This window comes from Macaca nemestrina, chromosome 8, assembly GCF_043159975.1.
Source record: "Macaca nemestrina isolate mMacNem1 chromosome 8, mMacNem.hap1, whole genome shotgun sequence".
In the NCBI taxonomy this organism is placed as follows: Eukaryota; Metazoa; Chordata; class Mammalia; order Primates; family Cercopithecidae; genus Macaca; species Macaca nemestrina.
In genome coordinates this window covers 152484700-152555834 of record NC_092132.1, presented here as the reverse complement: position 1 = coordinate 152555834, position 71135 = coordinate 152484700, and the positions used below count along the sequence as shown (strand labels likewise).

The 71135-nt window shown below is 49.2% G+C and overlaps 1 protein-coding gene and 1 pseudogene across 8 annotated transcripts; both read left to right on the top strand.

Moving 5' to 3' along the window:
- Positions 1-18006: 18006 nt before the first annotated feature.
- LOC105491897 (CLN8 transmembrane ER and ERGIC protein) lies at positions 18007-53940 on the top strand. Of its 8 annotated transcripts, XM_071068674.1 has the most exons (4): positions 18007-18335; positions 18460-18540; positions 33729-34393; positions 49704-53940. In XM_071068674.1, the coding sequence occupies exons 3-4, from the start codon at positions 33851-33853 to the stop codon at positions 50082-50084; spliced, it is 924 nt and encodes a 307-aa protein (XP_070924775.1). In that variant the 5' UTR covers positions 18007-18335; positions 18460-18540; positions 33729-33850; the 3' UTR covers positions 50085-53940. The 8 variants fall into 8 exon arrangements, with proteins under 8 accessions (XP_070924775.1, XP_070924776.1, XP_070924779.1 ...); XM_071068675.1 differs by having other exon boundaries at positions 18007-18540; XM_071068678.1 differs by lacking the exons at positions 18007-18335; positions 18460-18540 and adding an exon at positions 26937-27051.
- Positions 46902-49223, top strand: LOC105491914 (uncharacterized; annotated as a pseudogene).
- Positions 53941-71135: the final 17195 nt, after the last annotated feature.

The window sequence follows — 71135 nt, the reverse complement described above, 5'->3', positions numbered from 1 at the left end:
GAGGGAAACAGGCAGGGGGCAGAAGAGACCAGGGCACTCAGGACGGGGGAGCAGGTCCCCTGTGTGCACACAGCCCCAGAGGAGAAGAGAGAATGGGGCAAAAGAATCATAAAAGAGGTGAGAACCAATTATTATTTTTGTTTATTTATTTTAATTTTTTTTTTGAGACGAGTCTCACTCTGTCACCTGAACTGGAGTGCAGTGGTGCGACCTTAGCTCCCTGCAACCTCCGCCTCTCGGGTTCAAGTGATTCTCCCGCCTCAGCCTCCTGAGGAGCTGGGACTACAGGCGCCACCATGCCTGACTAATTTCTGGATTTTTAGTAGAGACCAAAAATCCAGGCCAGGCTGGTCTCGAACTCCTGACCTCAGGTGATCCACCTGCCTCTGCCTCCCAGAGTGCTGGGATTACAGGCTTGAGGCTGCACCTGGCCCACTGATTTTTTTTTTTTTTTTCGAGACAGAGTCTTGCTCTGTCACCCAGGCTGAAGTGCAGTGGCGTGATCTCGGCTCACTGCAACCTCCGCCTCCCGAGTTCAAGCAATTCTCCTGCCTCAGCCTCCCGAGTAGCTGGGATTACAGGCACCTGCCACCACACTGGGCTAATTTTTGTATTTCCAGTAAAGACGAGGTTTTGCCACATTGGCCAGGCTGGTCTCAAACTCCTGACCTAATGATCTGCCCACCTCAGCCTCCCAAAGTGCTGGGATTACAAGATTATTTTTAATAACCAATCAAAGTCAAGGTAAACTCCAGCACAAACAGATGAGTTTCCTGATGGTTGTGCACAGGCTTCTGACCCAAGGCAAAGTCTTCCTGTTTCAAGCCCCTCTGCCATCATCCTGCCTCCCCACACATACCCCAGTGATATCGTTTGGATGTTTGATACCCCCCAAAACCTCTGGCTGACATTGGATCCCCAGTGTTGGCAGGAGCCTGATGGGAGGTCACTGGTGTGGTGGGAGGTGTCTGGTCACTGGTGTAGTGGGAGGTGTCTGGGTCACCGGTGTGGTGGGAGGTGTCTGGTCCACCAGTGTGCTGGGAGGTGTCTGGGCCACCAGTGGTCACTGGTGCGCTGGGAGGTGTCTGGTCACTGGTGCGCTGGGAGGTGTGTGGTCACTGGTGCGGTGGGAGGTGTGTGGTCACTGGTGCGGTGGGAGGTGTCTGGTCCACCAGTGTGCTGGGAGGTGTCTGGGCCACCAGTGGTCACTGGTGCGCTGGGAGGTGTGTGGTCACTGGTGCGGTGGGAGGTGTCTGGTCACCCGTGTGGTGGGAGGTGTCTGGGTCACCAGTGCGCTGGGAGGTGTGTGGTCACCGGTGCGCTGGGAGGTGTGTGGTCACTGGTGCGGTGGGAGGTGTCTGGTCCACCAGTGTGCTGGGAGGTGTCTGGGCCACCAGTGGTCACTGGTGCGCTGGGAGGTGTGTGGTCACTGGTGCGGTGGGAGGTGTCTGGTCACCCGTGTGGTGGGAGGTGTCTGGGTCACCAGTGCGCTGGGAGGTGTGTGGTCACCGGTGCGCTGGGAGGTGTGTGGTCACTGGTGCGGTGGGAGGTGTCTGGTCCACCAGTGTGCTGGGAGGTGTCTGGGCCACCAGTGGTCACTGGTGCGCTGGGAGGTGTGTGGTCACTGGTGCGGTGGGAGGTGTCTGGTCACCCGTGTGGTGGGAGGTGTCTGGGTCACCAGTGCGCTGGGAGGTGTGTGGTCACCGGTGCGGTGGGAGGTGTGTGGTCACTGCTGTGGTGGGAGGTGTCTGGTCACTGGTGTGGCCCCTACATAAATGTCTTGGTGCCATCCTCATTCTATTTGTCTCATCCCATTAGTTCTCATGAGATCTGATTATTAAAAAGAGACTGGCACCTCCTTTCGTCTCTCTCTGTCCCTCTCTACAGCTTCTTTCCTCTTGGCATGTGATGCCTGCTCCCTTTTCCCTTCTGCCATGAGCAGAATGATTTCTCACTTTTTTTTTCTTCCTTTTTTTTTTTTTTTTTTTGAGAGGGAGTCTAGCTCTGTCACCCAGGCTGGAGTGCAATCGCATGATCTTGGCTCACTGTAACCTCTGCCTCCTGGTTCAAGCGATTCTCCTGCCTCAGCCTCCCGAGTCACTGGGATTACAGGTGCCTGCCATTACGACCAGCTACTTTTTGTATTTTTAGTAGAGATGGGGTTTCGCCAATGTTGGCCAGGCTGGTCTCGATCTCCTGATCTCAGGTGATCCACCCCACTCGACCTCCCAAAGTGCTGGGATTACAGGCGTGAGCCACTGTGCCCGGCCAATTTCTAACATTTCTGAGGCCTCACCAGTTGCAGATGCTGGCACCATGCTCCTTGTGAAGCCTGCAGAGAGGTGAGCCAAATACACTTCTTTTCTTTATAAATTACCCAGCTTCAAGTAGTCCTTGATAACAAAACAAGTGGACTGAGACACTCATCCTAACTCAGACCCCAGCTTCCCCATGAAGCTGTCAGCAAAAACAGCAGCTATGCTCCCCTCCTCCCACCGGAGTCTGATGGCCTCAGTCCCGCCACAGTTCAACCTCCAACTTGACTCTGCTTACCTCATGCAAATGAACCTATTTCTTTATTTTTCAGGATCCAAAATGGCAACTCCCTGAAGCCAGAGCACCCATCAGAACTTAAAAACAGACAATTTTTTAGAGCAGTTTTTGGCTCACAGGAAAATGCACAGAAGGTACAGACACCTGCCATGCACTCCCTGTCCCCCTCCCTGCACACACAGCCACCCCCACCGGCAAGCGTGGTGCGTTTGTTACCGTTAGTGGACCCACATGGACACATCGTCATTGCTTGAGTCCGTGGTTTACACAAGGTCTCGCTCTAGGTGTTGTCCATCCTCTGGGTTTGGACAGACGTGCACTGACTCCAAGCCACTATGACAGTACCATACAGAGTAGCTTCACTGCCCTGAAAATCCTCTGTGCAGTGTAACTTCATCGCCGTTAGGAAGAAAACAATCTCTTTTAACATCACGTGTGAATAAGACAGATGATGTCCCAGCCCTCCACGGGGTTTCCCATTCTTGTGAGGTGGGAAGGGCAGGACAGAAAAGAAACAGTCCACAAAGAGATAAAAATAATTATCATGCCATTACAGATTAAGATCATCCAATGAGTGAAATGCAAGGACAAGAGTGAGTAAGAGAGGGAGGCAGGCCCGACAGGTAGCGGCGTCCCAGGTGGTAGCTCCTTCTCAGAGCCCAGCCAGAGTCAAGACCTGAAGGATGAGGACTTGGTCCTTGGACAATGGAAGAAATAAAGACCCAGGTAGAGGCAAAAGTAAATGTGAAGGCCCAGAAGCTTGAAAAGGCTGAGCCTGTCCTGGGAACTGTCAGAGGCACAGTCTGATTGGAGCAGAGTCAATAAGGAGGGGTGGTGAGACCCACGCTGGGTAGGGACAGAGAGGTCCCAGTCTGATCGGAGCGGAGTCAATAAGGAGGGGTGGTGAGACCCACGCTGGGTAGGGACAGAGAGGTCCCAGTCTGATCGGAGCGGAGTCAATAAGGAGGGGTGGTGAGACCCACGCTGGGTAGGGACAGAGAGGTCCCAGTCTGATCGGAGCGGAGTCAACAAGGAGGGGCGGTGAGACGCACGCTGGGTAGGGACAGAGACTTCCCATGTTTGAGTCCTTGGATACATGACCTCAGCTTCCTCGGCTGTAAAACATGACAGGAGGCAGCGCGTGGTGGCTCACACCGGTAATCCCAGCACCTTGGGAGACTGAGGCAGGCAGACCATGAGATCAGGAGATAGAGACCATCCTGGCTAACACCGTAAAACCCCATCTCTACTAAAAATTCACAAAATTAGCCAGGCGTGGTGGCGGGCGCCTATAGTCCCAGCTACTCTGGAGGCTGAGGCAGGAGAATCACTTGAACCCAGGAGGCGGAGCTCACAGTGAGCAGAGATCACACCACTGCACTCTGGGCGACAGACAGAGACTCTGTCTCAAACAAAACAAACAAAAAAACACAAAACATGACAGGAGCCACCTGCTATTATGGAGGTAGCGTCCAGATGCTGTGAGGGATAAAGAAATGAGTGATGGCAGAATCTTTGTTTCCAAGAGTTTATAACTTGGTGGAAATAAAGTGGAGAAGCGGGAAGACCTACAGAGTGGACTGGCAGAGTAGCAAAGTCCCCTGACCGTGCTGCCAGGCGTTTCAAAGAGGACAGTGGGGGAGGGGGTGTCTGCTGTCTTGGGAAACCTTCCCTGGAGGTTTGGCAATGTCTTCCCCATGCTGACGCGATAACCTTCATCTCTCATGAGCAGGTGAAGGCTCAAAGAAAAACACAAACACTGATCCTGTCAACATCCTTACGCACGACATTGTGGGAAATATGTTTGAATTTCCGCTGGTAAGGAGGAATTGCTGGGTCGCCATGTAAGCTGAAGTTCAGCTTCAGTGGTTATTGCTCCAGGGTCAATGCAAAAATGGACCTTCCCCCCAGCGGTACGCAAGTGAGTTCAGTTCCCCCCAGTGGTGTGCGAGTGAGTTCAGTCCCCACAGTGGTGTGCGAGTGAGTTCAGTCCCCCCCAGTGGTGTGTAACTCACTCGCACACCACTGTGGGGACTGAACTCACTCGCACACCACTGGGGGGGACTGATCTCACTTGCACACCACTGGGGGGGAATGAACTCACTCGCACACCACTGGGAGGGATTGAACTCACTCGCACACCACTGGGAGGGATTGAACTCACTCGCACACCACTGTGGGAACTGAACTCACTCGCACACCACTGCACTCCAGCCTGGGCGACAGAGTGAGATCCTGTCTCAAAATTTAATTAATTGATTAATTAATTAATTAAATTAAAATAGTCAGGGATCAGCAAACTTGTCCAGTAATGGGCCAGAAAGTTATTCTTTTAGGTTTTGTGAGCCACGTGGTCTCTGTGGGACCTATTCTCCCGCTGCCACATAAAACAGCTGCAGACAATACTAAACCCATGAGCCTGGTGCTGCTCAGTTCATCTTATTTTGATGGACTTGAAAATGTGAACAGCATATCATTTTTACATGTCACAAAACATCACTCTCCTCCTACATTTTTGAACCATTAAAAAAAAAAAGATAAAATTCATAGTTAGCTTACAGAGAACACAAAAAAATGGATGGTGGACCTGATTCGGCCTGAGGGCCTTCTTTTGCCAGCCCCGTGCTGGATGAAGATCCTGGGTCAGTTACACACCTGGCAGAAGCTTCCCCCAGTTTCCTAATGTTTTCCTTGGAGAAGTGAAAGTGTTTTCTTTGGATGCAGCCCTGGTTCTCCTTCCTTCGGGCAGGTGGCTCATTTGGACTGGAAGGAAACTGCATCTCCCCTGCTCTTTAGTGTCCTCTGGAGGGATAGGAGCACCCACAGATCCGCAATGACGGGCGCCAGCCGCCCCGGGCGGGAGAATGAGTGCTCGCTGCGAGGCAAACAGTCCCACCACTGAGAGGGGCTTGTGCAGCCCTGGCCTGGGGGCTGGTCTCCACCATGGGCCCGCTCTCCCCCTGCTATGCCTTTGCCATTTTCGTAGCTTATTCTCTTTCTCTGCTCGGAACCAATAGGCAGCCTAAAACCACAGCCTTTAAAACGCTCCCATAAAGGCACTTGTGGCGTTGATGAGTGTGGGGAGGGCTTCCCAAGGGAGGGGATGAGTGGGGCTCGATGCGCCCATGGACGTCTGTGCACACACTGGCGACACCAGTAACCCAGTGCAGGTTCATCAGCTGTAACACCGGACCACTCATGGCGTTGGCCTTTCTCTGTTTTGGGCACATGTGGAATGACACGTACCCACCATTACAGTGTCACTGCCTAAAATTCCTTCGTGCAGCATCACTTTTCCGCTGGTAGGAGGAAAGCAACATCTTCGAGCCTCACAGTGTGAATAAGAACAGACGACGTTCTGCAGAAAATAGCTGCTCCTTCATTTCCACCTTCTGAATTTTCTGCAGATCTCTCTTCCCGCCAACAGGAAGTTGGAACCATTCAGGGAAGGGAACTTTGAGAAACACAGATTAGCCAAGTGAACACGGTACAGAGCCACTTGGAGAGAAGAAGAATGAGTCATCACGACAAAGGCTCATCACTGATAGGGTCAAGGCCCTTCTAGTGACAGAACAGGCAGGGGAGAGCCAGTGGAAGGAGCCGCATGCCTGGCGGGACGCTCTGGGGAGGCTCCTTGAGGACGAGAGGAGATGAAAACTCGGGAAGGCAGCTCCCAAGGCAGGTCTTGCGTGATATGCAGGAACTCTCCTGGCCAGGAACGTGACAATGAGACGTGACACCGGGAAAGATGGCAGCATGTGCACAAATAATGAGTGAAGGTCAAAGTTGAGGTCTGGAAAGGGCTGGTGTGGCCGGGAGGGGGACTTCCTGGAGGAAGGTGCAGGGCGGGAAATGGGAGCAGGGCCCTGGAGGGGGCTGGTCCAAGGGGAGGGCACCCAGACACTTCGAGCACCCAATGGCGTGCCGCATGGCACTTGCTATGACCTTGGCATCAACACAGGACCTGGCTCGTGATGGGCAAAGTGCACAAGGATAAAAACCTTCCCCTGAGATGTCAAGAGAAAAAAAATTGGCTGGGTGCGGTGGCTCACGCCTGTAATCCCAGCACTTTGGGAGGCCGAGGCTAGTGGATCACCTGAGGTCAGGAGTTTAAGACCAGCCTGGCCAACATGGATAAACCCCATTTCTACTAAAGATACAAAAATTAGCCAGGCATGGCGGCACACACCTGTAATTCCAGCTTCTCGGGAGGCTGAAGCACAAGAATTGCTTGAACCCGGGAGGCAGAGGTCATGCTGAGCTGAGATCATGCCATTGCACTCCAACCTGGGTGACAAGAGAAAACTCTGTCTCAAAAAAAAAAAAGAAAGAAAGAAAGAAAGAAAAAGAGGAAAAACAATCACAAGAACAGCTAAACAGCTCCACGTGGCCCTGAGCCTGGCACTTAGGTAGCACTTGGTGAATGCTGGATGAATGGCTTAATGAGTCAGCAAAGGAAGTTCACCAGTTCTTCTTTTCCATAATGAAAAGGTAGTTTCCCCATAGGGCCATAGGCTCTCAATGGGCAGGGAGCGATGGAGACAGCTCAGCCTTTGATTCTAGCCCTTACATGGAAGACAGCGTATTGCAGAGACTCAGCCACAAAGATGATCGAATACAGTGTCTGAAATTCTCCTTCTCCTGAATTCTCAATATTGGTGTCTTTTCACTTCTGAACAGGGTTGCCTGAGAGAACCACGAGCCTGGCCCAAACGTGTAGGCTGTGGCTGGCTGTTTTGTTTTGCTGTGGTTTGTCTGGATGCACAAAAATACTTAAGCTTTAAGTCTCTGATACTTTTCGTTTTGTGATTTAAGAACAAGAAAAAAACTTCCTCTAACCTAATGCTTTCTGCAAACCAGAAAAAGCAAACAAACAAAACCTGCTCTGCTCAGCTTCCATAATTCCAAATATTTTGTAAGGGTGACTGCAGCACTGGCGGCTTGCTATTTCTCCAGACTGTGGGCTGCCCCCCACAGCCAGGCCACGACTCAGTCAGCTCTCACTCTCTCTTGTTGTCTGCCCACTGGATTTGTCACAGAATCAGAGGTCCACTGGGTGACCAAGGCTTGCCTGAGCAGGACACGAAAGCTGCGCTGCTAGCATCTAAGCTGGACCGCAGCGCAGGCCACACCCTTTCCGTACTCACCGCCCTGTAACGTGACTGATGCTAGCTGCGGTGGGGCGAGGGACGCCCCTCTTGTGTCCTGAGTCTGATCACCTGGTCAGACCACAAGTTGGAGGTGTGGGTTTCTGAAGCGACAACATCCTCACTGAAATTCTGCCCATGCACTTTCTCTTCTCATTTTTGTTTCCGCCCACCGTGACCGTTTTCCTCTTTTTCCACCCCAAAGGAAGAGAAATGTCGAGACAATAACACTACAGAGCACAGATGGAGGACAGGCAGACGGTGTGAAGATTGCAATAACTGTGTCCTTCCAAGTTATCGGATGATGAAATAAGGCAAGTGACGGGACCCGTGTCCAACATGGCTCGGCTAGAAGGTGCTTTCTGCTTTAATATGTGGGGATTCCTGAGTGTCTCTGGACTCTCCCCAACAATAAGTCCACAGTTAGTGAACCCTGAGTCAGCAGGCTGTGAGGGCCTGAGGTCCAGCAGCTCTGCACTGTGGCTCTCGGCCCCCCCCAACCCCAGCTTGTGACCGGTGAGTCACCCAGCCCAGCAGACACCATTGTGCCCTCTGCAGATGCACAGGCTGCTTCCTGCCTTGCTTTCCTCCCAGAGCTGTTTGCCATAAATGACCACACGCGTAAGAAAGCACACTGCATACTTCTAACATGCGGTGTGAGCACCACGTGTGCACATAAACAAGTATCCACGCATTTATCTACAAAATAGAAGTAGTCCAAGGATATGGTACAGTTGTTAAAAGGCTTGATAAAATTGAAACACAGTAATGGTGCTTCTGAAGTTTGCCAAATTTCTATGACGATGAAAAAGTTTTTATCCTGGATACAAACCCTTTACTCTCAGTATCATCTAATGACAAGTCGATGGGATTAGGCATTAAAAGATGGGATGAGGATTAAGTAGGATCACTGGGTTTTGGTGAAAGACACTGCTATGAGTTAAATTATGCCCCATTCAAAAAAAACGATATGTTGGCGTCCTAACCCCCACATACCTCAAAATATGACTTTATTCGGAAATAGGGTCTTGTCTATTTCTAAAGAGGGAATGAAGTTAAATCAAATTCAGATGACATCATGAGGGAGGATCCTAATTGAATACAGCCAGTGTTCTTATAAAAAGGGGAAACTGGGACACAGAGAGACACACACAGAGGAAGAACACCACGTGAGGACTGGAGCTCCACCACCCAGCCGACGAGCCACTGAGCCAAGAAGCCACTGAGCCGAGGAGCCACCGAGCCGAGGAGCTACCGAGCTGAGAAGCCAGCCAGCCGAGAAGCCACCTGGCCAAGGAGCCACCGAGCCAAAGAGCCACCGAGCTGAGAAGCCACCCGGCCGAGGAGCCACCGAGCCAAGGAGCCACCGAGCTGAGGAGCCACTGGAGGCCGGATCCAGGCCCAGCTGGGACAGACTTTCCCCTGGAGCCTTCAGGGGAGCTCGGCCCTGCAGACACTGGGATCTCAGACTTCTGGCCTGGGAGAGAAGACAGTCCTATTGTTTGTGGCACTTGGTTATGGCTGCCCGAACAAACGGATACAGACCGTAAAGCGAGAGGGGCGGACACAGTTCTGGCTTTGAAGGCACGAAAGCCCACTTTTGCATTCCGGTTCTGATGCTTATTGATGGTGGCATCACCTGATTTCTCTGAGCTTATTTTCTTTCCCTTTACTTATTTTTGAGAGGGAGTCTTACTCTGTCACCCAGGCTAGAGTGGAGTGGTACAATCTCAGCTCACCGCAGCCTCCGCCTGCTGGGGTCAAGCGATTCTCCTGCCTCAGCCTCCTGAGTAACTGGGACTACAGGCACCCGCCACCATGCCCAGCTAATTTTTTTTGTATTTTGAATAGAGACAGGGTTTCACCATGTTGGCCAGGCTAGTCTCAAACTCCTGACCTCAGGTGATCCACCAGCCTCAGCCTCCCCAAAGTGTTGGGATTACAGATGTGGGCCACCGCACCTGGCCTTATTTTCTATGTAAAAAGACATATGTATCTATATGCACATACACATTACAGACACAGATGTGGATATAGATGTAGCTACGGACATAGATGTAGCTATGAACATAGACGTAGATAGATACAGTAATATAGTTTAGATATTTGTCCCCACCCAAATCTCATGTCGGGTTGTAATCTCCAGTGTTGGAGACGGGGCCTGGTGGGAGGGGTTTAGGTCATGGGGGCAGATCGCTCGTGGTTTCGTGCTGTCCTCACGATGGTGAGTGAGTTCTCAGGAGATCTGGTTGTTTAAGTGTGTGGCAGCTTCCCCAACCCACTCTCTCTCTCTGACTTCAGCTCTGGCTGTGTGACGCGCCTGCTCCCGCTTCACCTTCCGCCATGAGCAAAAGCTCCCTGAGGCCTCCCCAGACGTGGAGCAGATGCTGGTACCATGCTTGTACAGCCTGCGGAACCATTAGCCAACTACACCTCTTTTCTTTATAAGTGGCCCAGTCTCCGGTATTTCTTTATGGCAAAGCAAGAAGGGCTTCACAGATATAGACACAGCTGTGATATGGGTATAGATGTAGATATATAGAGACGTGGGTATATGACTATAGATGCAGGTGTGGATGTAGACACAGATAAGGATACAGATATGCGATTGGTGCCCTACCTGGGAGAACACAGATAAAGATGCTTCCTCTCTCTTCTGCTAGACCGGGAGCTCACTGGCTGCAAAGACTCCACATTGCTTCCTGTGTCTGTCCCAGTGCCACAGGTGCACCTAGGCACACAGCAGATGTTCTTGAGCACCTGTCAGGAAGGCTGGCACAGCCTAACCCCCTTGCCCACTCCTCCGACCTCCCACGTGAACGGTACCCCGTCAGCCACTGTGGTGATGAATAACCAGAGATCAGTGTCTGGCTGAAAGTTCTCTGGCTTTCAAAAATTATTTTATATACGGAACATATGGTTCAATGTTCAAATTCTTTAAGCTTGACCTACGTAATGGAGCTCACTGATTAGCCCACAACTAAGGAGTCTTTGCCATCACATCTATGTCCTTCTCTTTATCTCGTTTCCAGCAGCACCCGCCGCCCTAGCCTGAGCCTCCCCACAAATGGATCTTTGCCTCTACCTTCCCCAGCTCTGCCCCAGTTCCAGGTCAGGCTTTTGTGCTCCACAAATCATCTATGGATTTTCTGCATTAACGCCCATGACAATTCAGTGTCTCTTACCAACATCGGCATCCCGAAGCTACACGAAATGCCTGGATGTGAAATCGATAGTAACAGCTCCTGGGTAGCTCTGTGCCCCAGATTCACCGATCAGCCGGCAAACCATTTGCACACAGGCTTTCGTTTACACCAAGAGCCTACATTTTAGCATGAGGCAGACAAGAAACTCTCCCAGAACTCGTCTGTTCTTCTTTTCAATTACTTTGTAATTATATACTTTCATTAAGAAGTTAATTACTTCAACATTAACCTTCCATCTATCCTTTTAACATAAAACAAACGAAGATTGGGTAAAAATACAAGGACTTACTAAAATGGCAAACGCTTATATAGAACACTTATGAGGCGGCAGGCGGGCTTTTCAGGGCTCCTGCTCATCGAGTATATTAACTGGGATTCCCTCGAGGGCCGTGAGACAAACAAGGCAGCGCTCAAAACGCTTCACAGCCCGTTCAGCTCCACGTTGATTGCTGAGTCGTGGAAACGTGCAAGGGGTCCCGGGGAGTCAACTCTTTACCTACTGGCTTGGGAGTATTCAAATGTGTAACAACGGAATGCTGCTGTGCCAGGGTATGTGGCCTGAATCCCAGCCTCTGTGGCAGGGACAGCAGCAGAGTCCATTTCACAGAGAAGGACACTGAGACCCAGAGACAGGAAGCGACATTCCCAGGGCCCACAGACAGCGTGGGTGCAGACGGACTGTGCAGTCTGGTTTCCACAGCTGAGCCAGTGGCCTCTGCACTGTCTCAATTCTGGGACTGGAAATGGACTGCGTGTGTACGTTGCAACATTGTTTTAACAACCAGATACATTTTCTCACTTACTAGGAAAGCTTTCAAACGGGCACAGAAAAAGTGAAAAAGAAATAAGATGAATACTCATGTACTAAACAACCAGATCAACAACTCTTATTGTTTAGTCATATTTACTTTAGCACATACACGTACACAACACTCTCACACCCATACACACACACACATACTCACATGCTCACACACATAGACACACACATACACACATATGCTGACATACACACACACTCACATACACTCTTGCACACACAGCTGAGCCCTTTCACAATAAACCACCATACTGTCCCTCCAGCCCCGTGCTTCAACACATTTCTCTTAAAAACATAAACTTTTGGCTGGGCGCGGTAGCTCACACCTGTAATCCCAGCACTTCGGGAGGCCAAGGTGGGCGGATAACCTGAGGTCGGGAGTTTGAGACCAGCCTGACCAACATGGGGGAACCCTGTCTGTACTAAAAAAAAGAAAAATACAAAATTAGCCAGGCGTGGTGGCGGGTGCCTGTAATCCCAGCTACTGGGGAGGCTGAGGCAGGAGAATTGCTTGAACCCAGGAGGCAGAGGTTGTGGTGAGCCGAGATCATGCCACTGCACTTCAGCCTGAGCAATAAGAGGGAAACTTCTATTCAAAAACAAAGGAAGTCAGCAGTAAGTCACTAAGATTACCAAATGCTCAGTCCATATTGAAATGTCCCCAGTTGTCCCTGCGAATGTGTCTGACCGCTGCCTGTTGGAAAAGCTTCCAATCACGGCTCCCGTGGCGAGTGCAGTTGTCACGTCTCTTCAGCTGTTTTAATCTAGACTCAACTCCCTGACACACACACACTCCCCCAGCCGCTCCCAGCACACTGACCTGTTATGGAGACCTGGCCAATTGTCTGGCAGAATGTCCACATTCTGGATTTGTCTGGTTCCCTATGGCTTCATTTAACTGGTTCCTCTGTGGCCTGGATTTTCTGCCATATGGAATTTCAGCCTTGATTGGCCAGAAAGCTTCACAGGGAATACCCTCGACTCACAGCATCATGCCCGGCGGCAGGTCCCCTCAGGCTGACCACATGCATTTTAACGATCGTCAAAGATGTATCAAGCAAGATAATTTAGTAAAAAATTCTGATGTTAATAAATATGCTGACCGGGTGTGGTGGCTCACGCCTCTAATCCCAGCGCTTTGGGAGGCTGAGGCGGGTGGATCACCTGAGGTCGGGAGTTCAAGACCAGCCTGAACAACATGGAGAAACCCCATCTCTACTAAAAATACAAAATTAGCCAGACGTGGTGGCGCATGCCTGAAATCCCGGCTACTCTGGAGGCTGAGGCAGGAGAATTGCTTAAACGTGGGAAGCAGAAGTTGCAGAGAGCCGAGACCGCGCCACTGCACTCCAACCTGGGCAACAAGAGCAAAACTCCTTCTCAAAGGATAAATAAATAAATAAATAAATAAATAAATAAATAAATAAATAAATATGCTGGTCAGGTGCGGTGGCTCATGCCTGTAATCCCAGCACTTTGGGAGGCTGAGATGGGCAGATCACCTGAGATCAGGAGTTCGAGACCAGCCTGACCAATATGGTGAAACCCCGTCTCTACTAAAAACACAAAATTAGCTGGGCATGGTGGTACATGCCTGTAGTCCCAGCTACTCAGGGGGCTGAGGTAGGAGAATCGCTTGAACCCAGTAGGTGGAGGTTGCGGTGAGCCGAGATCGCGCCACTGCACTGGGCAACAAGAGCGAAACTCTGTCTCAAAAAGAAAAAAACAAAATCTGATGTTAATAAAGATGCTGGCTGAGCATGGTGGCTCACGCCTGTAATCCCAACACTATGGGAGGCTGAGGCAGGAGGATCACTTGACCCTAGGAGTTCAAGATAATCCTGGGCAACATAGCAAGACCCTATCTCTACAAAAAATACAAAAATTAGCTAGAAGTGGTGGCTCACACCTGCGGTGCCAGCTAGTCCGGAGGCTGAGATGGGAGGATCGCTTGAGCCCAGGAGGTCAAGGCGGCAGTGAGCTGTGATCGCACCATTGCCCTCCAGCTTGGGCGACAGAGCAAGACCGTGTTTCAAAACAAACAAAAACATACACACAGACACACAGAGAGACACACACAGACACACAGAGAGACACACACGGACACACACGGACACACACGGACACACACAGACACACACAGACACACAGAGAGACACACACAGACACACAGAGAGACACACACGGACACACACAGACACACACAGACACACACAGACACACAGAGAGACACACACGGACACACACGGACACACACGGACACACACACACAGACACACAGACGCACAGAGACACACACACACAGACACACACAGACACACACACAGACACACAGACACACACACAGACACACACACACAGACACACACATAGATGCACAGAGACACACAGACACACACAGACACACACAGATGCACAGAGAGACACACAGACACACAGAGACATACACAGACACACACGGACACACAGACACACACGGACACACACACCCAGACACACACACAGTTACACACAGACACACACACACACAAAACAAACCTGCTGAGACTGAAGTGTGGATGCCCTGTAAGTTCAGGGGTAGGGATGATAGTGGAGTCGTGTCAGGGAAAGCAAATTTAAATTCCCCGAAGAGCTTGTTCGGGTCATAGAGCTTTGTCCATTTCCTAAAAGAAGAGCCTGTCTTGAGGTGTGGGCCGGTAACCTGGCTCCGGGCTTGTCCCTTTTGTGGGGAAGTATTTAACAGTCGGTGGCCAGCCTGTCTTGTCACACAAAGTCCATGTTTTGTGCTTAACCTTGACACCCCAAATTCTTGACACACCAACCTCTGGCCATCGGTCCATTGAGAAACCCTGTGCACAAAACACAGGAGGAGGTTGGGCGGCAGGTGAGAAGATGTCATTGGCCTACCTGGTTATCTTTTTCACTCTTTTAATAGAATCTTTCCAAATATCATTTTCTTCTTATTATTTGTCTTTTATTATGAAAATTTCCAAACATACAGACATGTTGAGATGACAATAATTAAGGAACAGAAACACGCTCTTCTGTTTGATTTAACGGCTGCTGACATTTTGCCTTCTTCACTTCATCTGGCTTTCTTTCCTGCTGATGTATTTTAAAGTAAATTGTGGACATTATTACATTTCATCCCTAAAAGCATCTCTACGCATCTCTAAAAAATAAGAACATTTTCCTGTAGAACCACAATGCCACTAGCTATCCCACAAAATTAATGATCTAACATCATCTAAAGCTGGCTATATCCATAATTTCCCCATTGTTTGAAAAATGTATTTTCCAGCTGGTTAGTTGACATCCGGATTGAATTCAGGACACACATTTGGTTTTCTGTCTTAAGTCTCATTTAATGGGATAGTGCTGTCACTTTTTTTTTCTTTCATAGCATTGAATTGTTGAGAAGACAATGCCTGAAGTCTGAATGTGTCTGTTTCCTTGTGGTGTCATTTAATTTGTTTCTTATTCCTGTATTTCCTGCAGACTGGTAAGTGAATCAAGAGTTCTATCGATTTAGGTTAAACATTTACTCAAGAATCCCGCACAGGTGGTCCTGTGTGCTTCCTACTGGACAGCGTTGGAAGGCATGTGGCTCACGTCCCACTGTGATGATGCAAAGATCTTCCTCTGAGTTAGGTGGTGGCAGCCTCATCTCCTCATCAGCAGGTACATTTTCCCCCTTCTGGTAAGCACGTAAGTTGGGGGGTTGGGTACGTGGCAAGATGTGCAGCTCCTCACTGCCTTTCTGCCTAATGGTTTCAGGAATCTATTACTGGTTCTTACCTGCCTCATTATTTTTATTAGGAGTTGCCAGATGGTGATTTTGAAATTTTGTCATTCCCGGCTGGGCACGGTGGCTCATGCCTGTAATCCCAGCACTTTGGGAGGCCGAGATGGGCAGATCAGCTGAGGTCAGGAGTTCCAGACCAGCCTGGCCAACATGGTGAAACCCCATCTCTACTAAAAATACAAAAATTAGCCAGGTGTGGTGGCAGGCACCTGTAATCCCAGCTACCTGGGAGACTGAGGCAAGAGAACGGCTTGAACCCAGGAGGTGGTAGTTGCAGTGAGCCGAGATCACGCCATTGCACTCCAGTCTGGGTGACAAGAGTGAAACTGTCTCAAGAAAAAAAAGAAAAAAAGGGCCGGGTGCGGTGGCTCACACCTGTAATTCCAGCACTTTGGGAGGCCAAGGCAGGAGGATCATGAGGTCAGGAGATAGAGATCATCCTGGCTAACACGGTGAAAACCCATCTCTACTAAAAATACAAAAAAATTAGCCGGGTGTGGTGGCGGGCGCCTGTAATCCCAGCTACTTGGGAGGCTGAGGCAGGAGAATGGCGTGAACCTGGGAGGTAGAGGTTGCAGTGAGCTGAGATCATGCCATTGCACTCCAGCCTGGGTGACAAGAGGGAAACTCCATCCAAAAAGAAAAAAAAAGAAAGAAAGAAAGGAAGGAAGGAAGGAAGGAAGGAAGGAAGGAAGGAAGGAAGGAAGGAAGGAAGGAAGGAGGGAGGGAGGGAGGGAGGGAGGGAGGGAGGGAGGGAGGGAGGGAGGGAGAGAGGGAGGGAGGGAGGGAGGAAGGAAAGAGAGAGAGAGAGAAAGAGAGAAAGAGAGAAAGAAAAGAAAGAGAAAAAGAAAATAAAGTTTGTCATTTCCTTGCACACTCGTTACTGGACAGTCCTAACAGTCCTAATCAGGGAGGGGGATTCAGGTTGGTGGGACCAAAGGAAAGCAAAAGGAAAGTGGATAAGCTGTGAGCCTGCCTTTCTTCATGGTCCAGGACGCACAGACCCCCTGCACAAATAACTCAGTCTTCCTGTGCCCAGTAATAGCCAGACCTTCGGCTGATACAAAAATTGCAAGTTAGCTCCCTGAAACCTTGGCATTACGAGCACTGCACATAGCCCTCTCCAGCACACACCACGAGCATCGTCCTATCAAATCCTCCGCAAGCCTCTGTCTCCTGGCAGTCAGCGCCTCTCCTGCTGACCCGCCCATTGCTCCCTTGCAACGTACTTTCATACTTTTTCTAATAAATCTGCCTTTCTTTACCAACAACTGTCTTGGTAAATTCTTCTGAACCCCTGCACCACACCACTGGCTTGAGATAATCACCAGGCACTCACAACAATTACTTTCCAATCTTATGTAAAATTGAGCTTTCCCTCTCAACTGGGTCTCTTTATTTGTCTTTACTATCTTTATTTGTTTTGAATATCTTTATTTGGTCTCAACATGTCTATCAGCCTGGTTCTCTTTTGTAGTGAGGACTTTCTTATAAGCATTCCCAGGAGATAACGGATATTTTCAGAACTTGAGATCTTTCTGAGAGTATAACAGTGATATTCTTCTTCTCCAAAACACTTCAGCATCTAAAGCTGCTGTCAAACACACATTTTTCATCCTCAGACAACTACTCATGGGAAAGCACCCAAGAGGGAACTTGGTGGGAGGCTGGGTGAAAGTGGAGAGCAGGGACTATGGGCAAGCCATCCCGAGACATGCCAACACCGTGCCTGCTCTGAGGATGCAGTGAGCTGCAGAAAGCCAGGTGACTCAGTGGATACTTCACAGCACATGTGTGGGTTCAGCTGCTCACCTGGTGCCCTGGGGTCCAACAGGCCATCTCTGCCTGCCCAGAAGCAGGCCAGAAGTTCTTTCTTCAAAGGAGATCAGCCACTGAAGGAGAAGGAGCCTGGCTGCAAGGCCTCAGAGCCCCTTCCATGACTGTGCAGCTGGTCTTGTGATATCCTCCTCCCCTACATACCTCCGAGCCCATGAGATCTGCTGGGGCTGCCGGATCTGCTGGCTCCTAAGGGCCGCTTCAGGTTGAGTCTACCAAGACCTTTATCATTCCTTGAACTTCTCCCTTTCCCAGCAAGTGAAAGAGAAGTGACCTTTCTGGGAAAGGGAGAAGTTGATGGAATGACATGGGTCTTGATAGACACAACCTGACGTAGACTAACAGAGGGGTTAGTCTAACTAACAGAGGGGTTAGACTATGTCATGCATTAAACTTTCCTCTGCTCTGGGTCCAAACCTTACAAAGTCCTCCATGGAGTTAGAGATTGGATCTCCACCCGATTCCCCTGGCTCTTCCCATCCTGTTTTCTCTCACTGGCGTGGGGCTTTAGTCTCCAAGCCCCTCAGCGGCCCCACACAGACCCCTCCCCACCTTTGTGGTCTGGTGAGAAGCCTCTGCCCACAAGATACAAGCACCTCCCCGCCGCTCTGCCCCTCCAAAGACAGCTGGCTTGTGTTAGATGCTCTCTGAACAGCAGGTCACAGGTCCTGACATATCCCCTGCTCTTTACCTTGAAATGACTGACACCACCGGCCTGCCCAGAGGGCAGGGGTTTGGACGCACCACAGCCTGGCCCAGCCTCTCCTGGGTGATGACGGACAGCCCGTCGGGTGGCAATCCCACTTCCTCAGCAGAGACAACATCCTGTTACACCCTCTTTTCATGCTGAGCGGCTCTAGCCTCCTCCGGAATGAACTCCATGCCTGCAGAGTCATCTTCAGAATGAGTCAGCTCCGCCCTTGTCCCAGGCAGGAGACTCGCGAGTGGATGTGAAATGCGGATTCCCGGTGAGACAGAGGACATTCCGTATGGCATCCCCTCACGACTGTGTGGGTCTAGTTATTTCATAGGAGAGGGGGAAACGTGAATTGTAATTTTATGTCCTAAGTCCTGTTCTTGGTGTCTGACCAGCTGATCCCAAGTTTCACATCCTTGTCTGTGAAGCTAAACTCGATGCTGCTGTGTGGGAAGATTCGGAGAGAAAACTCTTAGGTAAGTTTTCACTGTTTGGTGTTTAACAAATACACCACTTCCCTGAGTTGCTTTCGGGAGCTGCCTGCTTTGTAACATTCTACCTGACATTTTAAAGACACGAAATTTCACTAACTTTCAATATCTTTTATACATCTACATAGTTGATTTACACCATATTATGCTGTGTGTTTGGGGGAGAGGGGAGGCGAGGTTTGAGTCTGTAAATTTGTTCCTAAAACAGTAACAGAGATGAAAAATAAATCAAAGTGATTATACTTCTCTATAGGTATGAATTAAGCATTCCTTTTTTTTTTTTTTCTTTTTTGAGACGGAGTTTCATTCTTATTGCCCAGGCTGGAGTGCAATGGCACGATCTCGGCTCACTGTCCCGGGTTCAAGCAATTAACCTCCCTCAGCCTCCCAAGTAGCTAGGATTACAGGCAACCAACACCACACCCAGTTAATTTTTGTATTTTTAGTAGAGACGGGGTTTCACTATGTTGGTCAGGCTGGTCTCGAACTCCTGACCTCAAGTGACCCACCCACCTCGGCATCCCAAAGTGCTGGGATTACAGGGGTGAGCCACCACGCCCGGCCTGAATTAAGCATTTCCTAAAGCTGCACTAAAATCCTTTAGTCACTCAAGTGCCATTTGATATCATTCCACGAGATGAAGCTGGAAAGAAGACCTATTATTTGGGGCAGCGGAAAGTCCACTTTGAGTGCAGCGTCCCTCTCTCTACAATTTTAGTTTTTAAGCGGAGGAGTGTCCTTTTCCAGGATATAGATTTTTCAAGCTCAGCACCATTGATGTTGGGGCTGGGCCATTGCTGTGGGGCTGCCCCGGGCATTGTCAGAAGTCTAGTAGCCTCTCCGCTCTGAAGGTCAGCAGCAGCAACCGGCCTCTCGCCCCGGGTCATGACAACCAAAAACGTCTCTGGACACGCCAGATGTCCCCATGGGAGGGGGCCTAGAGGACGGTATGCTATGGTGGCCCCACAATAGCTGTCTTTATAGCCCTAGAATCAGCGTGATCTTGTCAGGGCACTTTTTTTGTTTTGTTTTGTTTTGTTTTTTGAGATGGAGTCTTGCTCTGTCGCCCAGGCTGGAGAGTAGTGGCACAATCTCAGCTCACTGCAACCTCCGCCTCCCAGGTTCATGCAATTCTCCTGCCTCAGCCTCCTGAATAGCTGGAATTACAGGCATGTGCCACCACACCCAGCTAATTTTCGTATTTTTAGTAGAGACGAGGTTTCACCGACCTGGTCACTAACTCCTGACCTCAGGTGATCCGCCCACCTCGGCCTCCCAAAGTGCTGGGATTATAGGCGCGAGCCACCATGCCTGGGCACTTTTTAAAGGCTGGTTGTTATGGGCACTTTTTAAAGGCTGGTTATTATGGCAATATCTTCGTCCAATGAGGATTTAAGGCTTCTTTGGGTACCAAGATAATTATGGCCATTATCTCAGGGTTATCATTTTCAATAGGAATAACCCTGTCCACTGTTGTTTGTCTGATCCTCAAATAGCAGAAGATTCAGGATCATCTAGCTTTAATGCTGGAGGAGACTTTAGGGACCAATCTCATCCTTTTACACTTGTGGCTCAGAGAGGTTAAGCAACCTCTCCAAGGTCACACAGCCAGCAGAAGTAACACCCTGCGTAGAGATCATCAAGACAGCATCAGAGCCCTTTAGTACGATATCCCGAGTGTCCCGCATGCAAGCCATCGGCACTGTGTTTTGTGGCTCAATATTTTTCAGTTTTTAAGAAAGATACACTTTTTGGAAAAAGAAATGAACACAGTGAATGCCCACATCAGCAGAAAGACAGTTTTCTATAATGAGTTCTTTTTATCTTTATTTCGAAGAAGGTTTAATTTTGCCACAGTTGCTAAAGAAAACATTACACACGGCCCTTATTAAAAAACGGTGCGACAGACTTGTCAACAAAAAGAGTCAAATTTGTAAAATATTTGATGAGATTTATTCTGAGCCAAATATGAGGACCATGATTGGTGACACAACCCCAGGAGGTCCTAAGAACTGGTGCATAAGGTGGCTGGATTCCAGCTTGATTTTATGCATTTTAGGGGGACAAAAGTTACAGGCAGAAAAAAAGAAAAGGGCAAGACGATCCCCTGCCACCTCCATGACATCATTTCAGTTGTGTCTTCTCCAAACACCTCACGGCATCGTATTTCAAAATTCGGCTTTGTCATTTAGCAGTGTGTGGAGGTGTACACGTTGCCAGTCGATACGTGTAAGGTGTCCAGTGGTTTGGTCCAGAAAGGTGACACAACTCCAGGGATGGAGGTGGGAGGTGTCCAGGTCACAGGTGGAGTCAACGATTTTCTGATGGGCAATTAATTGAAAGAGTTAAGTTATTATTGTAAAGACCTGGAATGAACACAAAGGATTGGGTTAAGATAAAGGTTGTGGAGACCAAGGTTTTTTTGTTTTTGTTTTTGTTTTTGTTTTTTATCTTCAGAGCTCTTATTGGACCTAAAAGAGGTGCCAGACTCTTAGTTAAATCTCTCCTAGATCAGGGAAAAGACCTGGAAAGGGAAGGGGATTCTGGCGGGATGTAGATTTTCCCCTCGAGAGACAGCTGTGTGGGGCCCCTTCAAAATATGTCAAATAAATATATTCTGGGGCAAAATGCTTGATTTCTTCCAGGGCCTGCTCTCTGTCCTGTGATGCTGTACTAGAGTCAGGTTGGAATGTAGTATCTTACTGCTGCAGAGTCTGTTTTGTCAGTCTTAAGAGCGCTGCTTTGATGTTAATGCAGGTCAGCTGTGCCCGGAAGGAGGTTATAAGGAGCCTGTCCAACCCCCACTTCCCATCACGGTCTGAACTAGTCTCTAAGGTTTACTTTGGAAAGCTCGTGGCTGAGGGGGTTTGTGGGGGACTAGAATTTTATTTTTGTTTTACAGTCTCAAGGGAATCGCGATAGGTGCGGGGCCACTGCAGTGGGACTGGGCTCAACTCTGAGTATAACAAGAAAAATGGGAATGCACAGCCATGGAGTGGGTGAGGGCAGATGGAAAACTATGAAGAGGTGACATCAGGCCAGGGGGGTTCTTGTTAGAACCACTCAGCAGGATTCCTGCCGCAGGCAGGCCTGGTGATAAGATACTGAGGGTGGGGGATGAGGAGGATGGTCAGATATCAGGGGATGGGGGATGAGGAGGATGATCAGATATCAGGGGGTGGGGGATGAGGAGGATGGTCAGATATCAGGGGGTGGGGGATGAGGAGGATGGTCAGTTATCAGGGGGTGGGGGATGAGGTGGATGGTCAGATACTGAGGGTGGGGGATGAGGTGGACGGTCAGATATCGGGGGTGAGGGATGAGGAGGACGGTCAGATATCGGGGGTGGGGGATGAGGAGGATGGTCAGATATCGGGGGTGGGGGATGAGGAGGATGATCAGCTATCAGGGGGTGGGGGATGAGGAGGATGGTCAGATATCGGGGGTGGGGGATGAGGAGGATGGTCAGATATCGGGGGTGGGGGATGAGGTGGACGGTCAGATATCGGGGGTGGGGGATGAGGAGGATGGTCAGATATCGGGGGTGGGGGATGAGGAGGATGGTCAGATATCAGGGGGGTGGGGGATGAGGAGGATGGTCAGATATCGGGGGTGGGGGATGAGGAGGATGGTCAGATATCGGGGGTGGGGGATGAGGAGGATGGTCAGATATCGGGGGTGGGGGATGAGGTGGACGGTCAGATATCAGGGGGTGGGGGATGAGGAGGATGGTCAGATATCGGGGTTGAGGGATGAGGAGGATGGTCAGATATCGGGGGTGGGGGATGAGGAGGATGGTCAGATATCGGGGGTGGGGGATGAGGAGGATGATCAGCTATCAGGGGGTGGGGGATGAGGAGGATGGTCAGATATCGGGGGTGGGGGATGAGGTGGACGGTCAGATATCAGGGGGTGGGGGATGAGGAGGATGGTCAGATATCAGGGCGGTGGGGGATGAGGAGGATGGTCAGATATCGGGGGTGGGGGATGAGGAGGATGGTCAGATACTGAGGGTGGGGGATGAGGAGGATGGTCAGATACTGAGGGTGGGGGATGAGGAGGACGGTCAGATATTGGGGGTGGGGGATGAGGAGGATGGTCAGATATCAGGGGGTGGGGGATGAGGAGGATGGTCAGATATCAGGGGGTGGGGGATGAGGAGGATGGTCAGATATCAGGGGGTGGGGGATGAGGAGGATGGTCAGATATCAGGGGGTGGGGGATGAGGAGGATGATCAGCTATCAGGGGGTGGGGGATGAGGAGGATGGTCAGATATCAGGGGGTGGGGGATGAGGAGGATGGTCAGATATCAGGGGGTGGGGGATGAGGAGGATGATCAGCTATCAGGGGGTGGGGGATGAGGAGGATGGTCAGATATCGGGGGTGGGGGATGAGGAGGATGGTCAGATACCGGGGCAGGGAATTGTCACTGCATTGACTCAGCAGGATTCTTTTGGACGGAAGGGGCCAGGGGCCCAGGTCAGAGCCCTGAGGGCCTGGAGTTAGGTCAGGGAGAGTCTTTGCCACAGTGAGGCTGAGAAGCTGAGCATCTGATCTGTGGGAGTCCAAAGACCCTTATGCTTACTGAGGACTTGCTGTCAGCAGATCCTGAACTTAGGTTCCCGTGTTTTAAATTGTTTGCAAGCACAGGGGTCCTGCTCTCCCACCCACAGAACTCCTGTTGCTCACTGGTGAAGGACACTGTGGATTTAAAATCAGGGACGTTCTTCTTCCTCTCTTGCTCACTATACAGCCCTCTGAGAACACAGTCATTTTGCTCTGTGTAGGAGGAAGAAACAGGCAGAAGAGAACTCCTCCCGTCCCTCTGCTAATGGCTTTTAAAACAGTCTGTCTGTTCTGTAATGGAACAACCAAACCTCGCAATGAGCGTATATTGCTTAGGTGAGCAGAAAATAAGAGTAAGACAGTCCCCTGACACCTCGATTAAGCCATCTCGATTGTCTTCTCCAGACACTTCATGGCATCGTACTTCAAACTTCAGCTTTGTCATTTAGCAGTGTGTGGAGGTGCACATTGCTAACCTCAGCCTCACTGAACACTGTTTTTTTTTTTTTTCTATGACATGTGGATAATGGTGCCTGCCTCAGACACCTGTGATATTTGAAAGAACCAATTTACCAAAGGGCTTAGCCTACTGCCAGACACACCGTGCGCTCAAGATGAACGTTTGTTGTGTCATTCGATCTGTCGGGGAAGGAGGTGAGACACCTGTGGGAGGCAGGGCAGGAGGGGAGTACACAGGCTGTAAACAGCAGTGCCCAAGCTGTGACACAGCAAGCTGGGAATCCGCCTGGGTTTCATTCAGTCTTCCACATCCCACATGACTACTGGTTATACCTGTGATTGTTTTTTAGAAAACAAAACTGTTCTATCATTCTGCTTTAAAGATGGCCGAGTGGAAAGACGCAGTCCTGGAATGTTTAAATTCAAGCTGAGGAACTTACCAGCCACGTGACTGAGGAGGTTTTGGTTTCATCTTTCTAAGCCTCAGTTCGTTCTTTGTAAGACAGGCCTCAGTGTGCTGTGAGTGTGAATCCGAGGAACCCAATGCTGCTGGAGAAAGGGGTCCAGTCCAGACCCCAAGAGAGGGTTCTCGGATCTTGCGCAGGGAGGAGCTCAAGGGAGTCGCAGAGTGCAGTGAAAGACAGCTGCTCTGATGCAGAGTGGGACGCCTGTGGAAAGCAGGAGGAGGAAGGTGCCATCTTTCTTTCAAAGGCATCTTGTATCAGTGTATAAGCCAAGCTATGTGTAAGTGCAGGTGGGCTGACGGTGTGACAAAATCTAGTACTTTGTGGATGTACTTTGTGGCATTTCAGTGTGTACCTACATCTTAGCATGACTATAACCATCCAAATTTTTTTTTTTTTTTTTTTGAGATGGAGTCTCGCTCTGTTGCTCAGGCTGGAGTGCAGTGGCGTGATCTTGTCTCACTGCAACCTCTGCCTCCCAGGTTCAAGCGATTCTCCTGCCTCAGCCTCCCATGTAGCTGGGATTACAGGCTAGTGTAACCGCCACACGGGTTCGTGTTGCCTGCTGCCTAGACAGAGCTGATTTATCAAAACAGGTGAACTGCATAAAGAATAATTCACACAGAGCTCGCTGTGCGGGAGACCAGAGTTTTATTATTACTCAAATCAATCTTCCCAAGAATACGGAGTTCAGAGTTTTCATTGTTGTTTTTGAGATGGAGTCTTGCTCTGTTGCCCAGGCTGGAGTGCAGTGGTGCAATTTCACCTCACTGCAACCTCCGCCTCCAGGGTTCAAGCAGTTCTCCTGCCTCAGGCTCCCAAGTAGTTGGCATTACAGGTGTGCACCACCATGCCTGGCTAATTTTTGTATTTTTAGTACAGAGGGGGTTTTGCCATGTTGGCCAGGCTGGTCTTAACTTCTGACCTCAAGTGATCCGCCTGCCTTGGCCTCCCAGAGTGCTGGGATTGCAGGTGTGAGCCACTATGCTCAGCCCTGGAGTTCAGAGTTTTTAAGGATAATTTGGTAGGTAGGGGACCAGTAAGCTGGGAGTGCTGAGAGGTCAGATCAGAGATGAAATCATATGGATCAAAGCTGTACTCCTGGCCTGAGTTAGTTCCTGGGTGGGGGCCACAAGATGAGATGAGCCAGTTTATCCATCTGGATGGTCCCAGCTGATCCAGCAAGTGCAAGACCTGCAAAATATCTCAAGCACTGATCTTAGCTTTTTCAATAGTGATGTTATCCCCAGGAGCAATTCAGGGAGGGTCAGAATCTTGTAACCTCCAGCTGCATGAATCCTAAGCCATAATTTCTAATCTTGTGGCTAATTTGTTGGTCCTACAAAGGCAGTCTAGTCTCCAGACAAGAAAGGGATTTGTTTCAGGAAACTATAAACCAAGTTTCTTCCAAAGTTATTTTGGCCTACACCCACGAATAAACAAGGACAGTTTGGAGGTTAAAAGCAGGATGGAGCTGGTTAGGTCAGATCTCTCGCTGTCTCTCTCACTGTCTCAGTTACAATTTTGCAACGGTGGTTTCACTGGTTTTAAGATGGAGTTTATTTTATTTTTATTTTTTTGAGACAGAGTTTCATTCTTATTGCCCAGGCTCGAGTGCAATGGCGTGTTTTCGGCTCACTGCAACCTCCGCCTCCTGGGTTCAAGCAATTCTCCTGCCTCAGCCTCCTGAGTAGCTGGGATTACAGGTGCCTGCCACCACACCTGGCTAATTTTTTTGTATTTTTAATAGAGACAGAGTTTCCCCATGTTGGTCAGGCTGGTCTCAAACCCCTGACCTCAGGTGTTCCACCCACCTCTACCTCCCAAACTGCTGGGATTACAGGCGTGAGCCACCGCACTGGCCATGATGGGTTGATTTTTAAACGGTGTCACCCTGGCTCTCCTAGGTTCCTGTTCCTCTAACACATGAATGCTGCTGGCAGTTCTCCGGCCTCCAGGGAGGCCTCCACACACATTTACCCATGTTCTTAGACAATCCTAGGGACTCAAGGTTTCAACAAACCTAAATGAGCCAGCAGAAAAATAAACTTGAACATTAATGTCAACGTTTTCCCACGTGTACTAAAGGGTTATAATAATTTTGAAATGTTTATTTCAAAGAGCTTTGGTAATTTAAACGTCCTATTTAATCCCCAAAACAGTCATGAGGGGGAGATAAGGCAGTTATCTTCATGGTACAGGAAAGGAAAAAAGCGATGGTCCAAGGCCCACTATACCCTCAGCTCCATTAGCCCCCGAGGCCTCCCCCGCCAGGCGGGGAGGACACTCCCAGTGCAGATGTTCTGTATCGATCGCATGCTATCGGTTCTTTCAACGAACTGTATTGATCACCAATTAAGTGGTAGGTACGCCTCTAGATGTCGATTTTAAAGAGGGAACAAACATATTAGAAGAAACATAAATAACTCGAATAACAACCTTAGCGAACTGCTGAAACTCCTACAGACAAAAACTCAGGCGTGGGCACAGAAGGGCCGGGGATGGGCTCGGTCAAGACCTGAAGGCCCGGGACTTGGGCCCTGTGAACTCAGCGCGCGCCCCGGGGAGGCTCCGGCTCCGTCCACACCCGGAGCGCGACTCAGCCGCAGCCGGGCCAGGGCTGCTCTGCGGAACGGCGCGGTCGGGCTCTGCCGCAGCTTTCAGGTCCCCTCGGCCCCCTCCGGGTGCAACGCGACCAGGCGGCCCGCGGAGCTCCACGGCCCCCTCGACCCCGCCCGCCAGGGTTCAGCCAGGCCCCGCCCCCCGCCGGCCCCGCCCCTCCCGCCGGCCGAGGTTCTGCGCCCCCGCCGCCCCGCCCCCCGCGCCCGCCGCCGTGGTAGCGCCTAGGCGGGGCCTCTCGTAGCCACGCCCCCCGAGGCAGAGCGCGTGCGCGTGCGCGTGCGCGGGCCGTGTTTGAGGCCGGCCAGTCGTGACCGGGCGGCAGTGCAGTCAGTGAGTGCCGGGTGTTCTGCAGGCGCGCGGCGGCGCCAAGCGCAGGGAGCCCGGGTGAGGGGCAGCCCAGGTGAGGGCGCGGGGAGCCGGGCGAGGGGCCGGGAACCCAGGTGAGGGGCAGCCCAGGTGAGGGCGCGGGGAGCCGGGTGAGGGGCCGGGAACCCAGGTGAGGGGCAGCCCAGGTGAGGGGGCCGGGAAGCCCGGATGATGGTGCCGGGGATCCCAGGTGAGGGGCCGGGAACTCAGCTTAGGGGGAACTCAGATGGGCGCGCGGGAGCCGACGTGAGGGGCAGCCCGGGTGAGGGGTCGGGGATCCCAGGTAAGGAAGCCCGGGTGAGGGGTCGGGGATCCCAGGTAAGGGAGCCCGGGTGAGGGGCTGGGGTGGCTCCTAGCGTCGGCGGTCCTAGCCCTGCCTTCCGGTGGGCGTGCGGCACCCCCGGCTGTGCCGTTCCCGGACAGTAGCTTGTGGGGGGCGTTCGAGCCCTGCAGCCCGGAGTTCTGCCCGCGCGGGTGCATGGTGGGCTTGGGGGGCTCCTCACCGCGACGCTGACTTTGGAGCCCTTGAGCGGCGCGGATGCCGGACTGTGGGAGGGGACAGGCGGAGGCGGAGGCGTCGCCCCTGACCTCACTCCCCGCAGACCGGCCGGGCAAGTATGGTCAGCTCACCTGTGTGCCCACGAGGCAGGGAGGCGGCTCCTGCGGAGCCACAGAGGTGCTGTCGGAGCTGCTGTCAAGGACAGCAGGTGTCACGTGGGTGTGGCCTCCACTGGTCACCGAGTTAGCTGGGGCGGAAGGGGACAAGGTGGTGCTCAACAGGGTGTGGGAGGCGGAGGGACGCTGGGTCAGTCAGCACGTGTAGGAGCGGGGAGGGACGCTGGGTCAGGTCACCGAGGTGTGCGGAGGAGGAGGGGACGGGGGCGGAGAGAGCGGGCGCTGGGTCGGGTCAGCAGCGGGTGGGAGCCGCCTGGGCTCTGGGCCCTATCGCCAGCTGCTCTGGGTTGGGGTTGGGTGTGGACAGTAAGGACAGTAAGGCTCTGGGTTGGGGTTGGGTGTGGACAGTAAGGACAGTAAGGCTCCCCAGCCTGTGTAGATTCTGCTGTGACTGTTCTCTGAAAGACTGGGGCGAGGCAGCTGTTTCTGACTCCTGTTTCCGTTTACCCTCTGTGTGAAATCTGGAACTATCCAGCTTCTGCTTACCTCACTCCCATATTTTGAGTTTTATTTACATACAACTTTTCGGGAAGGCTGTGAGAGGAAAAAGCAGTGAGCAATGGTGAAGGAAGCCTAAGTGATGGAGGGAATATGAGATGGCCACAGCTCCCCACGGAGCTTGAACACTTTTGTGCCTGCCTTTCAGACTGGCTGTCATCGAGGCTGTGGTTTTTAAGGAAGTTCTTCCTGAGCATGCAGTTTCCGTAAAAAGAGCACAGGTTCTCCAGGTGGCCTCGAGATGTTCACTACAGAATGTCTCATGATAACGAGGAACTGGGCAAAAGCCTGGCAGGACATCGGGTGGTAAATGGTGGAGTCCCTGCAGCCGTTTTACCGAAGAGGATTAGCTGTTGCTAAGAGAAGAGAAGCAGGCCAGGGAGCAGCTTGTATGCTGTTATCCCCTTTTACGTAAAAAGGAAGAGTTTATATCTAGAAAAACAATTGATGCAGCAGGCACCAAAAAATAGTGATAGTGCTTGGAGCTGTGTAAGAGGATTGTGAGTGTTTATTTTTGTATTTTTATGCTTGTTTATATTTTCTGAATTTTGTGTATTAAACATGTATTTCTTTTGATTTTGGAAAACATATTTTTACCAGCCATCAATGTATAATTTCCAAAATGTTAGGAGTATAATTCTCATGTAAATAGCTCTTGTCAGGTTATATTTCAGTCACTAATGCAGTATCCAGCAGGATAGGAGTGCCAGTTCAAAAGAGAATACGCAAAACTAGGATTTTCTGAGTGAGTGGGTAAAAGGAATGCTGAGAAAAGATTGCTGGATTAGATATAAGATTGGTGAATATCCTGTGTGCATTGAAGCCACAGGTTTTGGGATTGTCTTTTCTTCTTGATGGAAGAATTAACTTTGCAGATTGTAAAATGTGTGACCCTCAATCAGTGGTAAATAGTTTAGTTATTTCTCCTAGAAAGTCAAGTGATTGTCGGGGTTGTAAAACACTCACCTTGTGTTAGGGAAAAAAGCATGCAACCATTTTTTCCTTTTTGACTTCACTTCGAAGTTTGGATAAACTATCTCAACAAAACACAAAAATGCTGGTATCCTTAGCAGTTTAGCCCCTAGTAAACCGGAGGAGCGCATAGATGCATGACAGAGCCGAAGGGTTCCTGTGGCCACTGAGCCTGGTTCCTGGTCACAGTGCAGCAACAGAGCTAACACTCTTACTGATGTGTTTGCATTCAGATTACTAAAAACTGCATGGCTCAGTGCAATAGAAGAGCTGAAACCACAGAATCTTAGAAGACAAGATTTTTGTATACCTTTTCCCCAAAGAAAGTGAAGATCTGCAGAGTCAAGAGACGGTGGCCTTCCAGGAGCTGTTTCTTCTCCAGCTCTGCTTTCTCTACTGCAGAGAGGAAAGGGGCTGGTGTGGAAGGGCTTGGAAGCCTTCTAGAGTGAAAGAACAGGATAAGTCCATTAGGTTTGGCCTCCAGTTTTTCCCATGGAAGGAACAGCGACTTCCAGCTGTGCATTACACTTAAGGACTCCTTTGTGTGGCCTGAGCCTTGTGGAGCACAGCAAGGCAACAGTGGGAACCCCTGTGTCCCATTTTGCATATCAAGAGTGAGAGGGTATGGTTGGGTCAAGAAGCAGAAATAGAAACAAAAGGAGAAGCTGAACTCTTCCCATACCCCTTCTCCGCTGCCTATCAGAACAAGGCCTAGTCACACTTCTGTGGGTGCCTGCCTTGTGACTTGGGGTGAACCACAGCTGTTCTCATTACAACACTGACGCCACAGAGGGACAGCAGAGCTCTGCAGGACTCCAGGAAGACTGGCCACTTGGGCGGGACCCTGCCTCTGGGGCTGGCCTTCTACTCTCATGGCTGAGAGAGCTGAGGAGTTCACCTCCTTTGTGAACTCCTGGCTGGAAGATGCTGGTTGGCACTAACGAAGCTCAGAGACGCACAGTCATGAGTTAGACTAGAACAGCACCAGCTTACCCAGAAAGTTCCTGTGCACACTACTGTGTAGAAACACACATAATCAGGAGGTCTGAGCAAAGAATCAGAACAGGGATTCGCTACAGGATTGGAAGGGGTGGTAAGCATTCTGGTCTTTATAATCTGCTGTTTCTGCATCCCTAATTGGCACCTGTTCTCTGACTGCCAGGAGGGTTTGCCCACTCTCAGCTCTGGCTCACTTGTTTCTGTTTCAGTGTCTTTCACCTATCTGCCATTTTTCTGTAGATATGGTAATCTCTCCACAAAGGTATCTGGAAAACTTGAAGACCTGGTAGCTATGTGCTCTTCAGGTGGAGATCACACAAACTGGTTGAATATCTGGCTTGTAGTAGGTGCTTCATTTCCACTGCTCTGTATGTTTCTTTTCTTTTTGAGATAGAGTCTCAACCTGTTGCCCAGGCTGGATTGCAGTGGCACAATCTCAGCTCACTGCAACCGCCACCTCCCGGGTTCAAGTGATTCTCCTGCCTCAGCCTCCCAAGTAGCTGGGATCATAGGCACGTGCCACCATGTCTGGCTAATTTTTTGTATATTTAGCAGAGTTGGGGTTTGACCATGTTGGCCAGGCTGGTCTCGAACTTCTGACCTTGTGATCCACCCACCTTGGCCTCCCAAAGTGTTGGGATTACAGGTGTGAGCCACTGCACCCGGCCTGCTCTGTGTGTTTCTTTTTCCCGTAGTCAGACACTGGGGTCCAGGGTGGTTAAGAAAGAAACTCGTTTTCTTTCTTTCTTTTTTAAATTGAGATGGAGTTTCACCCTGTTGCCCAGGTTGGAGTGCGGTTACGTGATCTCGGCTCACTGCAACCTCCACCTCCTGGGTTCTAGCAATTCTCCTGCCTCAGCCTCCTGAGTAGCTCAAATTACAGGTGTGCGTCACCACGCCTGGCTAATTTTTGTATTTTTAGTAGAGACAGGGTTTGGCCATGTTGGCCAGGTTGGTCTTGAACCCCTGACCTCAAGTGATCCACCCACCTTGGCCTCCCAAAGTGCTGGGATTACAGGCGTGAGCCACTGCGCCCGGCCTGAAACTTGTTTTCTTAGCTTCTAAATAGAGAAACCAAGATCAGAACCCACTAAGCCAACTGCTCTTCTTGGTTTCTGGTTCTCATGTCCTGGAGTCCTTCTCACCTTGACCAAACCAAAGACCTCCTGAAGCATCACTTGGGCTAACCACTTCCACTGAGGTGGGTTTGAGTCACTGCTCTGGGCAGAGCCTTCTGGAGGCGGGGACTCTCTCGTCTCAAGGCAAAGGTCCCACAGAAGTCAGTGGTCTTGGCCAAGAGCAGCACATTGATGCACCTGTGGCAAAATGGGACCTGTAACCCAGATCTCATGATGCACTCGTGGAAAAGCACGGGAAGAAGTTTTAGGAGGGGTCCATATTTTAACCTTTAACAGTGCTGTTCAGGGGAATCCTTTTAATGGATTGCCATTCTGTGCTTGACACCTGTCCTTGCCACCCAGCCTGCTTTTCTTTAGTGCTGGTAAGCCGTCTCCCCTCCAGGCATTAGGCTGCACTTGAAGTTGATCTGCTCTGGGAAGCGCATAGGGGTTCAGTGACGCCTTGCTGCACACTGAATACCAGAGCCAAGTGCTCTTGCCAGCCCCTTAATACCATGTTCAACCTGGTTTGTGTATAAGTTAACAGAAGTGCATTTGGAGATGTGTAAGTACACTGGAGTCTTGATATAGCATGACCAGAAGCGTGGGTCACGAGGGCACACGTGGGCACAGCAGCCCTTCAGTCGTCATCCATAGCATCTATCAGAGAGCACACCTGTGTGCCCTGAACACACGCACCAGGGGCAGCGTGACACGGGAGCCGTTTCTCTAGGGAGAAACATGAATGCCAGTGCTGTCTTTCCCGGCATCAGATCTGTGTTCTCACAGAGCTAGTCTGTGTTAAATCTGGAGTGTCGATGGAGAAACAGACAAACACTCGTACTATTTTTGCCTTTGATTACATGACCATTATCAAACCAAGAGGTTGGGAGTTATCAGTGCTCCCTTGTCATTTGCATCAGGTCCCAGGACTCACATTCAGTGCATGCTGGAGTGAGCTGGTGCTTCGCATGCCCTTGGGGTGTGGTCACAGCGACCTTTTTGCCTGAATAATGATTGGCGAGTTTTTGCTGAATGGCCACAGTGAGTGGCCCCTCCTATGCTTCTGGCTCTAGTCGTGCTCCCTCACAATTCAGTCAATTCTGGGGTCCCTTCCAGAGAGCAGAGGGTCCAGCTGTTTGGGGAGTGAGGTGCTCCCAGCCCTGCTGTCTGTTCGCTGGCTGTGAGTGACAAGAGTCCCCACTCCCGGCAGAAATTCCATTATCTGGGCAAGTCCCTACATACTGGGTGAGGGGGAAGAGGGGGATCTGAGGCTTTGTCGCTAGCCGTTCCTATGTCCTCGTTCTGTGCCTGGGGTTCCTGCCATGTGAAAGGAAAGGCTGGAATCAATCACAGGTCCCTTCCAGTTTTGAGAACTTGAGACTCTGGTGTTTGTAGCTTTGCAGACAGGTTCAGGCTTAGGTAAACTGGACCCCTTGAGCGTGATTCAGCGTCTGTTCATGTGTTCCACAAATGTTTCTTGAGGGCCCGCTGTGGACCCAGTGCTGCATCAGGCAGAGGAGATGCTGTGATGAAGGCAGGTGTGGTCTGTGCCCTCACAGAGCTTGCTGTCCAGTGGAGGTGAGGATTTAGTAAGCACTTGTATCAAAAATGAGTATTTGGGGGATGCATCAGGAGCTTGTAGCAAAGATACTTAACCCAGTCCGTGGGACTCCCCTGCTCTGGGAGGGCATCTGGAGCAAATGGCCTTTAAGTGAGGACCTGACAGGTAAGATGGCGCCACCTGCGGGGAGGCAAAGACTTTTCCCGGGAGAGGGCCCAGTAGCTGCAGAGCCCGGAGGTGCAGGAGAGCGTGATGTTTTCAAAGGACTGGAAGGCTGTAGCATGGAGTGAGATGCCGGGGTGGTGAGAGTGGAACCGTAGAAGGCCGCGTTCTGCAGAGTGCCGTAGGCCACAATCAGGAGTTCAGGCCTTCCCTGCCGGTGTTGAGAAGCCGTTCCATGGCCTTAACCAAGGAATAACACGAAGAACAGGAGCACAGGTTCTCATGACATCCTTGGGGTGTTAACTAGGATCAAACAGCAGAAGTTCAGTGCTGTAACAAAGTGTATCCCAGTGCAACGAGTTAAGTATGTTTCATCCTGCGATGCTTGAATTGTGTGACTGACCGGGGCTGCTGTGAAGGCGGGAGCCTTGCTGGTGGGGTGCACATAGGACGAGCATAGGACCTCGTGTTCCTGCCAGCACTGCTCCAGCCTCCTGTTCATGGCTGGACCGCTCTAGCTTTAGTTTCATTTTCTTTCCTCCTATACTGTCAGTGGATATTATCTTGGTATGTTTATGTATCCTGGTAAATGCATTAAGAATAAGGTGCAGAATTAATTTGTCGTTGAATGTTTGCATTACTGGGGTAGTGATGTGTCCTTGCTTCTGTTGAGTCAACATAAAATGAATGATCTTTTCTTTCTTTAGATTGAAGATGGACACGTGACAGTCCCAGGGACCGCTGCACGGACTTCGTTTCCTTAGACAAGACACAGTGTAGGGCCCGGCCCGTGTTGGGCCCAGGACTCCTTTGGAATACAGTGTGGACAATGAATCCTGCGAGTGATGGGGGCACATCAGAGAGCATTTTTGACCTGGACTATGCATCCTGGGGGATCCGCTCCACGCTGATGGTCGCTGGCTTTGTCTTCTACCTGGGCGTCTTCGTGGTCTGCCACCAGCTGTCCTCCTCCCTGAATGCCACTTACCGTTCTCTGGTGGCCAGAGAGAAGGTCTTCTGGGACCTGGCGGCCACACGTGCAGTCTTTGGTGTTCAGAGCACAGCCGCGGGCCTGTGGGCTCTGCTGGGGGACCCTGTGCTTCATGCTGACAGGGCACGTGGCCAGCAGAACTGGTGCTGGTTTCACATCACAACAGCAACGGGATTCTTTTTCTTTGAAAATGTCGCAGTCCACCTGTCCAACGTGGCCTTCCGGACATTTGACTTGTTTCTGGTTGTCCACCATCTCTTTGCCTTTCTTGGGTTTCTTGGCTGCTTGGTCAATCTCCGAGCTGGCCACTATCTAGCTATGACCACATTGCTCCTGGAGATGAGCACGCCCTTTACCTGCATTTCCTGGATGCTCTTAAAGGTAAGTGCATGTGTCAGCAGAAGATGACACGTGCCTCACGCATTTAATCACTGGCTAGAATGTCTTGGACGCTGCCATAAACTCAATAGCAGGCGGGATTGCAGCACACACATTCAGTTAAGACTCATTTTAGTTGAATGCAATTTTCTTAATTTTAAATCTTTTAGGCTCTCTACTCCTTAGGGAAAGAAAGCTCAGTAGATCTTATGGCTCAGTAGTGTCTGGAAGCACTTAATTATTTTCTTTCTTTTAATACTTTTATATATATCTGTATATATATTTTTTTGAGACAGAGTCTCACTCTGTCGCTCAGGCTGGAGTACAATGGCATAGTCTTGGCTCACTTAACCTCCATCTCCCGGGTTCAAGCGATTCTCCTGCGTCAGCCTCCCGAGTTAGCTAGGACTACAGGTGCACACCACCACGCCTGGCTAACTTTTTGTGTTTTGAGTAGAGACGGAGTTTCACTATGTTGGCCAGGCTGGTTTTGAACTCCTGACTTCATGATCCGCCCGCCTGGGCCTCCCAAAGTGCTGGGATTACAAGCGTGAGCCACCACGCCTGGCCTCTTCTAATACTTTAAAAAAAGTAAAGTAATATATGTGTGTACACAGGTGTCTTGCTTGCCTTTTAGTTTTGAATAAGGTTGTTTTAGTAGTGCTCAGAAGTATTGGGACGTTGCAGAGTTATTTGCCTAGCACTTTCTTTGTTTTTGAAAACATGTTTTAAAAATGTTTGTCACTTGATTGTCATATTGATGTCAAAATGTTCTTCATGTTAAACAATTTAATTTTTTTTTTTTGAGACGAAATCTCACTCTGTTGCCCAGGCTGGAGTGCAGTGGAGCGATCTCGGTTCACTGCAACCTCCGCCACCCAGGTTCAAGCAATTCTCTTGCCTCAACCTCCCAGTAGCTGGGATTACAGTACCCACCACCACGCCTAGCTAATTTTTGTGCGTGTGTCTATTTTTAGTAGAGACGGGGTTTCACCATGTTGGCCAGGCTGGTCTCGAATTCCTGACCTCAAGTGATATGCCCGCCTCGGACTCCCAAAGTGCTGGGATTACAGGCATGAGCCACCGTGTCCAGCCTTAAAATTGTTTTTACATAGATTCTTGCTATCTTTTATGACCCATCACGTTGTTTATGCAATATTTGATATTAAATTTGAGATCCTGCAAAATGTTCCACCATTCACACGAATGGGTCGTGTTACTGCACGTTTCTTGTGTACAGGAGACTGGTAGCCTTGAGAGGAAACATAAGCATAACAAATTACTCCTGCCTTTGGGGTCTGGGTGGGTAGATGGTATCAGTCCATCAAAAGTGCACTGAAGTGTAAACAGTACCGACTGTTCACACGTAACCCCCATGGACGCCAGCCGCGTGTCAGACACTGCTGGCACCTGAGAACTCAAGGAGGAGCTTGTGTTCCTGCTGTCCCCTGAGGTTGGCCCCATCTGGCACCAGATGGGGTGTGTGAGCACAGTGACAGGAAAGTGCAGAGAAGCCATGGCCCCAGATGGGGACCCTGTGCAGGAGGAGAGGGGGGCACGTCGGAGTTAAGGCAAGTGAATGAGGGTGAGTCGGGCATAGTTATCGCCAGTGCAGAGCCTCACAGGGTGGCCATGGAAGTAGATGGAGCCCACAGCAGGCGATACTGGAGACGTCCTTGTGAGTGCGTGGTTTGGGCGGTGGCAGGAGGAGTTTGGGGGCAGTTGTGATTTAGGTAGACCTTACCAGGGAAGAAGGGTTGGAACCGTGAATGGTTTGAAAGAGGCCCTCGAGTGACCTGGCTACTGAGTTCCCTTGCTGAGCAAATGACTGAATATGAATCTGCTGGTCTAAGTGTGGGGTCATTTTAGGAACGATGCTGTGACCTGGGACCTTATCAGCGTCCTGTGCGCGGCATGCAGTTTTCCAGTTTTCTCTTTGTGGGCGTTATTTCCATAAAAGCGCGGGCTTCTGGGGATGTAGGGCAGAGCTGTGACTTCCCCGGGTTTGTCTGGCGTGAGATCAGCGTGGAGTGGAGAGGTGTGTGCTGGAGGAGGAGGCCTTGGCCTGCGCCCCGCGTTGCCTGCTCCTCTCACCTGAAAACAGCAGACTTCAGGAGTCACTCGGCTGTGGCAGAAAATAGAGTTCTTGAAAGGAAAGCAGAGGCGCTGATTCACATCGATTCCCTAAACATCAATACCGCATCAATGTCCCGAGTGGTAAACAGTGACTGAATTATTAATACATCCCACAAGATCGTGTGTTTGGGGTCATTAGCGTGTTTTAAGAAATAGATTAATAATTACCTTGTATTTTTTTTTATTACAAGTTCTTTAAAAAAACAACAAGAAATGAGTCAGTCTCTCCAGTCCTCGGGGGAAAGCAGTGTTGGGTTTCTCCAGGGTTTTATCTGTGCTTCTCCTGGAGCTGGGTGTGGGGACAGCGCCTCCTGCAGGATTTGCCGACACAGGCGTCTCCAGCGGTTCTCCCTCCCCAGGTGTAGTGGTGGAGCCCAGCCTCCAGGAGGACAGGCTCAGAGCGAGACTTCATTTTGGAGTTTGCACATTCTCTAAAGCTTTTAGGGTGCTGTTTGTGTAGAATGGAGAAAGGGTTATTTAAGTATTTACTTCTAACCCTGCTCATGTTAACTGTGTAAAGCCAACAGACCTCAATAACAGAAAATTATAACCTAAATTAATATAGCTCAGGGCCAGTATGTCTACATAGTTCTATTTCACTCTAGTTGAAATAATAGTAAATGCAGTAAGAAAACACTGTGTCTAAAATTTTGAAGTTCTTTTAAAGCTGATAGATTCTCGCATAGCAGTAGGGCATGAGGATTCAACATTTCTCCCCCATCAAGGTCTGATTTGATCAGAACTAAAGGATGTAAAGACAAAATACGACCATCAATTTAGTAGGATGGGTGTCTAAGTCGAGCACAGTGGCTTGTTCTTCGTATTAGATTTCTGTCTTAGATTTGGTTCTGAAATGTTTCGAATTACATAGGACTCAAACATCTAAACATGATTTATCCACAGACTCACTAGTTCAAAATACAAATGAGGTGATATAAAAACACTGTCAGGCCGGGTGCGGTGGCTCACACCTGTAGTCCCAGCACTTTGGGAGGCCAAGGCAGGCAGATCACTTGAGCCCAGGAGCTCAAGACCGGCAACATGGCAAAACCTCGTCTCTACAAAAAATACAAAAATTAACTGGGCATAATGGCACACGTCTGTAGTACCAGTCACTTGGGAGGCTAAGGTGGGAGGATCACCTGAGCCTGGGAGTTCAGGGTTACAGTGAGCTGTGATTACACCACTGCACTCCGGCCTGGGCAAGAGTGAGACCGTATATCAACCAAAAACCAAAACCCACTGTCAGTTTTAATATATTTTGTATTTATACATGTGTGTGTACATATATGTATGTATATAGTCGACTTTCTGATTCCATGGGTTCTGTGTCTGGATTCAACCAACTGTGGATCAAAAATATTTGGGAAAAATTTAGAATAATACAACAATAAAAAATATAACAAATACCAATACAATGTAGCAATTTTATATAGCACTTACATTGTATTAGGCATTATAAGTAATCTACAGATGATTTAAGGAGTAAGGGACAGTGTGCTTAGGTTATATGCACATACAAAGCCATTTTATGTAAGGGACTTGAGCATCCGTGGCTTTGGGTATCTGCAGGGAGCCCAGGAACCAGTCCCCCAAGGATACTGAGGGCAACTGTATATTTAAGTATGGATATAACTGCCGGGTGACAGAGCTTGGCATGTGTTATGTCACAAATTTTGTTCCTGTAGATTTTGCCTCTTTTTTCAGAGCCTTTGGTGACTTTGACTACAACAGTTTTAGTGCCTTAGTAAAACCAAAGAACTCTCAGTTCTCAAGCTTTGAGTTTTCTAAACTTAAGGTAGTGATTATATTCTGATGTGACTATTGATAATTTAAGATGACTACTTTCAGTAAGTGAGGAAAATGGTGGAGGAGAACTTTTTGTGAATTGTGAGGGAATGGCCGAGTGAATGAAGACTGAGCTCGCAAGAGCCTGGGACTGAGTGCACGGTGTACTGTATAGTTCATCACTGTGTGGGGCCTTCCAGCTAATGCAGAGGATTCTGACATTCAAAACGTTGACTCTTCAGTGTTTTGTCTTCACACACTGTTTTCACTCCTGTTGATACCGTACGCTCTCTTGAGGAGTAATGAGCACTCTTGCAGGCCCTGTGCCAGGCGCCGGGTCATAGCAAAGACGATTCTCAGTCTTCCATAAGGGAATCTGTGGCAGGCACGTGTACGTGTGGCGGTGCTCCGGCACACACATGACAGAAGATTCTGGAAGCTGAATCTGTGAAGGGCACACGTGTGTGGTGGTGCTCCAGCACACACATGACAGAAGATTCTGGAAGCTGAATCTGTGAGGGGCACACATATGGGTGGTGGTGCTCCACACACATGATGACAGAAGATTCTGGAAGCTGGAATCCATGAGGGGCACACATGCATGGCAGTACCCCAGGACACAAATGATGACAGAAGATTTTGGAAGATGGAATCTGTCAGGGGGATACTTGCATGTGACTGTGCTTCTGTTCACACAGAAGGTTCTGGAAACTGGAATCTGTGAGGGGCAGCTGTATGTGTGGTCATGCTCCAGTACACATGTGATGACAGAAGGTTCTGGAAGGTGAACTCTGTGAGGGTTGGATATGAATGTGACCCTGCTCCAGTACACACACATGTGATGACAGAAGGTTCTGGAAGGTGAAATCTGTGAGGGTTGGATATGCATGTGGCCCTGCTCCAGTATACACACGTGATGATAGAAGGTTCTGGAAAGTGAAATCTGTGAGGGGCAGATGTGTGTGTGGCCCTGCTCCAGTACACACACACGTGATGACAGAAGGTTCTGGAATCTGGACTCTGTGAGTGGCACACGTTCGTGTAGCCATGCTGCAGTCCACTGCGTGACAGAAGGAGCATTGTCTTTCCTTCAGTTTGTGTCAGCCGTTTGATAAATGCTTGAGTGTCCAGTTTGATAACTAGCGAGGGAAAACAGTGTGTGAGACTTCTGGTGTCCTTGCGACTCCATGCATAGGTCTGTGCCTGACCCCAGTGCACCCACGTGTTCACTCGAACAGGGGTACTGGGATTGTCTTAGCCACGCTGTTCATCTGGCCTCAGACTGCATCCTACTGAAGCCCCATCATCAGTGGAAAGGGCTTGTGAGCTGAGTTTGTCCACGCAGCAAAGGGGTGGGCAGCAATATGGATGGTTTACACAGACACGGTCAGAGACGTTACCCAGACCCAAAAGAGTACACAGTGTGTGATACTGTTCCATGTACAGTCATGTGTTGCTCAACGACGGGTGTGTTCTGAGAAATGTGTCCTTAGGCTATTTCGTCATCGAGCAGCCGTCATAGAGTGCCCTTCCATGTGTCTAAGCCAACTCGACCCTCGGCTCTATGCACCAGAGCCCATTGCTCCCAGGCTGCACACCTGGACAGCACGTGGCTGTACTGAATACTGCAGGCGAGTGTAAAACAACTGTAAATATCTGTGTATCTTAACATACCTAAGCATAGAAAGGTATAGTAAAAATACCGTGTTAAAGATGAAAAATGGCACACCCATGCAGGGCATGAACTGGGAATGGAGCTTGCAGGACCAGAAGCTGCTCTGGGTGAGTCAGAATGAGTGGCGAGTGTCAGGGCCTATCACTGTGCACCCCTGTAGACTTTATGAACTCTGTGTACTTAAGCAATGCTAAATTTACATTAACAATTTCTTTAATCATAAATTAGCCTTAACTTACTGTAACCCTTTTACTTTATAAATTTTAAATTTTTAAAACTTTTCCACTCTTTTGTAATCACACTTAACTTAAAACACAAATACATTTTGTGTGTGTGTGTGTGTATGTGTGTGTATATATTCTTTATACCCTTATTCTGTAAACTTTTCTTAATTAAAAAAATTTTTTTTAAATTGTTGCAATCTAAGACGCAGATACACATTCACCCGGCTCTGCACAGGGTCAGGATCGGCCATATCACTGTCTTCCACCTCCACAGCTCGTCCCCCGGGGAGACTTCAGGGGCAGTAACAGACACGGGGCTGCCACCTCCCGCGATGACAGTGCCTTCTTCTGGACCTTCCTGAAAGACCTGCCTGGGGCTGTTTATAGTTAACTTTATTTTCATCAGAGAAGGAGTACACTCCAAAATAATGATAAAAGTATAGTATAGTAAAATAGTAAATGATAGGAACTGTTGAGCTCCATTATGATCTCGTGTGGGCCACCGTCTGTCTGTACACTGCGTTGTGGACTGAACAGGCGCTGAGCCCTGGACACTGCTGTCGGTGCAGTTGTCAGGCCTCACCTGGGTTTGGGCCCACCTGGTCCTGCCACTGTGGGTCTGAGGGAGGTGTGAGATCGAAAACTTGCCTGTGCCAAAGTCCAGCATTGTCCTTCACCACTTTTGGACCGGGTGGTTGTGGCCGGTTGTCAGAGTGACTATATTGTTTACCACCCAGACAAGGATGTCAGGGACTGCCCAGGCAAACCAGGATCTGCAGTCACCCCAGGGGCTGAGAGCCAGCTACATTTGGGACTTTTGCTTTGGACATACCAAGAACCTCCAGGAACTTGTAGCCTAACTCTCTACTTTCACAAGTAAGAAATAAGTTATAGTATTAACTCTTCACATTTCGTTTCAATCCCACGTCACTTAACCGTCCAGAACTGACAGCCACGGGTTCTCCTGGTCTGCGTGAGTTTCTCCCCTGTCCTGTTCAGTTTGGAGGCTCCAGGCCTGTTTTGGATCCTGCTTCCTCTGCTCTTCTTCCTGAGTGTTCGTTGTGCCTCAGCAATGCTGAGTGCGTGGGAAGTGTGTGGTCCCGGCCAACCAAGGTGGCCCCAAACACAGGTGGGAGCGTTTCGTTTGCACCCGGGGTTGGGGTGATGTTTGTGGAAAGCGGCACTGGCAGTCTCTGAAGGCGTGTGTGTGCGTGAGGCTGCCGTGATGCACATGTGGGAGCCCCGATGTCCCCTCTGAGACCTGGGAAAGACTCCAGTGACAGCTGTGTGAGGCAGGCTGGGCTACTCCGTTCTGCTGGCCTTTCTCTTCTAATTTCCCTCACATTTATTTTTTCAGTCCAGACTTAGAATGGATGCTCTTCGACTCAGGATGGGGTTACATCCCATTAAGCTCATCATAAGTTAAAAATATTGTGTCGGAAATGTGTTTAATACAAGCAGCCTACCAAACATCATGGTATACAGCCTGGCCTGCCTTTAACATGCCCAGAAGACTTGGATCTGCCTACGCTTGAGCAAAATCTTATAGCACAAAGCCTGTTTTACAACAGAATGCTGAACAGCTCCCATAATTCAGTGAATGCTATACTGAAAGTTGAAACAGTGGTTATGTGGGTACTTGAAGTACGGTTTCTACTGAGTGTGTATCACATTGGCACCATAAAATCAAACAATTGTAAGTCAAACCATTGTGAGTAGCGGACTGTCGATAAAAGCTAATACACTTGGGGCTTTAAATATTCAAAACTACCAGAACATGTTAGAACTTTTTATTTTATTTTTTTGAGACAGAGTCTCACACAGAGTCTCACTGTTTCTCCAGGCTAGAGTACAGTGGCACGATCTCAGCTCACTGCAACCTCTGCCTCCCAAGTTCAAATGATTCTCATGACTCAGCCTCCCAGATTAGCTGGGATGCCATGTTGGCCAGGCTGGTCTCAAACTTCTGACTTCAAGTGATCTACCCACTTCGGCCTCCTAAAGTGCTGCAATTAGAGGCATGAGCCACCGTGCCCGGCCCAATTAGAATATTTTGCCGGGGTGGTATACTGTATTAGTCAGCTTAGGCTGCCACAGCAGACTGCCATAGACTAGGCAGCTTGAACAGCAGAAATTCTTTCTCACAGTTTTAGAGGCTGCAAGTCTGAGATCAAGGCACCAGCAGATTCGTGTCTGGTGAAGACCCACTTCCTGGTTTACATGGCCACCTTCTGGCTGTGTCCTAGCATGGAGGAGGGGAAGGCTCTGGTCTCTTCCTCTTCTTATGACACTAATCCTGTCATGGGGCCCCACCCGCATGACCTCATCACTTCCCAGGGTCTAGGTATGGGAGCTTGAGATACCTGTGTCTGGTTTTGCCAAATAAATATTGCTTATTTACCTAATATGTGCAAATTCAAGATAAAACAAAGACTGAAGGGAGACCGAAAGAAAGGTTGAATTTATCATAGCTTTAGGGAACGGAAGTCAAAAGCAAGAGGAGCAGGAGAACAGCATGAGCGGGCAAGGGTCAACCCTGCTGGCCCAGGCGCGCCCACGGAGCCGGCGGCCTCCTTTCAGAATGAAGTCCCAGTGAGAGCAGAGCCCTGGGGAGGAAATTCTGTTGCTTTGAAATGAATTTGTTTTGCTTGGTAAGTAAGGTAGCAAATACCTCTTTGTGATGTGAAGAATGAATGTTGGCAGTTTCGTATTAACTTGTGCGTTTGTCTTGCCTCCGTGCAGGCGGACTGGCTATTGACTTGTGCGTTTGTCTTGTCTCCATGCAGGCGGGCTGGTCCGAGTCTCTGTTCTGGAAGCTCAACCAGTGGCTGATGATCCACATGTTTCACTGCCGCATGGTCCTGACCTACCACATGTGGTGGGTGTGTTTCTGGCACTGGGACGGCCTGGTCAGCAGCCTGTATCTGCCTCATTTGGCACTCTTCCTTGTCGGACTGGCGCTGCTCACACTAATCATCAATCCGTACTGGACCCACAAGAAGACTCAGCAGCTTCTCAGTCCGGTGGACTGGAACTTCGCACAGCCAGAAGCCAAGAGCAGGCCAGAAGGCAACGGGCAGCTGCTGCAGAAGAAGAGGCCGTAGCTGCTCCGGCCAGGGCTCCTGGGCACCAGCGGATCTGGTACACCGATTCTGGGAAGCTCCGTGAATAATGGCTTTTGAATTAATGAGGCAGCGAACGTTTTGTGTTTAGTTCTGAGGGCAATACTAACTTTATTTCTCATTAGTATTAATTTTGAAGTAGGTACAAAGTATTTTTAAGAAATTATAATTTTGTGAATGTCCTGGCAGGTTCTGTCAGTGTAGCCGCACCAGACCGTGTCAAGCATCTAGGAGAGGAGTCCATGGCGTCCGGGGGCGTCACACCTGTTGAGGAGTGGGGTGGCTTTGTCTGAATGCTGGAAAGGGCTTCATAGTAAAGTGCCTCCCACTGGGCGGGTGGGTCAGTGTCGATTCTTTCCAGCCACACACTCATATGCCGTGTGTCTTATTCAGAAGTCACATTGTTTTCAGTTGGAGAGAATTGGGCTAAGATAGAACATAATACAATTTGTTTCTTGTTAAAGTTACCCAGCATATGAAATTCTAAGCTGGGCGGGGTGGCTCACACGCAACGTAATCCTGGCACTTTGGGAGGCTGAGGCAGGCGGATCACTTGAGACCAGGAGTTCAAGACCAGCCTGGCCAAGATGGTGAAACACCATCTCTACTAAATTACAAAAATTAGCCGGGTGTCGTGGCACACATCTGTAATCCCAGCTACTTGGGGGGCTGAGGCAGGAGACTCGCCTGAACCCAGGAGGTGGAGGTTGCAGTGAGCTGAGATCACACCACTGTATTCCAGCCTGGGTGACAGAGCAAGACTCTGTCTCAAAAAAAAAAAAAAACTAAACCCAGGTGTACGGCAGCGCCATCTGGTGGCAAAGGGTGCAAAGACAACGCCGAGGGATAGTGACGCTCCGGTAGCAGCAGACTCCTTGGAGTCTAACGCCACCAACCAGAGCCTGGGGTGGTCGAGTGAAATCTTGCAAGTTTTTTTTTTAAAATCATGGAACCTGTTTTAAAATGAGAATTTGTCATTCATACTGTATTGCTCATTTGACAAAATAAGGTAGGTATTTCGTAATCAGGTTGTCTGGGTTTTAGAGCTGTTTTTAATTGACTGAGTTACCTACAGGCACCCAATCCAGACCCTAATTCCGTGGTTGGTGTTTCTCTGTAGATTTCTTTTCTTTTCTTTTCTTTTCTTTTTTTTTTGAGACGGAGTCTCGCGCTGTCGCCCAGGCTGGAGTGCGGTGGTGCCATCTCCCCTCACTGCAAGCTCCGCCTCCCGGATTCACGCCATTCTCCTGCCTCAGCCTCCTGAGTGGCTGGGACGACAGGCGCTGCTACCACGCCAGGCTAATTTTTTGTATTTTTAGTAGAGACGGGGTTTTACTGTGTTAGCCAGGATGGTCTTCATCTCCTGACCTCGTGATCCGCTCACCTCGGCCTCCCAAAGTGCTGGGATTACAGGCGTGAGCCACCACGCCTGGCCTCTCTGTAGATTTCAAGACAAGTAGTGATGTCATTTTCCCACTGAGCTGTAGGATAGACCTGGACCCCTTCAGAGATGCTCAACTGCAGGGTCCTGGGGTCCCTAGAATAGTCCGGCAGCAGCTCGTGGCAATGAGCTGCCTGATGATGAGTCCCAAGGTACATTGTTCCTACTGTTTTATATCCAGGTAGAAGTTATACACCAATTTAGCAATTTTGTTACCAGACGTACAGAATTGCGTGTGTGTGTGTGTGTGTGTGTGTGTGTGTTTTGACATAAACGTGCAATTGAAATTCAAAGTTTATTTTTTATCAAAAGCACCTTTGAAATGTATGTGGAAAACGTCGGCTGCTCGTGAGAATCCTGTGTGATTATGTTCCTTATGTTTCGTGGAACTCTCAGAACACTGTTTTGTTTTTGTTTTTGTTTCTGTTTTTCTGAGACAGAGCCTCACTCTGGCTCCCAGGCTGGAGACCAGCGGCATGATCTCGGCTCACTGCAACCTCCACCTCCCGGGTTCCAGTGATTCTCCTGCCTCAGCCTCTCAAGTAGCTGGGATTACAGGCGCCACCACCACGCCTAGCTAATTTTTTGTATTTTTTCTAGAGACAGGGTTTCACCATGTTGGCCAGGCTGGTCTCCAGCTCCTGATCTCAAGTGATCTGCCAACCCTGGCCTCCTAAAGTTCTAGGATTACACACATGAGCCACTGTACCCAGCCCAGAGCAGTGTATTTTGATTGGTGGTGCTTTAACTTTATTGATCACGGTGTATAGTAACCTATTTATGACATTTTACAAAGCGATTTTAATCTTAAACCCATCGAGCAAATGGTGTCCCTGCTGCAACTTTTAGCTGGAAACCCCACAGCCTGGCATCCTCTGCAGCCGCGCCCTTGTGGAGTCAGCAGGAGCTGGTGTTTTTCAGCCAGACAGAGGCGTGATAAAGTGACTGATGTTTACAGAACCCAGACGATGCCTTCCTCTCTCTCAAAATAACTAACCTGTTCACATTGCTGTGAATGTTTTATCTTGGAGATAGAAAATATAATGATAAATCGTCGTGTGTTCAGAATTCGGTTTGGAGGTGGAAGTGGACAGCCTAATTTTTATTTCACCTCCACTAGGACTTTGACCTTCCCCGGGGTCCACACTTTACCTCCTGTAGCTTCATACGCACGTTTGGATGCACAGGGATGGAGGCGCCGTAGAGAAGCACAGGCTCACTCGCTCCGTCCAGTGTCACCCACACATTGGTCCAGGGACCCCTCAGTGCAGAGCCTGAAGTTGGGGGCTTGTGGGTAGAAAAGGCTTTGTGAACTGTTATGATCCGGACCCCTTCCAGACGGCACAGCACTTTCCCATGGTGCTCACTGGCCTCAGTCTCCCCGACCGGCAGTGGGAGGGGACGGATCCATAGTGGAGCGTGTGGTGCAGGTGACATTCACGAGCTCCGACTTCTTGGTGCCAGGTTGGCGTGAGCCTGGGCCCGGCCCACTCAGCAGCCCACATTGGCCAGCATCCATCTGCACGTGTGCACTGCGTGCTTCACATCCTCTATTGAGAGTTGCAGCAAGTGTTAAACGAGGCGAGTTCACATAACAGGAATTCTGGAACTGCTTGAAAACCAGGAAGATTGTGCAATATCGGCCTTAACTCCACCTGATGGCAGGTGGCCCGGATAGAAAATGGCCCTGCCTTTAGCCAGGACGTGGCTCTCCAGCTTGTCTTCCGTGTGATCACTTGTCACTGCGCTTTTTCTTTCGGTAGTGAAATCCTTCTCCATGCCACGTTTTGTTTTGTTTCTTAAGTTGGGAAACAGAATGGGCCAAGGAGGCTGAGTGACTAAAGACCGAGGGTCGGTGCAGCCTCCTCGCCGCGCTGCAGGGCTGGGCCGTACAGGCCTTCTGCTCTTCTCGGTGTCCAGCCTCCTTCGGTGACGCTGGAGCTGTCATGGTGGCAGTTCAGTGTGAGATTTCTTTTTACCAGGTATTGTGCTTAAGGACATGGTTTTCCGTTTTCTTCGCCCTGACGGCGTGAACGAAATAGGCCCTGTTGATTCCACTTCAGCCGAGGAGCCTCGGGGCTCGGAGCTGGTGGCGTGCCCAAGGTGACGCAGCTCGTGGGCAGCCATGCCTGCCTCGGGCACAGCCTCCAGCGCCAGGGCTGGGCTCTTCAACGCGGCATTTAGCACAGAAAGTTGTGTTTCAGGCAGTGTGGGCCGCTATAACAAAACACCTGAGACTGGGTAGTTTATAAAGAACAGACATTCAGGCCAGGCGTGGTGGCTCACGCCTGTAATCCCAGCACTTTGGGAGGCCGAGGCGGGCGGATCATTTGAGGTCAGGAGTTTGAAACCAGCCTGGCCAGCATGGTGAAACCCCATCACTACTAAAAATACAAAAAAACTAGCCGGGGTGGTGGCGCATGCCTGTGGTCCCAGCTACTTGGGAGGGTAAGGTAGAAGAATTGCTTGAACCTGGAAGACAGAGGTTGCAGTGAGCCGAGATCACGCCATTGCACTCCAGCCTGGGTGACACAGTGAGATTCTGTCCAAAAAAGCATCATTTCTCACAGTTCTGGAAGCTGGAAGTCCAAGATGAAAGTGTGGGCAGATTAGTTTCTGCTGGGAACTCTGCATCCTCATGTGGCGGAGGGGATGGAAGGTCAAGAGGCCTCAGCCAGTTCCCTGCTGCCTTTTTATGAGGCATGAAGCCATTTGCAAGAGTAGGGGGCCCACCTCTTAGTACCACTGCAATGGCAATTACAATGTCATGTGAATTCTGGCGGGACACGGTCACACCGCAGCACCCGCACCCGGTGAATGTGGTTCTCTCCCATATCAGAATTTTGTGAGCTCCACACAGGGTTGCATCTGTTTTATTCTCTGATTGATTCTAAGCCCCGTGTCCCTGGCATGGGATGGCTGCTTGGCAGTGGGGAGTGGATGAGCCAGTGGTACCCAGGGCTGCCAGGCAGGGCCCTGCAGGGAACAGACCCAAGGGCTGACATGGGGATGTCTGCTGAAGGGCGTATTTACCACGATAAGGGCAGGGCTGGGAGACTGGGCAGCCAGTTTCACCCTCGCACAGGGTACCTGGCAAGACCAGCGGCCGGAGGTGACGTCCTCAGTAAAGAACAGTGGCCACTGGAAACTGCGCGGCTGGAAGGGGAAACGCTCGGGCCTCTGGTGGGCACCGGCCTGGGGTGGGGTCGGCCAGGGTCAGCTGCCTTTCCTCCATGCTGGAACGGAGATGTTGTGTGCGTGTGACAAAGCATTTGATAGCACGCCAAAAGTTTCCCCCATTATGTGTGTGTGAAGTGTTTGACCAGGTCAGAAGTCTTGTTCCATGCGCGTGTGCTCACACAGAAGCAGAGGGGCCCCGTCGCTCTGCCCTCACGCCACTGAACCGCAGAGTTCTCCCACTCGTCAGGCTTGCGACTCAGCCGCTAAGTGTGTCAGGTGTGCCTCTTGGGCTCTCCTTCGTGCTCTGTCCTATGGTGGCACAGGCAGGGGGGTTAGACAGTACCGGTCAGATTACATACAGTGGCACAGGCAGGGGGGTTAGACAGGTACCGGTCAGATTATGGTGGCACAGGCGGTGTGGGGTTAGGCAGGTACCGGTCAGATTACGGTGGCACAGGTGGTGGGGTTAGACAGGTACCGGTCAGATGCATGGGCTCCCCACACCCCTGCTGTAGCTTTGGCAGTAAGGACAGGACACACCCACGTCACAAGAGGAGCACAGGCAGGGGTGTTGGTGTTGGGGCAGCCCTCAGGGTCTCCAGACCCCGGCCCCCCTCACACAGCAGCCCAGGAAGGAAGGGCAGAGTCCCAGGTGTCACCCAGGATCTCCCAGGAGCTGCCCCTTTCTGCAAGTCACGGGACAGGAATGACAGGTCGGGGGACTGCAGGAAGCTGCCACCTCTGGGGTCAGAACATGCCCAGGCTGCAGGGGCTCCACTGCGGGGTCTTCGAGAGCCAGACAGCCTGCCTTGTGCTGCACACCTGGCTTTGCTCTGTGCAGAACCCAGCACACGTGATTTTGTGTGACATGCCAACAGCCTGGCTCCCCGGACAGGAGGCCTGCCCTGGGGGAGTGGCTGCAGGAGGAGGGTGGGGCGGGCACCCCTGAGTCTGGCCAGCCTTGTCACAGATGCGTCGCCCGCCCTGCAGTCCTGATTTCAGCTCACTTCAGAGTAAATCAGAATAAACCGCACCTGGACTTTCACAAATGCATGTCGACGCTTTCAGTTCACCCCTTCCTTTGCTAACTTTCTTCCTATTTTCTTCTAATGCAAGAGCTTATTAATTCAATATTTATCATTTTGAATAACGTTTTCCCTTTTTAGTAACAAAATGTACTCCACTATTAGTAAAATGTATTTACTATTTTAGTAACAAAAATAGACTTGCCTAAACATGTTTAAAATACAGTGATGTGAACAATTCAGATGTCTCTATTTTCTTTCTTCTGATGACTCAACCCCAAATGTCTGGAATTGACTCCGAGGTATCCAGGGCCCGGAGCCAGCCTCCAAGAGGAAAAAGAAACCACACCCTTCCTTCTGGGAACCTGGCCAGGAACCCCAGAGCACAGGCGCCTGGCCTCAGTAACGCTTCATTTCCACATCTGCAGGCCCACGGTGTGAATTCATTTCTTTTCTCTTGTCACTGCGTGTATTTTGCTTTTACTGTTGCGCTGTTTCACACTTGGCAGCCTCAGGTACACTCCAGCCCGCCTGAAGCTGTGCATAGCCCATTCCTACAGGGTTTGATACCTGCAACCTCAAACCCATCGAAAGATTCCAAAAATTGAACCAAAGTTAAAATCCTCCATTATTACAGAAAGTTATTAAATGTCAAGTCTCAATCTGAAAAGTTTCTGCCAAAACTTTACAGAAAAAACTTTTTTTTTTTTTTTTAATCCAAGACAGGATCTCTGTCGGCCAGGCATGGAGTGCAGCGGCGTGAAGTGCAGTGGTGTGAAGTGCAGCGGCGGGAAGTGCAGTGGTGTGAAGTGCAGCGGTGTGAAGTGCAGTGGTGTGAAGTGCAGCGGCGGGAAGTGCAGTGGTGTGAAGTGCAGTGGTGTGAAGTGCAGCGGCGTGAAGTGCAGTGGTGTGAAGTGCAGCGGCATGAAGTGCAGTGGTGTGAAGTGCAGCGGCGGGAAGTGCAGTGGTGTGAAGTGCAGCGGCGGGAAGTGCAGTGGTGTGAAGTGCAGCGGCGGGAAGTGCAGTGGTGTGATCGTGGCTCACCGCAACCTCAAACTCTTGGGCATAAGCGATCCTCTTGCCTCAGCCTCCAAAGTAGCTAGGATCACAGGTGCATGTCACTATGCCTAGCTAATTTTTAAATTTGTTGTGTGGAAATGGGGGTCTTGCTCTCTGGCTCAGGCTGGTCTCAAACTCCTGGGCTCAGGCAGTCCTCCCATACTGGCCTCCCAAAGTGCTGGGATTACAGGCTTGAGCCACCGTGCCCGGCCTACATAGAAAACTTTTATAGTCCTTGTAGCTTTCGCATTTTCTGTGTTGTTTTTCAAAAATAATATGTGAGATGCAAAATCCCAATTGGAACACAGTGCATTTTAGCTGCAGTTTCATTGGTTACAAGGAATTTCCAAGCATATCTGGTCAACCCCAGAGATTTTGTTTCCACACAAAACAACCACAGAGCACAGAACGTTGGAGACGTAGAGTGGTTTTGTGCAACAGCCAAAGCTTAGAAAGGTCGAGGCCACCATGCGATATTCCCATTGTGTGTTTTCTGTAATTTCAGATTATCTCACATAGAAAGCACGCAGCCCTTAAAAAAAATAAAGCTCAGGAAAAATCTCATTTGCTAAACATGGCTTTTTACATTTTAATTTGGAGCTAGTTGCAGGACTGGAACTGCGTCCTGCCAGCGTGGGTCCCTGGTCAGCCAGTCCTCTGCCAGCTGGTGTCTGTCTTCTGGCCCTTGGTGTGCACGCAGCACCGTTCTGGCCACTGAGAAGGGGCGGGCTTGTGGCTGAGTGAGTTTCCTTTGCAAGTGAATGCAAGGCTGCGTCGAGAACACCTTCCCACCCCTTCCTGCCTCGTTTTTGCTTGAAATGTAGTCCTGATGCCTACAGGGGCACCTGCTGTTGGCACCATGAGGGGCAGGCGTGAGGATCCACATCCATACTCAGGCACGGGCAGCAACGGGTGGCACAGCCCTGGGCCGCCAGCCTGGGATCCCGTCACGCAAGAAAAACACCAGCCTGTTGGCAGCAGTGCAGGAAGCACCCACCTGCCGTGTTGACCTTTACCCTTTCTCACAGGTTCCTAAACACACAGGATGAAAAGTGTTAACCTGCTAAGCATGTTAACCATGGGAATGATGAGAAAACCCGCCCTAGGAGACACTAACAGTTTGCAACTGTGGACTTTTAAAAATCATCTTGACTGGGAGGGGAGACAGAGTTGGGGGGCCTGGACTCGTCACCTGTGTCTCAGATGCTGCAGCTTCAAAAGGAGGCTTCCTTGTTTAAAGGAAGTTACTCTGTTCCATTTTTTTTTTTTTTTGGCTTATTTTGAATTAATTTCAAACTTAAAAAAATTTGAAGGGAAAAAAAACAAACCTTCCATATACTCTTTAAGCATATTTATCCATTTTTAACTTTTTGCCGCATGTCATAGCAGTCTCTCTCCCTTTCCCTCTGTCTCTCTCTCCTTGCCTCTTTCTCTTTCTTTCTTTCTTTCCCCTACTTTACTTTGTATCCCTTACCCCTTAATACTTTAGTGTTTATTGGCTGGGCACGGTGGCTCACATCTGTCATCCCTGCACTTTGGGAGGCCGAGGCGGGTGGATCACCTGAGGCCAGGAGTTCGAGACCAGCCTGGCCAACATTGTGAAATCTCGTCTCTACTAAAAATACAAAAAATTAGCCGGGTGCACACTTGTAATCCCAGCTACTAGGGAAGCTGAGGCAGGAGAATTGCTTGAACCTGGCAGGTGGAGGTTGCAGTGAGCCAAGATGGCACCACCGTACTCCAGCCTGGGTGACAGAGTGAGACTATGTCTAAAAAAAAAACAAAAACAAACAAACAAACAAAAAGTTAGTGTTTATTTCCTAAGAATAAGGATATTATCTTATGTAACCACATAAGCTATCAATTCAAGAACTGTAACGTGGAGCCAGTACTTTTTATCTCATCTACAGTTTTCATTCTAACTTTGACAGTTTCTTTCCTATCCTTTTTTTTCTTGGTCCAGGACGGAGTACCAGATCACATCCTCTATTTAGTAATCACATCTCTTTATTCTTTAATCTGTTGCAGTTCTTCAGCCTGTCTTTGTCTTTAACAGCAGTGATATTTTTGAAAAAATACCAGCCGGTTGTATTAAAGCGTGCCCTCAGTTTGGTTTGGTCTGGTATTTTGTCAGGGTTGATTTCGAGTTACATATTTCCGACTGGAGTGCTCTGTAAACAATGTCCTTGAGATACGGAACACGGAGGCGTCTGTCAGCCTGCCCTGATTGGCAGTGTTAATTTTGGTCCCCGATAAGGTGGTTCCTCCTCTGAATAGTCACTGATTTTCCTCATCCTTGGGTGTCCTGCGGGAGATCTGCTGAGGCTGAGAACGCCCTGTCTGCCCTTAAAGCCTCCTCCTGCCCCAAGCTGGCCTCACTGGCACCAAGTCACGTTTGCACTCAACTGGGTCAGCCATTACGGTGACGGTTCAATCACGTTTGCATTCAGCTGGGTCAACCGTTATGGTGACGGTTCAATGTGTTGATTTTCCACCTCTGTCACTTCTCACAGCATTCGATAAAGAAGGGCTACTTTCTTCCCAGTGTTTGTTTACTATCCCTGTGGGTTCATGGATTCTCTGTTCGGCAACGTTATTCTATTTATAGTGGGTTATAACTGATTGCTGTTCTGATAGATGTTGCTGCTTCCGTTGTTCCAGGTTTGCTGTGGGGGTCTGTCCAGGCTGTTCCAGCATCTTTCTTTGGACCAGTCCTTGTTTTGAGTACATCCTTATTTTCTTTTTCTTTCTTTCTTTTTTTTTTTTTACATGTCTGCATTTCTTTCTATTATTATTGTTTTTATTATACTTTAAGTTCTAGGGTACATGCGCACAACGTGCAGGTTTGTTACATAGGTATACGTGTGCCGTGTTGATTTGCTGCATCCATCAACTCGTCATTTACATTAGGTATTTCTCCTAATGCTCTCCCTCCCCCCTCCCCCCACCCCATGACAGGCCCCAGTGTGTGATGTTCCCCACCCTGTGTCCAAGTGTTCTCATTGTTCTATTCCCAACTATGAGTGAGAACATGCGGAGTTTGGTTTTCTGTCCTTGTGACAGTTTGCTCAGAATGATGATTTCCAGCTTCATCCATGTCCCTGCAAAGGACTTCAACTCATCCTTTTTTATGGCTGCATAGTATTCCATGGTGTATATGGAGCACGTCCTTATTTTCTTTTCTTTCTTGCTTGCTTTTTTCTTTTTTTTTTTTGAGACAGAGTCTCACTCTATTGCCAGGCTGGAGTGCAGTGGTGCGGTCTTGGCTCACTGCAACCTCTGCCTCCTGGGTTCAAACGATTCTCCTGCCTCAGCTTCCTGAATAGCTAGGACAACTGGCACACGCCACCACGTCTGGCTAATTTTTGTATTTTTAGTAGAGATGGGGTTTCACCTTGTTGGCCAGGATGGTGTCAATTTGTTGACCTTGTGATCCGCCAACTTCTGCCTCCCAAAATGCTGGGATTAAAGGCGTGAGCCAGGCACGCGACCACGTCCTTATTTTCTATGCAGCGGATGCACCTTCTCTGCTGTGCCACTGAATCCAGCCCTTTCTCTGAGAATTCTGGTTCTTTTTAGTGAGGAATGGGATTTGAAGTTAAGATGTGAGTGGGAGAAGTGCTTGTTGCTAGTGGGCCATCAGAACCTCCAGACCCTTCTACCTCCACTACAACCCAGCCCCACGGCACTTCCTTACCTGCCTCACTCCTGTGCGTCCCGTCTTGCATGGTGACCACCCCGGCTCACGGCCGCAGAGGGAGCATCACGCGTGGCTCAAACACGCCGTAACACAGCAGGTTTGGAATGGCTCCACCCACAGGACCACAAGAAACAAACCTATCGAGACTTCCAGATCTGTTTGCAGCTTTTTTCTTTTTTTTTTTTTTGAGACGGAGTCTCGCTCTGTAGCCCGGGCTGGAGTGCAGTGGCCGGATCTCAGCTCACTGCAAGCTCCGCCTCCCGGGTTTAGGCCATTCTCCTGCCTCAGCCTCCGGAGTAGCTGGGACTACAGGCGCCCGCCACCTCGCCCGGCTAGTTTTTTGTATTTTTAGTAGAGACGGGGTTTCACCGTGTTAGCCAGGATGGTCTCGATCTCCTGACCTCGTGATCCGCCCGTCTCGGCCTCCCAAAGTGCTGGGATTACAGGCTTGAGCCACCGCGCCCGGCCAGCTTTTTTCTTTAGTCTGAGGGTATGCAGTCAAAGTGCTGTCTTCAAAAATTACTTAAATTTGTTTTGTCCCAACTCTCTTTCAGGTGGTGGCTAATTATTTGAAAGACACTCGGGTTCCTTTGTTGGCATTCTGTTGTAGCATTTTCCCCAATTCTTGATAACTTTATTATTTGAATATGTAAAATGTCATGATTCCAAAAGTTAAAACTATTCAAAACGCTGTGCTCAGAGAAGTGTCTTCTCTCTATTTCTTCTGTCCCGTTTTCTCCAAAAGAAAGCAGTTCGTTTATTTTTATTTTAACAGCTTTCCTGAACTATAATTCACATACCGTAAAATTCACCCGTTTAAAGTGTATTTAGCGGGTTTTAGTATTCATGGAATTGTGAAACCACCACAATCAATTTTAGAACGTTTTTATCAACCAAAAACAAAAAAAGAATTTGTACCCATTAGTAGCTATTCCCCGTTTCCCGCCCCCGACCCCGACCCGATCCCCTTAGCAGTCCTCCTCCCTGACCTTAGGCAACGGCTAATCTTTTTGTCTCTGCAGATTTGCCAATTCTGGACATTTCCTATACGGGGAGTCCTACAATCCATAGCCTTGTGCACCTGACTTCTTTCACACAGCATCATGTTTTCAAGGTTCATCTGTGTTGTAGCGTGTATCAGTACTTTATGCCCTTTTATTGCCAAATCATACCCCGTAGTGTGGACTGACCACGTTTTATGTAGCTGTCTGTCAGTGGATGGCCATTGGCATCGTTTCCTCTTTTTGGCTGTTATGAACAATTCTGTGATGAACATGGTGGCATGTTTTTGTGGGGACATAGGTGTCCCCTCTCTTACGTATTCCACCAGGAGTGGAACTGCTGGGTCCTACATTCGCTCTATGGTTAGATGCTGAGGAACTGTCAGAGCATTTCCTGAAGCACCTGCACTCTTGGCTGCTTTACGCTTCCATCAGTGCATGAGGGTTCCGGGCTCTGCACATCCTCAGCAACCCCAGTCTCTATCCCTCTGCGTCCTGACCGCCATGCCAGTGGGTGTGCGGTGGTGCCTGGGTGTGGCTTGATTCCCATTTCCCTGACGGCTGATGACGGCGAGTGTCCTCACTGGCACCCGGCCCCTTCGTGTGTCTTCCTGAGAGCAACGCCGCTTCACGTCCTGTGTCCGCTTGGCCCAGTGGGGTAATTCCTACCCCGTGGAGTGGAGAGTTCTGAATCTACTCTGGATGCACAGCACTTATGAGACACCTGGTCTGCGCAGACCTCTTTCCACTCTGGGCTTGTGTTTTCACTCTACTGATGTTTCTGGAAGTTTCCTTTTGTTGTTTATGGTTTTCGGATCGTATCACAAAAGGCTTTGCCTAACCTGAGACTGCAAAGATTGACACTCGTATTTTTTTCTGAGAGTTTTAGAGTTTTACCTTTTACATTTAGGTCTTTGATCCCTTTCTAGTTTATGTTTCTCCTTAGTTAGCCTGTTCTAGGCCGTCCTTTGTTTTTTACAAAAATCCTTCTTGCTACAATTTCAGCATTTTTATTTTTGAAAAACATGCCTTTCATCTGTACTTCCTAACTAATACACCGTTTTTAAAATGTACTTTTTTATGTCAGCAAATCTCTCTATATCCACAGGGCCTTTTGTTCTGTATTTTGTTGATTTGTTTCTTACTTGCTTGTTTTTTGGTTTGATTGGTCTTGTTCAAGCTCTATTTATTTTATTCATCTTTCTGAGAAGTAAGGGGGTTTTTTGGTTAACCTTTTTTTGATAATTTTTTATTTGTTTCTGTCCTTATATTCATTATTTCCTTTCTTCTTCTTGTTTTCAATTTATTCAGTTTTTCTATTCAGTTTTCAGATTTTTGTATTGAATATTTTGTTTTATTTTGAAGTTTTCTTGCTTCCTGTAAATACATTTGAAATTATAAAATTTCTTTTAAGTACTAATTTAACATTGTCCCACAAAGTTTTACATTTTTGTTTTTATTTTAATTTGGTTCTAAATATTTTGTAACCCTCTTCTGATTTACTTTTAAACCCAAGGGATATTTAGTAATGCCATTTCCTTTCCAAAAATGTGGTATTTTAAAACTTCTATCCTTTTGTTATTTATTTCAAGATTTATTATACTGTTATGTTAGAACACACTTTGTTGCTATAGAGTTTGTGTTTCTTTCTTGCTAAATACATTTTTCATGATATATGATCAAATTGTATAAACATTCTATGCATTTTAAAAGTATAGTCTTCATTGGATGAGAGTTCTATGTAAATATAACGATTTAGAATTTGTATATTTCAAACTTTTGATGTCTGCTATTTTATATGTTTTAAGAAATATCTAATATAATTGCCAACTTATGTTTTTCTCTGTATAGTTGTGTGAGTTTTTGCCTTTTTTTTTTGAAACAGAGTCTCCCTCTGTCACCAGGGCGGAGTGCGGTGGCGCGATCTCGGCTCACTGCAACTTTTGCCTCTCAGGTTCAAGCGATTCTCCTGCCTCATCCTCCCGAGTAGCTGGGACTACAGGCACGTGCCAGCACGCCCAGGTAGTTTTTGTATTTTTAGTAGAGACAGGGTTTCGCCATGTTGGCCAGGCTGGTCTCGAACTCCTGGCCTCAGGGGATTCGCCAGCCTCGGCCTCCCGAAGTGCTGGGATTACAGATGAGAGCCACTACACCCGGCCAGTTTTTGCTTTTTTAAAGAAATATTCTTAAGTACTGATACGATCATAATGGTTGCATCTTGTTCATTTGTTTCCTCTTTCAAGTATATAACATCATGCTGTTCTTTGGTGATTACTTTGCTTTGGACTTTGCAGGTAGCAGGGCTACTGTCTAGTTTCATATTGATTCGAATTTGCCTAGTGCTTCTTTTTCTATTTATTTTAAAACTTTTTAGTGTCCTTTACTTTCAAGTATGCTTCCTTGGAAAACCGTTGATTCTTTTTTTATAAATCCAAGCTTCGTACTGGTGTTTTAGCTCGTTAAGTTGATCGTGTCTGTGGTTGCAGCAGGACTTTATTTCTGCCTCCTTTGTTCAAAATTGGCTTTTACATTCCTTTCTTTTTCACCAAGTTTCTTCTATAGATTTTAATAGTGGTTACCTTTAGTTTAAGATCCACATTGATACATATCTAATCCTATTTATTTCCTGAGCAGATTAATATTAAATCTTTGGATTCCCATGTTGATTCTGTTTAGATGTTTACTTTTGTGTTGTTGTAAATGTACTTCATCCTCTCTCCTCACTTCGGTCCTGGCTTTTTGTTTGTTTGTTTGTTTGTTTGTTTTTGAGATGGAGTCTCGCTCTGTCGCCCAGGCTGGAGTGAGCAGCGTGATCTCGGCTCACTGCAAGCTCCGCCTCCCGGGTTCACGCCATTCTCCTGCCTCAGCCTCCCGAGTAGCTGGGACTACAGGCGCTCGCCACCATGCCTGGCTAATTTTTGTATTTTTAGTAGAGATGGGGTTTCACTGTGTTAGCCAGGATGGTCTCGATCTCCTGACCTCGTGATCTGCCCGCCTCGGCCTCCCAAAGTGCTGGGATTACAGGTGTGAGCCACCACGCCCGGCCGGTCCTGGCTTTTTTAGATAACAATAGACTTTATTAAAATCTATTTGATCTAAAGCTTTTTATACCCGTAGTTCCTATCAACATCCTCCTGGATTTATTTATCTTCTAATTTCCTTGAAGAACGTTTTCAAAGTGGGTCTTGGAAAAGTGGATCTTCTGAGGCCTTTGATACTGGAAGATAATTTGATGTGTGCTCATACTTCAGTGACAGTTGAGCTGGCTATAAAATTCTACGTCAAATTCTTTTTTTAATGTTTTATTTTATTTATTTATTTATTTATTTTTCAGATGGAGTCTTGCTCTGTCCCCCAGGCTGGAGTGCAGTGGCATGATCTCGGCTCGGCTCGCTGCAACCTCCAACTCCCTGGTTCAAGGGATTCCCCTGCCTCAGCCTCCCTGGTAGCTGGAATTACAGGCATGCGCTGCCACACCCAGCTAATTTTTGTGTTTTTAGTAGAGACGGTGTTTCACCATGTTGGCCTGGATGGTCTCCATCTCCTGACCTCATGATCCACCTGCCTCGGCCTCCCAGAGTGCTGGGATTACAGGTGTGAGCCACTGCGCCTGTCTTCTGTGTCAAATTCTTTTCCTTGAGGTCTTTAAAAATATTACTCCAGTGTCTTCTGGCACCCAGTGTGGCTGCTGGAAACTCTGAAACCAAACTTACTCTTTCGTCGGTGATCTGCTCTTCATAGAAACTTTTGGAATTTTCTTTGATATTCTTGAGTTTCACTATCAATTACGGGTAAGTTTCCCATCCATCCTATTTGACACTCTCTAAGCCCTTTCAGTTTGAGAGCTTTCATCTTTGTTTAATTTTTTCTTATTTTACCTTCAAGTATTTTTTCCTCCATTTTTATTTGTCTCTTTGTTCCTGGAACTCCATTATCTGTACATTGCCACTTCTTTAATTACCTTAATCACCTTTAACCATTCTTTCATAGGTTCTCTCTTTTCCTGTTGCCTTCTGGGCGAGTTGCCTCTAGCCCGCTCACCGGGCTTTGGCTGCGTGTGGCCTCATCATGTTCCTTATGTCAATTATTTCATTGGCTGCTAGACATTCCTTCTTCCCTGCTTTATGTCTCTGGTATCTGCCCTTATCTCTTTGAATATGTTTATTTGTATAAATTCTTGGTGCATCTGTTTTTTTTTTTTTTTTTGGTTGAGACAGAGTCTCGCTTTGTCGCCCAGACTGGAGTGCAGTGGCCGGATCTCAGCTCACTGCAAGCTCCGCCTCCCGGGTTCACGCCATTCTCCTGCCTCAGCCTCCCGAGTAGCTGGGACTACAGGCGCCCGCCACCTCGCCCGGCTAGGTTTTTGTATTTTTTAGTAGAGACGGGGTTTCACCGTGTTAGCCAGGATGGTCTCGATCTCCTGACCTTGTGATCCGCCCGTCTCGGCCTCCCAAAGTGCTGGGATTCCAGGCTTGAGCCACCGCGCCCGGCCTGCATCTGTTTTAAAACTTTAAACAGGGGAGGCCGAGGCGGGTGGATCACCTGAGGTCGGGAGTTCGAAACCAGCCTGGCCAACGCGGTGAAACTCCGTCTCTATTAAAAATACAAAGATTAGCCGGGTGTGGTGGTGGCGGGTGCCTGTAGTCCCAGCTACTCAGGAAGCTGAGGCAGGAGAACTGCTTGAACCCAGGAGGCGGAGGTTGCAGTGAGCCGAGATTGCGCCACCGCACTCCAGCCTGGGAGACAGAGAAGATTCACCTCAAAAAATAAAAATAAAATAAAATAAACAAATAAAACTTTAAACAGTATCCTCAGCTCCACTTGTTTCTTTTTCAGGGGTTGCAGTCCTCAGGTGTTAGCTCTTTGGAGTGGGTGTGGTCCCCCTGGGGTGTAAGACACCGGTCAGAGGAGGCCCAGGTCAGGTCTTCCCCAGAACTGGGGCCAGGAAGGGAAGAGTCTGGGCCAACCACTCCATTGGCTCCAGCCCTACCGCCAGCATCTGGGGGCAGGGAGTTGCAGTCAAGCTCTTAAAAAACAAAAGCCGAAAGTGCAGCGAGGTGAGGTATCCGCTGAGGACAGGATGCCGAGACCTGCCTGCTGTGCAGGGGAGGGGAAAGAGGGCGGGGCCATCTCCCACCCAGCCCTGAGCCTCCCTGATGATGCTCCCACCCACCCAGCTCCGGATGGTGCTCCCACTCACAAGATTGCTGCTTTTCCCATAGACTGGAAGGAACTCCAGGCCTTCTCTCCAGCTGTCCCTGAATTCTCCTTGTCTCCTTTCTTCCTAACTTCCTCAGTCCAAGGCTTGGAGGCCGCAGTCTGCAAATCAGGACCCATGTCCCTCTCCACACCTTCCCATTTGTGTAGTTCTGTTTGGAGTCTGGACTCAGTAAATCTCTGTCCTCCTGGACCAGATTTTGGTGCCCTGGGGCTGCTGTGCAACATGCCCCAGGTGTTTCCCAGTCATTACAGATCCCAAGACCCTCCTAGGTCCCAGATCCCTGGATCTGGAGGAGTGGGGCCCCTTCTTCCAGGCTTCCTCCCTGGGTCACGAACTCGCATCTGCCCGGACTCTCACTGCTGTCTCTCTCTCTCTCTCTCTCTCTCTCTCTCTCTCTCTCTCTCTCGCTCCTTCTCACTGTCCACTAGATTTTATGGAGGAATCCTGAGAGACGTCCCAGGCTGCCTACCATGACATTGACCATGCTCACCAGCAATGAGGCTCTGCACCATCTCCCCGTCCTGTCTGAAGCCCCTTCCACCCGGTACCGTCACCCCCTTACACTCAGGGGTACTGGTCCGTCTACGCCATGCTGAGAGCTGCTGCCATGAAAAGACCCCTGGATCTCACCCCCTCCAGCAGCTACCTCTTCTCCGCTTTCTAGAGAAACCACCTAGGAGGACATTGTACACATACTGGCCCCACCTCCTCTTTCCTGTTGTCTCTAAGGCCCAAGGCCCACCACAGTGCCCTCTGCCCCCCACAGTCACCCCTGCCAGGGCGCCGGCGGCCACATCCCTCCAGTGCCCTGCAGCAGCACTCGCTCCACCAACCCCTCCTCCAGACGGGCTTTTTTGGGAGGGATCCTGGAGCCCGATCCTTGTCCCCCTCCCATCATCCTAACCTCCTCCTGTCTTTCTTCTCCGTCTATTTTTTTCTGAGAGGATCTTCCCAGGCAAAGTCACCTGTAAATCACATCCATACCCCAGAAGCTCCCAAAATCTCATCTTCAGCCCAGACCTGAATACTGGGTCAGCTGACATCTTACCTGGGCATCACACACTTTCTGCAGCCTCGGCATCCACACCAGGACTTTGCTTTCCCGGACAAGGTGCTCTTCCTCCTGTTACCTCCATCTCGGTACCAGGGGCTGCTCTCCTTCCAGTTGTTGAAGTCAAACCTCTTGGGACTTTTCTTGTTTCCTCTTTCTCTTCAAACCCCCGTCCAGTCCCAGGGCCAATCCTGTTGACCTACCCTGTTCATAATAAAGCCCTGTGCCCTCCGCTCCTCCTCTGGTGGTTTGATGAGCGTTCTTGTACCCATCACTAATTTGATCCCAGCGTCTCCACTGGAGACAGGAGATGCCTCTGCACACACTGACGCACACTGAGTGTCACAGCAATTCCACTGGTGGGAGACAGACATCCCCGAGCATTTGAACAATCGCTTTTCTTTGTTGAAGTTTTCTTCCACCCCATTCACTGTCTCCTCTGACCACACAACTTGATTTTGCCTCTTTCTCCGTGTTGAAGGCTGCCCGGTGGTCTTTGACTGTTGATTTCTCAGCATAAGGCACTGAGAAGGGATGTGGAACCCTGGGGGTCTGTGTGTGTGTGTGTGTGTGTGTGTGTGTGTGTGTGTGTGTGTGTGGTGTAAGGAGGTTTGCCTGTGGGCCCTGGGATGACCAGGGAGGCGCATGGGTCTCATGTTGAGGAACCCACGAATCACGCAGATTTTTCTCGTGGGTGTGTTTCCCTGAAAGGAATTCTGTCCCCTGGGGTGTGGGGTGGAAGGACCTGTCATCCTGTCCCCTGGGGTGTGGGGTGGAAGGTCGTGTCACTCTGTCCCCTGGGGTGTGGGGTGGAAGGTCGTGTCACTCTGTCCCCTGGGGTGTGGGGTGGAAGGTCGTGTCATCCTGTCCCCTGGGGTGTGGGGTGGAAGGTCGTGTCACTCTGTCCCCTGGGGTGTGGGGTGGAAGGTCGTGTCACTCTGTCCCCTGGGGTGTGGGGTGGAAGGACCTGTCATCCTGTCCCCTGGGGTGTGGGGTGGAAGGTCGTGTCACTCTGTCCCCTGGGGTGTGGGGTGGAAGGACCTGTCATCCTGTCCCCTGGGGTGTGGGGTGGAAGGTCGTGTCACTCTGTCCCCTGGGGTGTGGGGTGGAAGGACCTGTCATCCTGTCCCCTGGGGTGTGGGGTGGAAGGTCGTGTCACTCTGTCCCCTGGGGTGTGGGGTGGAAGGTCGTGTCACTCTGTCCCCTGGGATGTGGGGTGGAAGGTCGTGTCACTCTGTCCCCTGGGGTGTGGGGTGGAAGGTCGTGTCACTCTGTCCCCTGGGGTGTGGGGTGGAAGGTCGTGTCACTCTGTCCCCTGGGGTGTGGGGTGGAAGGTCGTGTCACTCTGTCCCCTGGGGTGTGGGGTGGAAGGTCGTGTCACTCTGTCCCCTGGGGTGTGGGGTGGAAGGTCGTGTCACTCTGTCCCCTGGGGTGTGGGGTGGAAGGACCTGTCATCCTGTCCCCTGGGGTGTGGGGTGGAAGGTCATGTCACTCTGTCCCCTGGGATGTGGGGTGGAAGGTCGTGTCACTCTGTCCCCTGGGGTGTGGGGTGGAAGGTCGTGTCACTCTGTCCCCTGGGGTGTGGGGTGGAAGGTCGTGTCACTCTGTCCCCTGGGGTGTGGGGTGGAAGGTCGTGTCACTCTGTCCCCTGGGGTGTGGGGTGGAAGGTCGTGTCACTCTGTCCCCTGGGGTGTGGGGTGGAAGGATCTGTCACTCTGTCCCCTGGGGTGTGGGGTGGAAGGATCTGTCATCCTGTCCCCTGGGGTGTGGGGTGGAAGGTCGTGTCATCCTGTCCCCTGGGGTGTGGGGTGGAAGGATCTGTAATTTGGTTGCCACAACTCTTGGATCCAAGTAGGCAAAGGTCACTGATCCTTTACTCCTCCTGCTTCCCGTTCCTGCCTCGGAATCTCCATGACAGTGTCTTCTGGCCGATGCCTCCTGGGCCCTCCCAGCTGGGCCGGGGCTGCCACCTGCCCTCCTGGGTGTGGAGCAGGACCTGGAGATCCCGTGCCTCCTGCTTTCAGCCTCCCCTGATGCCCCCTTTCAGAGATGCCTGAGCCTCCCCAGGCTCTCCCTGTGGCTCCAAGTAGCCTCCTCTGGCCTCACCGGTATCCACCCGTCCATCATCTGTCCCTCGGCCTCCAGCCCTCAGACTTTGCCGTGGCCTCTGCCTTTCACTGTCTTGGCCCTGGAGCATTTTGTTTCTCCTCCCCTTCCTCCTTCTTCTAATTCTTCTTCTTTTAATTCTTCTTCTTCTTCTTCTAAATGGAGACAGGGTCTCACTATGTTGCCCAGGCTGGCCTTGAATTCCTGGCCTTGAGCAATCCTTTTGTCTCAGCCTCCCAAAGGGCTGGGATTACAGGCATGAGCCCCCACACCCAGCCATGCCTTCTATCTTCTGCCTTCTATCTTCTTTCTCTACTTTCAACACTTAAATAATTTTAGCCAGGTTTCAGCAGGAAATGGATGGACATGAGTGCTCTGTCTGCCTGTTAGATCTGCCTGTTGGACCAGAAGCCCTTGCATCTGATCTAAACAACCCCCATCTTGCCTTTGTTAGGGTTTCTTCTTGGTTTTATTCATAAAATTGACGTCTCAACTCTAATATTTATGTTCTTGTCACAGACAACTGTGATAGACTAATCAGTTACCTAATTGTCCTAAACCCAATCTTTTAATAAAATCTGGTTTCTTAAGAACTGGAGCGACAGGTTTGTGAGAAAGCTCCTGCCTGGACGAGGCCAAGAGTGGCGGAGTGAGTTTCAGGCTCCCAGAAGTGGGAAGTATTTCGGATTTTTAGGCTGTAAAGAATTCCCTGTAAAAATAGCTGAACAGATTGGTCTCATATCACTGTGGGACTTTCTTGGAACATGAGGTGAGGTTATGGGTTGGCTTGAAAATAAAACCAAGCACATTTCCTGATGAGGGAATGGGGCTGTGGTTAGGGTGGGATCCGTGGGGGTTCTGGGGTGCTGGCAGGGCTCGGTGTGTGATCTGGTTATGTAGCTGTTTGCTTTATAACCATTTACCAAATGTACGGTTTGTGAATTCTTCTGCATGTATGTTTTATTTCACAATAAAATGTCAACTTTTTTAAACAACTAAGCAAAGTGAAGAACAATGCAGTGTAGTTTCTTTGGAAATACGCTTTGGTAGTTATTTAATTGGGCAAGTGGAAAATTACTTTTTATGAAGACGGTTTCTGCATATCACAAAAACGCCGTGTGCTGAACCATGCAGTAAGTGAAAGCGCCTAGATAAGAGCAGCCGTTTGTTCTTCCCGATAAGGCACCCCCTACTGTTTTCTCTGGAATCCAACTGGCATGCCTGATGACTGGCGTTTTTATAAATCAGTGAGTATTTACACATCTCAAACAGGCAAGTTTAAAACCACAAAGTCAGGGGTATGTTAAAAACTTGACTTCGGGTCTTAATGATCCATTGATCTTTTCATTTCTTCATTTTGGGTCCGGCTGCTTTGCATGAGGATGTTTTTCTCACGTCTCTTGTTGCCGGGCTTACAGGAGAGTTGGATGATAGAAACATGAGGAGCAGAGAACGCACCGGCCTCTGACAGCCGCTCTGTGCAGATCGGTCCTTCAGCCACGCACAGGAAATGCCACCAGAGTGGGACATGTCTTCTATCCTCTTGGAAGTGATGAAACCGCTTTTCAGAAATTACAGCAGTGAGAAAACTGTGACGTTGAATGATACCTGACCTAACCCACCCCCATCCGGCCTTTGACCTCCAAACTGTCTTTCATCATTCCTAGGCCTGGGCCAAACTAACTGGGAGATATTTATAGTTTAAACGATAATAGCCCTTCTCTCAAACTGAACTGCCTGCATAAAGCTAATGAAAGGCCACTAGGTTAGGAGGATGAGAGGAGCCTGGATTCTGCTAAAATATAGATGTAAACGACGACCAGCCATTACTCCGGAGGTCACAAGATCTGCAGCTTCTGCAGATAAACATCACTATTGTAGAACCTAAGACTGGCTGTTTGAGATGTCCTTTCAAGTTTTTGCATTTCTGGTGTCTGACTGGTCCTGTGGCCCCACTCAGAAGCGGACTCCCTGGCCTGCTAAACTATCCTTGAAAAACGCTAACCTCCAAATTTTCGGGGAAATTGATTTGAGTAATAACTCAATCTCCCATGTGGCGTGGCTGGCCTCGTGTCAGTTAAACTTTCTTTATGCAATGCCATAGTTTCAGTGAATTGTTTTTTCTGTGCAGTGGGCAGGAGTTTTAACCTCTTAATTTTGGATCCAGCCTTCAGGCGGTGACTGTGATTGGATAATTACTTTAGTAGCATTAGATACTGAGGCTACCGCACTCAGGTGGATAGAATGGGCAGGAAACATGACTTGAATGCGGCAGGGACTCTACACCAGTATCTGTCCCCTGCAAAAGGGCTCTAGCAACTTGAACAGTCATTCCCACCTTCTGTGCACATTAGATCACTGCAGAGAGCATGGGAATGTGCTTGCCTGGCCGCTCTGGGCCCAAGCTCCCATGTGAGCATTTGTTTTAAACCAAAAATAAAATTCCAAAAACCAAAAGCCCTACATCCAACTGAATGGACTCCCACTCTTGGCCAACAGGATTGCAAAGAAACCCGAAAAACAAGTCAGGCCGTGACGGGAAGGGGAGGGTCTGATATGCCTCATTGTACCCTCTCCCTTTGGGGTTCGGGCACAGCTGACGGCATTAACTAACACAGAGACCTTCAGACTGACCAGACAGGCTCTGGAAGTGATAGGAACGAGGCCCAGGGTGCAGGAGGAGCCTCGAGGGCTCACACTCGCTCTCCTACTGCCTTATGAAGAAGGTGCTTGTCATGCGCATCTGTGTGAAGAGACCACCAAACGGGCTTTGTGTGAGCAACATGGCTGTTTATTTCACCTGGGTGCAGGCGGGCTGAGTCCGAAAAGAGAGTCAGCGCAGGGAGAGAAGGGTGGGGCCGTTTTATAGGATTTGGGTAGGTAAAGGAAAATTACAGTCAAAGGGGAGTTGTTCTCTGGTGGGCAGGAGTGGGGGTCACAAGGTGCTCAGTGGGGGAGCTTTTTGAGCCAGGATGAGCCAGGAAAAGGTATTTCACAAGATAATATCATTGCTTAAGGCAAGGACCGGCCATTTTCACTTCTTTTGTGGTGGAATGTCATCAGTTAAGTCGAGGCAGGGCATTTGCACATCTTTTGTGATTCTTCAGTTACCTCAGGTCATCTGGGCGCAAGTCACAGGGGATGCGATGGCTTGGCTTGGGCTCAGAGGCCTGACAGTGCTTACTTCCCTCTTGCCTTCCGCTGTGATCGTAAGTTTCCTGAGGCCTCCCCTGCCATGTGGAGCTGTGAGTCAATTCAACCATTTTCCTTTAGAAATTACCCAGTCTCGCCGGGCGCGGTGGCTCACGCCTGTAATCCCAGCACTTTGGGAGGCCGAGGCGGGCGGATCACAAGGTCAGGAGATCGAGACCACGGTGAAACCCCGTCTCTACTAAAAATACAAAAAATTAGCCGGGCGCGGTTGTGGGCGCCTGTAGTCCCAGCTACTCGGGAGGCTGAGGCAGGAGAATGGTGTGAACCCAGGAGGCGGAGCTTGCAGTGAGCTGAGATCCGGCCACTGCACTCCAGCCTGGGCGACAGAGCGAGACTCCGTCTCAAAAAAAAAAAAAAGAAATTACCCAGTCTCGGGTATTTCTTTATAGCAGCGTGAAAGTGAACCAATACAGCAAAATAAGCTTTCTAAATGGATGGAGACCTGTCTCGGATACTTTTGGGTTCACACTTTCGTCCGTGGGCTGTGGTGTAATATCGTCTTTTCAGGCCTCCCCGTGGAGCTGGGATCTTCTGGAGTGATGATTTCATTTTTCTACGATGTGTAGCTTAATTTATGGTCTATGTACATTTTCCTCTTTGCAGCAGCTAACCTTCACTCATTTACTATGGCATTTTTTAGAATTTTACCGTTTGTCAATAACTTCCTTTGCAAAGTGTTCCTGCTCTCTGGCATGACTTTTTTATTTTATTTATTTATTTTTTTAGACAGTGTTGCTCTGTCTCCAGGCTGGAGTGCAGTGGCATGATCTCAGCTCACTGCAACCTCCACCTCCTGGGTTCAAGCGATTCTTCTGCCTCAGCCTCCCAAGAAGCTGGGACTACAGGCATGTGCCACAAGGCCTAGCTAATTTTTGTATTTTTAGTAGAGACGGGGTTTCACCATGTTGGTTGGGCTGGTGTCGATCTCTTGACCTTGTGGTCCGCCTGCCTTGGCCACCCAAAGTGCTGGGATGACAGGCATGAGTCACTGCGCCTGGCATGACTTTTCTTGTAACTACATCCTCCCTATTCTGGACTGAATGAGAAAATAGCAGGGGTGTCCATCTTCATCAGCACTGCCTCATTTGGACAGTTTGGTACAGGCTTCAAGGTTTCAGGCCTTAAGCTTTTGCAAATCACTTGCTCAGAAAAACTGGAGACAGCAGGCCCATTTATATTCATTTTAAACACTTGACAAGAGGAAGATGTCATTTTACAAAGGGCAAATGTTTCTTTGAGTTATGCTGATAGGTTACTGCTAGTGCTAATTTAAAAAGACATAGCATGTCAAAATATGCCTAACTGGTTCTTATGTATTTCTTGCTAATTCAGCCTTGAATAAAATGGACTTGTACATATTGATACTTCTTATCTATTAGAGAAATTCACTCATTGTTTTAATCAGTATAGAAATGTAATAAGTATTAGTTTTGGAAATACAAAGTACAATAAAGAGGGAGGTGAGTTTTACTCCCATCTTTACTAGTTTTAGGTGCAGCTGGGAGACATGGGAGGAGGGACATGGCATGGCCACCACTGGGCGGGAGAAGTGAGCCTGCTTTTCTCTGGGCTCTGCCTCTCTTGGCTGTGGACTCAGATGTCTCCTGGGTTTTCCTTGGGGCTGATTTTCACATGAAACTGCTAATTTGGTTTAGGAACACTCGGGAGTTTGGGTTTTCTTTTCAACAGCACCCCCTCCCCACCCGGCCCCCAGATAATCCTATAACTCCTGGTCTCTCACTCACCTGCACAAGGAAGGTTTTGAAGTGGAGGCTACCTCATGTCCTATCCCCTAAGCATTCTCAGTAATATTTGTATCAATAGATTTTCTGAACCTTTAAAAACTAGAAATTCTCTCTCTACACAAAATATATATGCTGTACATACTATATATATTCATAAAAATGTATGTACAAAAATTAAAAGTATGTGTAAAAAGGGGCCGGGGGCGGTGGCTCATGCCTGTAATCCTAGCACTTTGGGAGACCGAGGCAGGTGGATCACCTGCGGTCAGAAGTTCGAGACCAGCCTGGCCAGCATAGTGAAACCCCATCTCTACTAAAAATACAAAAATTAGCTGGATGTGGTGGCGGGCACCTGTAATCCCAGCTACTTGGGAGGCTGAGGCAGGAGAATTGCTTAAAATCGGGAGCCAGAGGTTCAGTGAACTGAGATCGCACCACTGCACTCTAGCCTGGGCAACAAGAGCAAAACTCCATTTCAAAAAAAAAATTTATATATATATACACACACACACACACACATATATACACATACACACATATATATTCAAAAAGGAGATTTTAATGAATATATATAATTTTTGTCAACTAAAAAATACAGAAAAAAGTGGCTAAAAATTATTGGGTCTACAACTTTAGAAATTGAATAGTAGAACCAACCAAAAGTATATTGAAAGGAGAAAATAAGGGCAGAATAAATAAAGTAGAAGATAATAATACCATGGGGACAAATGACAGAACGGAGTTTGAAAAGACGGAAAAATTGGAAACCTCTAGCAAAATGATCAAAGGGGAAAAGAGACGGAAAAAACGCATGGAGTTGCAGATCAGCAATCTGAGACGTGGTGACCTCAGGGTGTCCACGCAGGACCCCCCAGCAGTAGGCGAATGTGGCCTTCCCAGGTGAAGGGGGCTTTGCAGATGTGAATAAGGAGAGGATCTGAAGGGGGAGATTGTCCTGGATCGTGTGGTGAGTCAAGTGTATTCCCGGGTGGTTTTGAAGGTAGAAGAGGAGGCAGAAGGGTTCAGGGGCAGGCGGCAGCACAAGGACTCAGCTCACTATTGCTGCTTTGGAGGTGGGGAAGGAGCTGCAGGCCAGGAGTGTGGAAAGTACAAGGCAAGGCTTCTCCCTGGAGCCTCCGGATGAGAATGCAGCCCTGCCACTGCCATTTCAGTTCCGAGGCAGCCCTGTTAGAATCTGTCCTGCAGGTACACAACCCACAGACAGTCAATTTGTGTTGTTTTAAGACTAAGTTTGTGGCCGGGTGCGCTGGCTCACATCTGTAATCCCAGCACTTTGGAAGTCCAAGGCTGGAGGATCTCTCGAGTTCAGGAGTCGAGGCCAGCCCTGGCAACATAGTGAGACCCTGTCTCTACAAAAATAATAATAAAAAATTAACCAGGCATAGTGGTGTGTGTCTGTAGTCCTAGCTACTTGGGAGGCCGAGGTGGGAGAATCTATTGAACCCAGGAGTTCAAGACCAACCTGGGCAACATAGTGAGACCTCATCCCTACTAAAAATAAAATAAATTAGCCAGATGTTATGGAGCATACCTGTGGTCCCAGCAACTTGGAAGGCTGAGGTGGGAGGACTCTCTGAGCTCAGCAGGTTGAAGCTGCAGTGAGCTATGTCCAGCCTGGGTGACAGAGAAAGACCCGTTTCAAACAAACAAATGAAAAACCCCGAAGTTTATGGTAATTTGTTAAGGGAGAAATAGAAAACTAATACAGGCATGAAAAGAAATCCATGTCTATTTGGGCAGCAGAGAATAAAACAATAAATGAGCTCATAAGCAGCTCCGTGGCAGCACATTTGAAATCTTAGAATCAGTGCACACATTCCTGCAAACATAGACAGTGCACACATTCCTGCAAACATGCACAGTGCACACATTCCTGCAAACATGCACAGTGCACACATTCCTGCAGACGTAGTGCACACATTCCTGCAAAACATAGACAGTGCACACATTCCTGCAAACATAGAGCTCCCCAATGCTGGCTGAAGAAGCCTCAATAACTCTTCTTAAAAACTGAGTAAATAAAATTCTTCCAGCAAGAAAATGAAAGTTCCAGGTGCTTTTATGAGCTAGTTCCATCAAAAATTTCAGGAAGAGAGAATTTAAACTTTAAACAGACTCTTCCGGAGAGTAGCAAGAATTCACGTATTTGATGAGGTCAGTTTCAGCTTGGTGAGAACAGTATGAGAGAGGGAAATGGCAAAGCACTCATTCATGAACAGAGATGGCAAAAATGCTTCTCAAAGTTATCCAGTCAAATACAGCAATTCTTTCAAAAATCTATTACCTTGAATCTCCACATTGCCACCTAAAGTAAAAAAAAAAAAAAAAAAAAAAAAAAGTATATGTTTATTCAATAACTGCAGAAAAGGCCTTTGATAAAAATCAAACCCCATTAATGATAAAACCTCCTAGCATATTAGAAATGGAAGGGAACTCCCTTAATCTGATAAAGGGTATTTACACTCATATCAGATAGGCAAAATTTAACTCAGAATACTGAGCCCAGTCGGTAGAAGTTAAAACAGTTTCAACTATTTGGAAAACAATTGGTGTCCTCAGGGGAAATTGAAGATGTGGAGACCTAGTACCAGCAAATCCACTCTTAGACACACACCCTATGGAATGCATAAGTGCATGATATACATGTGAATATTCATGTGGGTGTTGCTTATAATAGCCCTAAACCAGAAATGGCAAACATGTCCATCAGCGTGGTATATTCATGACTTAATTACTGTAGAGGAGTGAAAAAGAAGGAACTTATTGGGAACAACAAAGAAAGCCTCAGAAAAATACACGTAGTGTGATACCAGTCGTATAAGGTACCAAGAACATGCAAAGCAGCCAGGCGTGGTGGCTTGGGCCTCTAGTCCCAGCACTTTGGGAGGTTGAGGTGGGCAGATTGCTTCAGTACGGGAGTTCAAGACTAGCCTGGGCAACACGGCGAAACCCCGTCTATGGAAATTAGCTGGGCATGGTGGTGCACACCTGTAGTCCCAGCTGCTCGGAAGGCTGAGGTGGGAGGATCACCTGAGCT

Coding starts and splice junctions, on each gene's coding strand:
- LOC105491897 (XM_071068674.1), top strand. CDS start 33,851: ATGAATCCTGCGAGTGATGGGGGCACATCAGAGAGCATTTTTGACCTG. Junction 34,394..49,703: donor TTTCCTGGATGCTCTTAAAG/GTAAGTGCATGT, acceptor TTTTAATCCAAG/ACAGGATCTCTGTCGGCCAG.